This window comes from Argopecten irradians, chromosome 10 (genome assembly GCF_041381155.1).
Source record: "Argopecten irradians isolate NY chromosome 10, Ai_NY, whole genome shotgun sequence".
Taxonomy (NCBI): domain Eukaryota; kingdom Metazoa; phylum Mollusca; class Bivalvia; order Pectinida; family Pectinidae; genus Argopecten; species Argopecten irradians.
This window is the reverse complement of record NC_091143.1, coordinates 31,477,837-31,549,925: the sequence shown is the minus strand read 5'-3', so window position 1 is coordinate 31,549,925 and position 72,089 is coordinate 31,477,837.

The window sequence follows — 72,089 nt, the reverse complement described above, 5'->3', positions numbered from 1 at the left end:
CACCAAATGAACGAGTAGTCTGGTTTGATCATTTTGATGCAGTTATTGACAACATTATTGTCTTAGGAGATTTTAACATTGATCAGCTTAAATCTCCCAAGCTGAACGATCTTATGTTACTTTAAAACTTAAAGCAGCAAATTGCTGCTTCTACAAGAGAATGTAAGGATTTAAAAACTCTTATAGATCACATACACACAGCTGATTCATTTGGATATGTGGAGTCTGGAGTTATTCCCCTTTGAATCAGTGACCATCATCTGGTTCATACTATAAGAAAAAAGAGGATTTGCTCCCTAAACTCACACGACTATCAAATACGGAAAATTCAAGGACGTTAACTTTGAAAACCTAGCTGCTGATATGCAGCAGGTTCCATGGAGCTCAATCGAAGTTTTCGATGATGTTTGTTTGGGCTTCTTTTAGGGACCTTTTTATGAGTGTCATTGACAAGCGTGCACCGTATGCACAATCGTGACTGTTTGCATGACAAAGCTAGAAAAAAACTAAGTCAGACTATGATTGGGCACTTTTCAGAGCATGTAGAAATCGAGTACTCTTACAGATTAGACAAGCTAAACGTAAATATTTAGATGCAATGCTCTCAAAATTCAAAGGAGGTTTTGCAAAAAATCAAAGAATTCCTTCCCAGTAAAAAATCAAACATTTCAATAATTCTCAATGTTGATGGTACTCTAATTGATATTAAAATCGATGTAGCCAATAGCTTCAACAATTTCTTTTGCAATATTGGCACCGATATGGGTAAAAATTTTGATAAGAGCCTTCCGAACATTCAGAGCTTTGATACTGATATACCATGTCATCCCTAGTATCACAGCAGTTTGTGTACATAATCAAATTAAACATATGCCCGATTGAAAGCCATGGGTGTAGATGGCATATCTGTCAAACTCTCAAATATAGGAGAAGCTATTGTACCTCCTCTTAGCTTTTCATTCAATATGTCAATATCTAAAGGTGTATTTCCCCTCGAGTGGAAAAGAGCAAAGGTCACTCCGATTTTTAAAGCGGGTGACCCCACCTCGGTGAACAATTATAGACCAGTCTCTGTACTGGTAGGTCTAAGTAAAATATTAGAAGGGCATGTACATAAAACTTTTTTATAAATAAACTTCTAAGTGAAAGTCAATTTGGTTTTCGACCAAACCATTCTACAGAGACCGCTCTGGTTAGTGTGGTAGATAAGTGGCTGAGAAATATTAACGAAGGATATCTTACTGGTGTAGTTTTTATAAACCTTCGCATGTCTTCGATACAGTCAATCACAATGTTCTTTTACCTAAACTCAAGGCATATGGTGTATCGCCTTCAGCCTTAAATTTCTTAATTTCGTATCTCACTGGAAGGACACAAGCTGTGAGTTACTCCGGTGTACTTTCAGTTTTTCTCCCTATTGATGTTGGTGTGCCCCAAGGCTCTATTTTAGGGCCATTACTTTTTATTTAAACATTAATGATTATCACATCGCAAAGTAAGAGGGGGGACTCGGTAGAAAATCTCGAAGCTAAAATGTCAGAAGATCTTTTAAATACTGTCAAGTGGATGGAGGATAATAAATTAAGTCTTAATTTTACAAAAACCCAATGTATAATCTAAGATGTCGGCAGCTGATTTTGAAAGTAGGGAATATCACGATTGAAGCTAGCAAATGTGCAAAACTACTGTTTTTTTTATTTATAGCAGTCTCTCATGGAAAGAGCATATTGAATGTATTACAAAGAAAATATCCAAGAGAACAGGCTCCGATTTCTCGAAACAAAAGTAAACACTTAAGTCAAAACTTAAAGTTTGTTTCGAGAAATCGGGGCCAGGTGTGTTAAGAAACTTAGGTCAATTATGTCAGATGATGTCATTACCAAAGTACACAACAATATTGTTTTCTCCATTTTATGTACTGTTCAAATGTCTGGAGTGAAGCTAGCAACAAAATGTATATAAATATGGTTTTAATATTACAGAAAGGAGCAGCCAGGATATTATTAATTTTAGAGATATCATTACTCCCTCAAGATCCGTTTTTGAAAAATTAAAATGGAAGCCAATTATGTAAAAAATTTGAATGGAAGAACAACAAGAGCTTCTATATCAAACAAATTGTATGTTCCAACAGCCAGAACAAAATATTTTAAACATTCATTTGTATACACATGTTCAATTTTATGGAAAGAAACTAGTGATACTAATTGAGACTCAGTAAGTGTTGGAGTTTTAAAAACTACACACCTGCGGCATTACTTCACAAAATCTTACCTATGTCTATACCAAATATTTTATAAATTACTACTTCTAGTATAGTTTTAATTTCAAAATGCCTGGTATGTCATTTGTGATTATAAATATAATATACAGCTATATCTGTGATTACCTCCATAACACCGATATTTTAGTACATAATTTTAAAAAGCTGTGATGATAATTATATATTTATTGCATTGATATTATATTGTTATTTTAATCATGTCATGCTTGTGTAAATATATTTGATGCAGGGCCATGTTGTAAACTAGACTTTGTCTAAATATGTTACTCTGGTTAGATAAAAGATTTTATTATTATCATTATTTATTCTTATTCGTGTTATCTACAAAATTATATAAAATTGCATATTGGTACTAAGTGATTCAAATGTTCCCCTCATTAATACACGTAATATCCAAACAGGGAAATATTATATGCAAGATGGTGGGAACAAAGTCACGCAAGGTAACAAAAATATTTTCTTCAATCAAGTACGATTCCTACTCCCATTTAATGTCAATCATCATGTATAGAAATAACGAAAGGAAAGAGTATTATAATGCTTTAAGGCCGCAATCTTACCTGCCAATAGTGTATGCCACAGGAGATTTTCTATTCTTTTGGCATTATTAGGTAATTGAATAAAGTTGGCAATGTCGGTTAAGATCGCCTTATCTCCTACAATGATCTCTCTTCCTTGGAGGTCTTCAATCTCTGTGATTGTATTGGTCCTAGGCGCGCCTGCCCTGACGTAAAATGGAGTCAGTAATTCGTGCGTGCGTGGGAACATCATAACTTTGATGTCTTTAATTAGCATGTGTGTCCTAAGGTTTGTGCCAGACCGGTAATAAGAACACACAAGAACAAGACTAAAGCTTAGAATGTCATACCGTCCATATCCCGATATGAAACGTTCACTATAAAGGTGTCCGTGTACATATAGAATCAAAGGTATGTGATTACATGTAATTCTAGTTCTGTCCCCTGCCGAGACACAGCAAAGTCTGTAAAAGTGGTAGTTTCTAATACTGTACTCGGCGTACAGGGAGTTGGACAACTGGATCACCCGTTTTCTACACGAATATACCGCAGTCTCCGAAAGCACGAATTGCACACTACATATACTGTATACATGGTGTCATTACATGACCATGACTGTTAATAGGACATTAATTAATCAACAAACATGGTGTTGATGATGCTTTATGAGATACATGTTTCATATTTTAGTGCTATATCACTAAACCATGCTACTACAACGGGCGAAGCTGTCGTCCTAACTCCTGGTATGACGAGCGCTAAGCAGGAGCAAAACCTGCGCATATACCACTTTTAAACAAAGGAGGTGTTGCATGGCCGCCCACGATCGATTTTTAATTTTTGGTGCGAATACATCAATCGGCACATAATACGTATCGGAACAGTACTTATTCCATGAATAGATTAATCATGCGACTACAGCGCCACCTTTTGTAAGTTTTACGTCCGATTCCTACTTGTGCGCCTTTAATGTATCATATTTAGGCATACAAAACCCAAAGATAAATTATTTTGGTGTAATAACATAGCATTTCGTATTATCTTTTTAACTATATATACTTCATCAGGTCTGTTGGGGTTTCCTTGCAATTTCCAGTTTTGCTCTTAATTTTTCATGAAAAAGAGCAATTCATTTCATTAGTTTTTAATTAATTCCTTAGATAACAATGACAAACCCCCGAGTACCCTAAAATTTTAGCAATCAAAAATATCTTCATATATCATTTATTGACTCATGAAAATATTATGTCGATGAATCACTGGATATGCCGACTTTTTCGCACTTTTGTACGTCTACCCCCGTTATTTCTTACCCAATATCAAAGTACTGAGAGTTAAAAATGTTAAACGAAAGCCGTCCTTCTCTCGGCTGTATCGTGTATCAAAAGCCGCATTAGCGACGTCATAGTTGATTAAAACGTATCCCATGTAAGTTGGTGTACCAAAGTTCGGTCAAACTGACATGTATATTGACATTTGATCTACATCTAAATAAAAACTTGTTTTGCCTATATATCACACTTTTGTTTGTTTGTTTGTTTGATTTATTAACGTCCTATTTACAGCTATGGTCATGTAAGAACGGCCTTCAATGTAGGCGGTGTGTTGCGTGTATGTTGTGCGAGGTGAGTGTACTGGGAGACTGCGGTATGTTCGTGTTGTGTCTTCTTGTATAGTGGAACTGTTGCCCTTTTTATAGTGCTATATCACTGAAGCATGCCGCCGAAGACATCAAGCATCACACCCCACCGGTCACATTATACTGACAACGGGCGAACCAGTCGTCCCACTCCCTGTATGCTGAACGCTAAGCAGGAGCAGAAACTACCACTTTTATAGACTTTGGTGTGTCTCGGCCAGGGGACAGAACCCAGTGCCTTCCTCACAGGGGCGAACGCTCAACTCAAGGCCAAAAGTGAGGCGGTGCCAAGGGAGGCATTAGGAAAGATAGTCAGTTAGGAAGAAGAGAAAAGATAAGATCCTAAATTTAGTCGCCTTTTACGATCATGCAATAGGGGCAGCAGGTACAATTCTAACGCCCTACCTGCAGGGCCGATAAATCACACAATGTTAATTATAGGGTCATACATTGAACTAGACAATACGTGTGTAATAAAGCAAAATAAGGTCAATATGACTTATATTTCCTACACCAATCGTCAGAAGTATTTCCTATTTCTGTCTTCATGGGTCAGTTAGCAGTTCTAGAACTGCTCCAGAACGGTTCCGGAGAGAGTTCTAGAACTGTTCTAGAATTATTCTAAACGAATTATAGAATCGTTCTACAACGTTAAATGAGACTTTTCTAGAACTGTTCTGGAACAGTGTTCTAGAACAATGTTCAAGAAAAATGGTCTAGAACAATTCTTGAACTATTATGGAGTTGAAAACTGGAGGATTTCTAGGACAATTCTAGAACTGTTCTAGAATTATTCTAAAGGAATTCTACAATCTTTCTACATCGTTTTCTAGAACGATGCTCTAGAACTGAATTGTTCTAGAACAGTGTTCTAGATTGTTCTAGAACTTTTCTGGAATTAAAAAACTGGCGCAGTTCTAGAACATTTCTAGAATATTTTCAGACCATTTCTGAAAAAGTCTCATTTAACATGGTAGAACCGTTCTGGAACAGTTATAGAACTGTTCTAGAACTTTTTAGAGCGTTTCTAGAACTTTCATTAGATAATCTAGAAAGCATGCACTTTCATGAAGGATGTTTGATGAGAAAAAACTTATAACTTGTAATCAGTACCTGGTAAACTTTTTGATGGTATTATTTCGCGATGCTAAAGGTAAAATGATGTCTGATGTCTGATTGACGCTAGCAAAAACGGTACCAAATTTTACAATCATGCAATGGGTATAGCAGGTGCATTTCTAACACCCTACCTGAGACGATGGCAACATTGATGGTTCCAGTTAACAATGGGCAAAGGACGCATACTGTCATATTTATTACCTTAATGCTTATTTGTTTGTTTGTTTGTTTGATTTATTAACGTCCTGTTAAAAGCTATGGTCATGTAAGGACGGCCTCCCATGTATGCGGTGTGTTGCGTGTATGTTGTGCGAGGTGAGTGTACTGGGAGACTGCGGTATGTTTGTGTTGTGACTTCTTGTATAGTGGAACTGTTGCCCTTTTTATAGTGCTATATCACTGAAGCATGCCGCCGAAGACACCAAGCAACACACCCCACCCGGTCACATTATACTGACAACGGGCGAACCAGTCATGCTTATACAGTTTCTTGAATGCAACATGGCATTGTATATGTCAAATCATAACTGTCAGTATTATATGTCCCACTGTTTCAAACGGATAAGTATATGAAAAACATGAGTTTATGATGATAATTTCAAGGTTTGGTTGAAATACGCAACTCATCATCACATTCTACTCCTACAGTAAAGTCGGTAATATTTGACAGTGTACTCTCAGTACTTTGATATTGTGGAAAATACAGGGGATAGACGAAATAAACCTAAATTCCATTTGAGCTGTTTATGGTGAAACGATGATAACCTGAATATAATTTTAAACATCAAAATTTTAGGGTACTCGAGCAGTGCCTTACTATTATTCTGTTGCTCAAACGAAAAATTGAAAACTTCAACAAGAGGCCCATGGGCCTTAACGGTCACCTGAGTTCCGATACAGAATGAAACAAAAAACACAAACACCAAATTCTCATAATATGACCGGGTGATGCGTGGTGTCTTCGGCGGCATGCATCAGTGATATAGCACTATACAAAGGGTAACAGTTCTACTATACAAGAATACACAACACGAACATACCACAGTCTCCCAAAACACGCACCTCATACAACATACACGCAACACACCGCCTACATGGGAGGCCGTCCTTACATGACCATAGTTGTTAATAGGACGTTAATGAATCAAACAAACAAAACTAAACTTGACCCCCTCCCCAGGGGGGAACGTGAGACCCCAGGGTCATATAATTCACAATTTTTGTAAAAGACCCCAAGACCTTTTAATCTATGAAGAGTGTTTGATTCTACCATTTCTGGAATTTCAGAAGAAGATTTTTGAAGTTTTAGCCTATTTGACTCCTTTTGGCCCCACCCCTCAGGCCCCTAGGGGTCAGTCGTGGAAAAATTGTAAATAGGATTCAATGGCCATCTCATACTGATAATTCTTACAACATGTGACTTATTTTCTATTACAAATGAACAAATAATGCTCAAAAATGTCTTTTCCCTAAATAAACTATAGCAAACTTGACCCCCTCCCCAGGGGGGAACGTGAGACCCTAGGGTCATAGAATTGTAATGGACCTCAAGACCTTTCTATCTATGAAGAGTATTTGATTCTACCATTTCTGGAATTTCAGAAGAAGATTTTTGAAGTTTTAGCCTATTTGACCTCTTTTGGCCCCACCCCTCAGGCCCCTGGGGGGCTGGGACCATATAATTCACAATTGTGGTTGACCTTTGGCTATGGAAGGTTTCTGCAAAATTTCAACAAATTTGGTTCAGTAGTTTTGGATTAGTCGAAAAAGTAAATTGTTTATCACCATACGACGCACGACGGACGACGACGGACCAAAGGGGATTAGAATAGGTCACTTGAGACTTCGTTTCAGGTGACCTAAAAAGTCGTATTTTCTGTCAAATTTGATATTTACGTTCCATTTGTGATAAAATGTTATTGGATACAGCCAAGTTTGATATGTCGTTAAAAAGGCAATTTTATGTGGTATTTTTAATCATAAGATAAACGTGATTTAAGTGTTTTTACTATGACTTATGCCAGGTAAAAGGCCCAAGAGGCTTTAAATTTACCAGTGTTAATGTAGGGGGCGCTGTAGTCCTAATAATGGTCCAATCGGGTTTTTAGTATTATAGACATATGTGTATTAATGCAATTAATTAATTTAAATTCAAAAATCAAAAAATTATCGTGGGCGGATTTTTAGTCTATATGCAACACCTCCTTTTGTTTGTCGCGGCCAGTGGATAGATGAAGTCCCGAAAACAATGTTATTGAAAAGCAATAGGATATGATATCAGCCTTTTAAGCTTAACATTTTCTTTAGTGAATCTAAAAAAGATAAATAGCAATAATTAACTTAATATTGCTAAAAAGTTCAGTGAAAATTTGGTGAAATTCCACCTCACTACAAAGAATAAGAAATGAACCTCTTCAAAATTGCCGCAAAATTGTTCATTTCTTATTATTATAGTGTTATTAATCAGCTGTTATGATATTGGCCCAGTTATTAGGCCGAGGTCTGTGATATTGGACCGAGGCCGAAGGCCAATGTGACAGACCAAGGCCTAATGACACTTTTATTAATTAACTATCTATGTCTGCATACATTTAACATTGTAATTTGTAGGTCTAGATATCTGATTTATAACTTAGTCTAAGTATATTACTAACTGCACAGTCAGTGATAAATCTACGTGCGCATCCCGAGTCCTAGATAAAATTTCAAAGCTAGTGATGTCATCCATCAAAACACCAAACATATCTTCGCCGTTTTTGCATATTTGTCACTGGCCCTTTTGACAGACGACTCGTCAATCTCCATGTTGTTTGATGACTGATCTCGTAAACCCTGTAGATGCTAGTTCAAATAACTTAATAACACCGAGAACTTCCGAATGACGAGGTGCGTTCGATTTGGCGCGTTTTTCAATATTAGCCGAGTTCAAAGTCGGCCAATACGAGAAAAAGTCGGCAAATGTCATATTAGACGAGTTGCGTCAATTTTTTTCAATATTGGCCGAGTTTGGCCAAATACAGCTCGGCCGGAAAATCCATACTTGTGTAATAACATAGATAGTTAATTAATAATTGTGTATACAAATTCTACAAGCAAATGTCTAGTTTTTACATATTTTCTGTATTGCAAATGGCTACAAAATGAGACAATTGTTTTTGAAAATCACAAAAACTCTTTGATTAATAATGAAACGAGACTTCAAAGATTCTCTGGATCAAATGCCCCTCAGTTGATGACTGTTAAAAAATATTAAATAATACACCACAAAATCAAACCAAACTACACCTATTTGACAACGGGTCTCCAAATGGAATAAACATACTATCGCGCACAACAGACTTATGATCAAATATATCATACATTGTGATATATATTAAACCAAATATTTAAAAATCACACTTTCAAAATTGTGCAGTAAACTTCTTTTATTTACTTTTCAACGCTACCTGTGCTTTGTGTGATGTGTAAACCACATCGATCGATTCCTTACCTGTGGTTTCGGTGTAGAGGCCTGTCCAACAATTTAATTACATAATGAATAAATACATGTAATCTTGGCGAGAGTGGAGTTAATTGTACATGTTATTACCTGGGTGGGACACGGCAAATGTCAAGCTTTACCATAACCTCTAGTATTAAGCGCGATTAACGAGGTATCAACATGATATAAAATCTTTCTCCTTTATACTGTGGCATGGATCTGAAGAAATAAATAGCAACATGAACACTTCACATTAATTATTCACGCCCAGGCAAGAACACACTGTGTATTAATAAGCGATGGAGTCATCAGATAACTGAAACAGCATGAATTAAATGAAGCAAATGATCTGCTTCTGTTTTCGACTTGACCTTACAAATGCCAACATGAAAAAAATAGAAGAAGTCCTTGAATACAAAGGTTATCTAGTAAACAGTGAATGATCTCCCTTGGAAACTGTCAAGTATTGCTTTTTTCATATAGAAGAGGCTTATTTTGTTGATTAGTTAAATAAGATTACACAATGATACCAAAATATTTAACACGTGCAATTTATTACCCAGGTTCAGAAAGTCCTCAAACTGAACGAAATTTAATGTCTAAAACGCACTAGTAGTTGGTTGGGCCGGCGAAAACATACTAGGATTAATATTTCTGATCAACACAAATATAGGAAACATACCACTTACTGAAAGTAGATTTATGAAACAGTAATTGATACTTGGTAGACTACAACTTCTTTACTAAATACTGATTGATACTTATTATTTAAAAGTTTTAGTCGTAGGAAATAATGTGCATAAAAGACGTCTTGATTGACAGAAGATGGAAGCCATCGTTAAAACTAGTTCCTTGAAGAGTTGTAGTTTTGTTTTGCACTATGGTTGGTCTTTCTTCTTTATATAATAGAGTGAACAACCGTGTGACTGTTAACAGCGTAATGTGACCGTATGGTGTGTTATGAAAAACAAATAAGCACGTATGAACAATGGATGATGTCTACAATAACGTCGATGACAAAAAATTCTCTGAAGCATGTCAATTTTGTCAAAACAGCCTTGCAGGTGGAATACTGTCGGCTCCTCAATGATAATTCTAAAGATATGTTTTATAAACTTAGCTGCTAATATGGTATTAATGACTGCGTCTGAACCAAAGAAGTTTTTAATCACTAGATTGTTAAAATTCTTATGCCTAATCATTTATCAAAAGAAAGTGTAAGTCAGTACTAACAACTTGTATTTAATGACATGAAGTGAAAGCAAATATGCATTTCCCTTTATATGATTGGATGGTTTAAGTTCTTATATCCACTGTTTAACTGTTAGTAGGACGTTGAACCCGATCTATCAACCAAATAGCCCGTTCAGGTCGATGACATTTTGCTTAATACAGCACCATCCACCATACCCGTTTCTATATGTGTATTTGAGAACATAAATCTTGTGTTTTTTTTTTAAATGGCAGCAAAACATTTACCTTGAAGTAATTTCATATTCAATAGCGTTAAATGGCATTTATGTGACATTGTGTAACTTAAGGCGTTCGTTAATCGCTTTAAAAAGATGTCTTGTTATTTTGATGCACATTTAGATGCAACTTTACGGACTGACATTTACATGGTGTGAAGGAAATTCAAATTTATTGTCGAAAACTTAATAGTTTCCTTTTGAGTAACGTTGGTTGACTTATTTCATGGTATAAACATCATATCGACAGCAAATATCAAGAGGAGTGTTCTTAATGTTTGTTTGTTTGATTATTTTAACGTCCTATTGAGTGTTCTTGAGAATATATTCATCAACAAATCAGGGAATAGAACATTAAACCAGTATAGACATTTCCTACAGTATTGTTAGTCCTGAAAGAAGGGCGTGAGAAACATATATGACAAAGTCGACTAAATTTGGATCATATTTTGTTGCTTCTTCCTTGCTGATTTTCTTCTTTGATATAGTCCTTACATACCTCATTGTCGACCTTGCCCTCATGGAGACGCATCATAAAATAATAATTTTTACGCCTGTTTAACGTTGATAATTTTTGTCGGTATGTATAGCATATATTAAAGGGACAAGCGTTCATGAGGAGACACAAAAGTAAGAAAGTATCTCAAAACGCACCAATCATCACACGCACATCGCATACAGATGGTCCCGTTCTTAAATAATGTGACAGGGTGGGGTGTGTTGCTTGGTGTCTGGCGGCATGCTGTAAATAGGACGTTTAATTAATTAATTAATTAATACTCCAGTTCTCAAAGCTGTTAGCGTCTAAATGTTAACATATTTATCCAAGGGTGAAAAATGATTTATTTATTCGTGAAGAGTCGTTAATGACCTTAACCGCTAGGACGTTGAGTATTTTGGAGAAAGATATATTAAAGAAAGTTTAACTATTTTCTCTGGGTATGCGTCAAGGACACCTCATGTCCATCTTTTGGATATATATTAAATACATGTTTTAGCACAAAGCACCACGATTTTAATTCTGTGTCTGAATAAATTATAATCAAATCAGCGCCACTTAAAATGATTTCTGTAATAAAAAAATGGTACACGTTAAACGCAATATATGTATCCAAATGAAGTTCTTCGTAGGTTACAAATTACAATAATTTAAATGCTTACGATTAATTAAATTGATATATATTTACACGTACGATTCCAATGATAACCAAGGGATTATTTCCCAAATACACAACATCAATGTCTGTATTGTGACGTCGGGTTTTTGCGCCATTCTGGGATTATTCTCATAGTGGCATAAAAACAGAATTACCCAATCAGACCCGTGTGGGGAGTGATGCTTTGTGTCTTCGGCAGTATGCTTCAGTAATATAGCATTATAAAAAGGGTAAGAATTTTACATGAAGACATAACAGGAATATACAGCAGTCTCCCAAAACGCGCACTATTTACACACTACACAACGCATACATATGAGCCGGTCCTTACATGACCCTGGCTATTAACAAGATATTGATTATCAAACAAAAATAAAACAACACATTTCTCCTTCCGTTTCAGTACCAACGTCATCTTTCAATTTGAAGATCCGTTTGTTAATTGGTTTCGTTAATCCTGACAGTACCCACATTTTAGATAGATACGCTCTCCCGATACCTAAACTGTCAAACGAATTAATCCCTACGAGTGACATAAAAGATGGAATCAAACGGACTGGAACTCAACCAAGGCTGTGTTCGTCATGATTTGGATCTAACAACAGTAACGTTTGTTTTTGACAGTAACCGTCAGGATGACAAAAGCCGCATGTTACAGACGCAGTGATATTACATTCGTCTACAACCATGTATTGTGGTGCCCTGCAAATAAATGTTATCTGTTTTCTGTGCGGAAACAATGTCCACTTTTCCCGGATGTTTCCATCGAATTGGACATCGCACTAAAAACATCAGTAACACAGGATCGTCTTCCAGACAGCGTCCCAACTCCTAGGCACATCCGAACAATTCTTTGCACGGAGACTGAGACAGCTTCAGTCCACATCTAAACGGTGACGAGATTCTAAATAAGTCAGAAATTTCCGAGAGATCAACATGTACAGAAATTATTTCCTTTCTATGAATTATCTGACATTTAACGGATACCCACTGCAAAACCTTGATCTTAAACGTGACGATTGAAAAATGCATCACAAATAAAAACAGAGGATTTGTTTCTACGGTAGATCTCTGACCTCGGACAAGAAATTACAAGATTAAAGAGAATCAATAGAACTCAAAAGTTTGTACAAATTTTACCATCTCCCTGAGCAAAAATCGAACCAAAACACATTCTTCAAATTTACTTAAAGCATCAGTGGCCCGACCATATCACCATGGACCGTTCCAATGTAAAAGAATACAAATAGGGCGATATAAACGATCTTTTCTGGGGATGTCTCATTTTTCGAAGCCGGAGGAAATTAGAACAGAATTTCCCTTTGAGACAAAATTGCAAAATAATTTGCTTGTTTGTATGATTTATTAATATCCTGTTAACTGACAGGGTCGTGTAAGGACGGCTTCCTATGTTTGCGGTATGTAGTGGGTATGAAGTGCGTAGTGCGTGTTCTGGGAGATTGCGGTATATTCATGTTATATCTTCTTATATAGTGGAACTGTTGACATTTTTTATGTCACCTGCAACACCGTATCAATATGTCGGCGTTGGCCGGGAACAGGTTTTCGTGTGATAACTTTAGTATACATTGCCCGATTTCAACCACATTTGGTATACAAATATATTGCTTTATATCAGTGAGATCTCGAATGGGTTCGAAACTGATAAATATTTGCAAAAATTACAAAATTTAAAATCGTCAAAAAGATTATTTCTTGGTTTCCGGTCGATATCTTTAATATTCAATACCCGATTTTAACCAGATTTTGTATAATGCATTACATCAATGAGATTTTCATCAAAGTGAATGAGGTTACCGCAAACAACATCAGTACCATGAATTAAGATTATTAAATCATTTGGATCACAAAGACTTGTGTCCTCGAGTCCTACTATAGCCATCACAAACCAATATGGATGGCATGTTCAGTTTAGATACTGTGTACATTAATCTGGATAACAGAATGCAGAAATCAATACTTTGAATTTTTGTTGAAGGAATTATTGATATTAAACATGTTTCTACAATGGGAGTGGTATATATTTAGATACTTAAACTCCACAACAACATATGTTGTGCTTGCATAAATTCGGATGAAGAGTTCGCCTGCTTAGTTATGCAACGTAAACTGAAAGTGATATCAGACAAATGTCAAATTTTAAAAGGTGGACCAAGATACGTAATTGATAACTTCACTTAATTATTAAGAATACAAATGTATTTCCAACTGTAAATATTTTTGTGATGCTGTGCAGGCGACATCCACCTCCATGGAATTCTTGTTATAGTGTTACATAACTAAAGTATGCCGTCAAAGATTGTTTGAAGATTGTAGCATTTTTGACCCTTGTGACGTTTGATTGTTTGTTTGATTAATTAACGTCCTGTTAACAGCTATGGTCATGTGAGGACGGCCCCCACATACATTAAAAATACATTTATGAGCATTGTTTGCTAAACTGTCATAGGAAATGAGTTAAACGTCCTAATATCGTATTCATGAAGGTCTGAGGGGCGGGACCAACCGTTCAAACTTCAAAAAATCTTCTTCTCAATTTCAACAGATAACAGACTATCTTTCCTTCACAAATATATATATAACACAAAAACAATTCCTTTCAAATATTGATTCAAATGGCATGCCATTTCATAGCAATTCCATGCAGATATGAGATGTCGATGGTGATCTCGACCGACATTATATAACACCAAGGTAATTAATACCCTGCATCAGCACTCATATGACAATTAATGCCTCTTGGACCTCATGTAAATTATTTAACTTATGGAATATACTTGAACGTCACAAGTACTGTGCGAGGTGCGTGTTTTGGGAGACTGCGGTACATTAATGTAGCGTCTTTTTGTATAGTGGAACTGTTGTACTTTTTAGAGTGTTATATCACTGAAGCCTGCCACCGAAGACACCATGCCAACACCCACACCCCACCCGGTCACATTATACTGACAACGGGCGAACCAGTCGTCCCACTCCATGTATGCTGAGCGCTGAGCAGGACAGAAACTACCACTTTTATAGACTTTGGTGTGTCTCGGCCAGGGGGACAGAACAAAGAGCCTTCCTCACATGGGCGAACGCTCAACTCAAGGCCAAAAGTGAGGCGGTGCCAAGGAAGGTATTAGGGAAGATAAAGTCAGTTAGGAAGAAAAAAAAAAGATAATATCCTAAATTTAGTCACCTTATACGATCATGCAATAGGGGCAGCAGGTACAATTCTAACGCCCTACCTACAGGGCAGGCAAAGGGTGTAAAATAGGCAAAAATCTTCTTCTAAAATGGAAATAGTAGAATCATGGATTGGAAAGTCTTAGGGTCCTTTACAAAAATGATGCATTATATGACCCTTGGTCCTCTCGTTTCTCCATGGAGAGGGGGTAAAGTTTACTATAATAGTTTATATATGTAAAACAGGTGCATTTTAAGCTCGATTTTCATAGGATATGAGTCAAACTTGGTTGAAATGATTAGTCTCAGATAGCATTTTAATATCCTTTCCACATTGGTCCGTCCTTGCAGACACCCTTGGCAGAGAGGATGGGACACTAGGGTTCAAATAGGCTTAAACTTCAAATATCTTCTTTCAAAATTATGGAAATGGTAGAATCAAATATTCTTTATAGATGGTTTATAAAAACTAAATTTTATGACCCTTGGGGAAGGAGTTAAGTTTTCTTTAGTTTATAAAGGAAATAGAACATTTACGAACATTATTTGCTTATTTTTTATAGAAAATGAGTCCAACTTGATTAGAATTATTAGCCTGAGATACAGCAACATCCATATCGGTCTTCGCTGACCTCTTGGGAGACCACATGCGACACAGGTTCAAAATGACGAAAATTTAAAAAACATCTTCTGAGTTTACAGGTTTCATGGAAGCAAATACTCTTCATTGATTAAAAGGTCAAAATTATAAAATCACTAACCGACTTCCATGGGCCAGTATATAGTGTTTATATGTCTTTCATTCTTTTTTCGAGCTCAGCTGAACATTAAGGTCCATAGGCCTCTTTTTATGATTAGTGTCAATTCGTTTGTGGTTATATAATGAGGGCCATATGGAAGATTACCTCTATGTTAAATATGCCACCCCAATAAATAAATTTAAATATTATTATTATTATAAACTATAGTAAATTTGACCCCTTCCCTAGTGGAAAATCCTAGACCAGAGGACTAAAAAATTCACAGGTTATGTAGAGCGCCATATCTTTGGAGTCATAACTTTGAATCTTTTAAGGGAATTTATTTCTATCACATCTGCGAGTGGTGAAGTTTTTAACTCCTATTGGTCCCTCCCACAGCCCTCTGGGGGTTGGAGCCATATCATGCACATGTGTTATTGGTCTTTGAAGGTTTATACAAAGTGCCATTGAATATGCTAAAGCAGGTTTGGAAATTACGTCGAAAAATGTAAATTTATGAACGACCATACGACGCTGGACAAAAGGCCATTAGAAAACGTCACCCGAGACGAACAGACGACTTAAAAATAAAAATCTGCTTGAAAAGTTGTTTTGTTGGAAAGCCTTGCTGTTAATGTCGTTAATTACAATGGATGTTAATCGAACGTAAAACTAAATAAAACCAGTCTCTGTACCTAAATGGTTCTGTAAATTAGTGATTTTTGTTTGCCTTAAGATCACTTCTTAGGTGTACTTAAACATAACTTAGTTAAAGTGCCTTTGCATGCTTACTAACCTTAGGTATTACTGGGACCGTAGAATCAAACCAAAAATAAATTTCAGGAAATCCTCTTGTGGGCACAAGGTTTCATAGAGAGGCGAATGTTTCCAAGCCTGCCGATATTCAGGGCGCATCAATTTCAAATGTTTTATGTGTGGGTTGGGTATACAGGTAGATGTAAAATATGATAAGAAATTTTAAAATTCTATTAGATCTGCTTTTGACAGGGGGAGGTAATCATTTTTTGAATTTAATGAAAATTTTGAGATTTTTTAGTACGGAATTCAACACAGGACGGCACCCCACATAAAAGTTTAGGAAAATAGCATATCTATTTTTTTTATTCACAGTTTTGTGAAATGACCTTCTTCAAAATTAGTGACGGTTGGCCAGACTTCATAACTAGTTAACCTAGACAGTGGCAAACGTTAATATGCTGTATGGGCAATCATTTGGTTCTGTGGTCTCTACACTGTCGACTCGTAGATTGTTGTGTTGTCTGTTAATTTTGAGGAAATATGCCAAAATATTTACACTTTTTGTGGTACGTCCATCAGGTTCGGTACATATTTCCGACACCGAATAACAAGGCCATTATGTTTACTAGTGTTTATAGCATCTAGTAGGAATGCTGGTTCCCCCGGACGAGACTTTACATAGGCATACACATCGAGTCCTGTTTTACCTTGTCAGACCAATGGCGGCTGTAGATTACAACATGCCTCCCTTGTCTTCACTGTGATGTGGTGTGTGCTTGATTGCTGCAGCATATTCGTGTTGTGTTTCCATATAATAGGAAAAGTCTAGCTCATTTAATAGTGATTCATTTTACTGAAGCATGACGACGAAGACGCCCACCCAACCCGGTCAATGACCTCTACTGAAAGTATGTAAATGTCCACTAGTAAATGTATTATGAATGTATTATAAATACAATATGATCTTTATCTTCATGAGGGCACTATCTTAGTTTAAATATATCTGATTATATTCTTTTCTATCAAGTTATACCTATACGGATATTAAGATTATCCTCCCTCCTTTATGATATTTTACATCCCTTTACCCCCCGATTTATGGATTGAAGACGTTAAAGTTCTTTTCCTAATGAGATAGATCGCACTCTTGCTGATATTTCACGACATTTTCATCCTTGGCATAACCTTTTCCGATTAAATCTGATTCCCAAATGCTTTTCCCTAAGCAGTGAGATGCAAGATTAATCTTTGGTTCTCTGTAATATACGATTAACTCTATGGCCAGTTCGGATACCAAACAAAAAGCGCAACACTTCAAAATTGGTCGCTTTCTTTCATAAGATAGAATTAGAAATATGTTTGTTAGTTTGTTTGTCGCGCATTATCCTTGGGACTATTGCAAGGAGATGGATTACGCCCATGTGTATTATAATAAATACATCCCTTTACTTCATCATACCTCCAAATGTGAAATTTCTATGAACTTTGTTTAGTGTGTCCTTATTTTACATAGAAGTGTGTTTATTATCATATTTATGATGATACGATAGGCTTTTTTCGCTGTTCAAAATAGTAGTCCGCTAGAACAATTTGATTAAAATACAGATCCTTATTATCACTACGTTGGATAAGAGGATCTTAGAACATCCCATTAGGGGTCACGTGAAGATGACCTTTTGAAATGGCCAATCAAATTGGCACTGCCAGAATCTTGACGGGGGACGAAATAGTTTGAAACAGCTGTCCAAATTATTTTCATGTATGTAGCCATCTCGCCCGAAGTGCACAAAAAAGCTGATTGTATATGTATACTGGGGCGAAAAGACATTTTCAATTGATGTTGTAAGGTGTAGAAACTGCATTTGCTCTGAAGTACACGTGGTATAAAGGTCATCTGGACGTGACCCCTTATGGGATATTGTCAGATCCTCTATTGAACGGAGTGGTTATAAGGATCTGTTTTAATCAGATTGCCGCTAGAACACTGTCCAGTCTCTGTGAACGTGGTGGCTTACATGCGTCATGCTTGAATGCCTTTCTGGGGTACATTAGATCTAGAGCTCAGACTGATATTTTAGAATTGTTTTCCGTTTCTCTAACTCAAAGCTGTGTATTTTTTTTAAATATTTATAAAACTGCAGCAAATGCGGTCTGTGGTCACAGGATTAAGTAAGCGATAGTGCAACGTACACCTGGACCTAGGTTGATGTGAAATAAATTCAGTATGGTACATGTTCTAAAAGTTATCCATTTCGTCACTTTCTTTAATTGATTATATAAACCTGATGTGCATTTTCGTGTACTTTAGTTAACTTGACCCCCTCCCCAGTTTGTTTGTTTGATTAATGAACGTCCTATTAACAGCTATGGTCATGTAAGGACGGCCTCCCATATATGCGGTGTGTTGCGTGCATGTTGTGCGAGGTGCGTGTTTCGGGAGACTGCAGTATATTCATGTTGTGTCTTCTTGTATAGTGGAACTTTTGCCCTTTTTTATAGTGCTATATCACTGGAGCATGCCGCCGAAGACACTAAGCAACACACCCCACCCGGTCACATTATACTGACAACGGGCGAATCAGTCGTCCCACTCCCTTTTGCTGAGCGCTAAGCAGGAGCAGAAACTACCACTTTTATAGACTTTGGTGTGTCTCGGCCAGGGGACAGAACCCAGAGCCTACCTCACAGGGGCGAACGCTCAACTAAAGGCCAAAAGTCCCCTCCCCAGAGGGAAATGTAAGACCCAAGGGTCATGTAATTCAATTTTTTTGTAAAGGACCTTAAGACCTTTCCATCTATGAAGAGTATATGATTCTATAATTTCCAAAAAATCAGAAGAAGATTTTTGAAGTTTTAGCCTATTTGACCGCGCCCCTAAGGCTCCTGGGGGTCAGTCATGAAGATTTTGTTAATAGGATTCAATGGCCATTTATATTGATAATTCTGACAATATCTGACTCATTTCCTTTTAGAAATGACCAAATAATCCTCGCCAGGGGCGAACGAGAGGTCATATAACTCACAAGTGTTATAACGGGCCTTTAGACCTTTCTATCAATGAAGAGTATTTGATTCCACCAAATCTGTGAGTGAAGAAGAAGATTTTTGAAATTTTAGTCAATTTCACCCCTTTTGGCCCCTGGGGGTAGGGACCATATAATTCACAATTGTGATTGGCCTTATGCCTTAGAAGGTTTGTGCAAAATTTCAATGAAATAGGAGAAGAATTGTATATTGATTACGGATATACGACGCCGGACAGAAGGCGATTAGAATAGGTCACCTCTATTCAATAAAAATCATTGGTGAATTTGCTAGTCATTTCTTTACTTTTGAATATTTTTTTAAGAACCACTACAGTACATGAGTGCATTGTGTTCCATACACTTTGGTGCGTCTCGGCTAGGGAACAGAACCCAGAGCCTTTCTCACAGGGGCGAACGCTTAAGCCAAAAAAGAGGCGGTGCCGAAGGAGGCATTGGGAAATAAAGTCAGTTAGAAAGAAGAGAAAAAAGATAAGATCCTAAATGTAGCAGGTACAATTCTGATGAGGCAACGTGACCCACGTGATCCATGGTGGGGTAGAAGGGTGGGGATGGAGGCGGATCGGACGCGGATCTTTAAATCCCCATATTCATGGTGAATTTTCTGTCATTTCTATAAATGAGATATTAATACCAATTTTGTAAATGGTTTGTACATGTACATTTGATATATTATTAAGTTTTGGAGAAACCAATCTGATTAAAACACAGATCCTTATAACCACTCCGTTCAATGGAGGATCTGACTTTTTGTTTGTTTGTTTGAATAATTAACAGCTATTGGCCCTGCAGGTAGGGCGTAAGAATTGTACCTGCTGCCCCTATTGCATGATCGTAAAAGGCGACTAAATTTAGGATCTTATCTTTTCTCTTCTTCCTAACTGACTTTATCCTTCCTAATGCCTCCCTTGGCACTGCCTCACTTTTGGCCTTGAGTTGAGCGTTCGCCCCTGTGAGGAAGGCTCTGGGTTCTGTCCCCTGGCCGAGACACACCAAAGTCTATAAAAGTGGTAGTTTCTGCTCCTGCTTAGCGCTCAGCATACGGGGAGTGGGACGACTGGTTCGCCCGTTGGCATGCTTCAGTGATATAGCTCTATAAAAAGGGCAACAGTTCCACTATACAAGAAGATACCACACGGATATACCGCAGTCTCCCAAAACACGCACCTCTCACAACATACACGCAACACACAGCATACATCGGAGGATCTGACAATATCCCAAAAGGGGTCACGTCCAGACGACCTTTATTCCACGTGTACTTCAGAGCACATTTGACACACAATTGAAAATGTCTTTTCGCCCCAGTATTCATATACAATTAGCTCTGTTGTGCACTATGGGCGAGATGGCTACATACACGAAAATAATTTGGACAGCTTTTTCAAACTATTCCGTCCCCAGTCAAGATTCTGGCAGTGCCAATTTGATTGGCCATTTCGAAAGGTCATCTTGACGTGACCCCTAATGGGATGTTCTCATATCCTCTTATCCAATGTAGTGATAATAAGGATCTGTATTTAAATCATCTTATCCAACGTAGTGATAATAAGGATCTGTATTTTAATCAGACTGTGGAGAAACAATACCGGTACAAAAAATATCTCTGTAATTTTGATCATCTTAAACAAATGTTAACCTTTTTTTCTTACACCTCAAGTCCACGATAGCAGATGGCCCTGCAGGTAGGGCGTAAGAATTGTACCTGCTGCCCCTATTGCATGATCGTAAAAGGCGACTAAATTTAGGATCTTATCTTTTCTCTTCTTCCTAACTGACTTTATCCTTCCTAATGCCTCCCTTGGCACTGCCTCACTTTTGGCCTTGAGTTGAGCGTTCGCCCCTGTGAGGAAGGCTCTGGGTTCTGTCCCCTGGCCGAGACACACCAAAGTCTATAAAAGTGGTAGTTTCTGCTCCTGCTTAGCGCTCAGCATACAGGGAGTGGGACGACTGGTTCGCCCGTTGTCAGTATAATGTGACCGGGCGGGGTGTGTTGCTTGGTGTCTTTGGCGGCATGCTCCAGTGATATAGCACTATAAAAAGGGCAAAAGTTCCACTATACAAGAAGACACAACATGAATATACCGCAGTCTCCCGAAACACGCACCTCGCACAACATACACGCAACACACCGCATGCATGGGAGGCCGTCCTTACATGACCATAGCTGTTAGTGGGACGTTAATTAATCAAACAAACAAACGATAGCAGAAGTGATAATTTTATGATACAATGTATAGGTAAAATATGACAATAATAAGCTGTTTGCATGTAATAAGGTGAACAATACATAATTTACTTGGGGAGGTCATACTATCACTATGTCAGTGCAATCCAATGGTTTTAATTAGACTCCATGTAAGATTCACATGTGCTAATATTTTCATAAAGTTATTCAAATATTTTATTAGAATTCATAAATACATACTCCCCTCAGTAATTAAAATGATTATACAATGTATTTTACCAAAAATGATTGAGAGGTGTATTGTTTATGTCATCCACGGAATTGTTTCAGCTAAGGCTGAGGACCAGGCTCCTGAGTGTGTCAGACTGCCTTCTTCCAGGTCATGTTGTTCTCGCAAATGTCTCGGCAAATGGACAATTTCAATGGCACAAATTGGACATTGTTTCCTTTTCCTCCCTGTCAATCCCTGTTGTCTACTCTTCCTTGGTCCTTTCCATCTTAGGTTTAGCGAGATACAACGTTTTAAAGTTGAATTTCCGGTTTTGAATTTTTGATTTATGTAAAGTAACCGCCATTATGGTTATCTAATAAAATACAAATACGAATTGATCTTCAAAAGAAACGTGTGAGGAGAACTAACACTACACGAAAAGATGAAGAAAGAAAAAGTACTCGAAGGATATATGTTGGTTGGAAACATATGGTCAAGAAAAATGCGTACCAACTCATTTCGGCCAGTAAAGGTGGAGGCCAACATATCTTAGACATCGAGAAAGACTGAACAGAAGGTCGGTTATTAACACAGATTTGGGTGTATTTCTGCAAAATGAAAGATCAGTGGCCCAGAATGTATCCTCGGAAGAGGTACATAGCCATCTAAATACATTTTCCAGGAAAGCACTGCCCCAAATGCCGAGTGAATTCACAGTGGGGAAATATGTTGGCGGGGTAAAAACCCACCAAATAAGAATTTATCTGCAAACTGAAAAGGCAGATATTTCAGTGTGTGGTTATGATATTTGTTTGGCTGTTCAAATCTCCCTTTGTCAATTTCTGTTAATTATTAAGTCTCATAACAAGCATACTTTTTTGTACTGATTTTTTTAAACATTTCACGCGGATCTTTAAATCCCCATATTCATGGTGAATTTTCTGTCATTTATATAAATGAGATATTAATACGAATTTTGTAAATGGTGTGTACATGTTCATTTGATATTTTTATGTTTTGGAGATACAATATCGGTACAAAAAATATCTCTGTAATTTTGATCATCTTAAACATATGCAAAACATTTTTCTTACACCTCAAGTCCACGATAGCAGGAGTGATAATTTTATGATATAGATGGAATATGATAAGCTGTTGGCATGTAATAAGGTGAACAACTCATAACTTACTTGGGGAGGTCATACTATCGTTGTGTAAGTGCAATCCAATGGTTTTAATTAGACTCCATGTAAGATTCACCTGTGCTAATATTTTCATAGACTTATTAATTTTTTTATTAGAATAATTCATAAATACATGCTCCCCTCAGTAATTAAAAATGATTATACAATGTATTTTACCAAAAATGATTGAGAGGTGTATATGGTTTATGTCATCAACGGAATTGTTTCAGCCAAGGCTGAGGACCAGGCTCCTGAGTGTGTCAGGACTTTTATTGATCTGCAAAAGAAACGTGTTAGGAGACGTGTTAGGAGACCTAACACTACACGAAAAGTTGAAGAAAGAAAAAGTACTCGAAGGATATATGTTGGTTGGAAACAGATGGTCAAGAAAAATGCGTACCAACTCATTTCGGCCAGTAAAGGTGGAGGCCAACATATCTTAGACATCGAGAAAGACTGAACAGAAGGTCGGTTATTAACACAGATTTGGGTGTATTTCTGCAAAATGAAAGATCAGTGGCCCAGAATGTATCCTCGGAAGAGGTACATAGCCATCTAAATACATTTTCCAGGAAAGCACTGCCCCAAATGCCGAGTGAATTCACAGTGGGGAAATATGTTGGCGGGGTAAAAACCCACCAAATAAGAATTTATCTGCAAACTGAAAAGGCAGATATTTCAGTGTGTGGTTATGATATTTGTTTGGCTGTTCAAATCTCCCTTTGTCAATTTCTGTTAATTATTAAGTCTCATAACAAGCATACTTTTTTGTACTGATTTTTTTAAACATTTCACGCGGATCTTTAAATCCCCATATTCATGGTGAATTTTCTGTCATTTATATAAATGAGATATTAATACGAATTTTGTAAATGGTGTGTACATGTTCATTTGATATTTTTATGTTTTGGAGATACAATATCGGTACAAAAAATATCTCTGTAATTTTGATCATCTTAAACATATGCAAAACATTTTTCTTACACCTCAAGTCCACGATAGCAGGAGTGATAATTTTATGATATAGATGGAATATGATAAGCTGTTGGCATGTAATAAGGTGAACAACTCATAACTTACTTGGGGAGGTCATACTATCGTTGTGTAAGTGCAATCCAATGGTTTTAATTAGACTCCATGTAAGATTCACCTGTGCTAATATTTTCATAGACTTATTAATTTTTTTATTAGAATAATTCATAAATACATACTCCCCTCAGTAATTAAAAATGATTATACAATGTATTTTACCAAAAATGATTGAGAGGTGTATATGGTTTATGTCATCAACGGAATTGTTTCAGCCAAGGCTGAGGACCAGGCTCCTGAGTGTGTCAGGACTTTTATTGATCTGCAAAAGAAACGTGTTAGGAGACGTGTTAGGAGACCTAACACTACACGAAAAGTTGAAGAAAGAAAAAGTACTCGAAGGATATATGTTGGTTGGAAACAGATGGTCAAGAAAAATGCGTACCAACTCATTTCGGCCAGTAAAGGTGGAGGCCAACATATCTTAGACATCGAGAAAGACTGAACAGAAGGTCGGTTATTAACACAGATTTTGGGTGTATTTCTGCCTAATGGAAGATCAGTGGCCCAGAATGTATCCTCGGAAGAGGTAGATAGCCATATCAAGACATTTTGCGGGAAAACACTGCCCCAAATGTCGAGTGGATTCACAGTGGGGAAATATGTTGGCGGGGTAAACACCCACCAAATAAGAATTTATCTGCAAACTGAAAAAGTAAATATTTCAGTGTGTGATTATGATATTTGTTTGGCTGTTCGAATCTGCTTTTGTCAACATCTGTTAATTATTAAGTCTCATAACAAGCATACCTTTTTTGTGCTGATTTCTTAAACATTTCATGTACATTGTACATGCAGTTTAAGTTACAGTGTGGACCTGTATTGTATATCGTTGTTTCAAACACTTCAGTGACTTGGAAATCAAAATGTTGTCCGATAACAATTTTAGTTTTGTATTTCGCACTTTATTAATGTGATTCATAAATAAGGAGTTATTATTGTGCTTTATGAACGTGACTTAAAACAGACAGATAGAGGAATGCAGTTTAATCTTGCCAAAGCATGTGACCTGACCTATGATTATTTGGTCCTTATATAATTAATTGAAAATATTTATATCACAATCCTATCCTAATACGTATCGCATCATAAAACGACCACTCCGCGAGTCATTTGAATAGCATTTTGGCATGTGATTGTTCGATGTTGTTTTTATTACATAAGGATATATAATTATGATAGAGATACCGGTACATTCTTATCCCCCGCTTTCTCCGAAACGGGGGATATTAATTTGGGTTTGTGCGTTTGTCTGTCACACTTCGTTTCCGTGCAATAACTGTGACAAATTTACACCGATTTTCTTCAAACTTGGTGAAGGTTAAATGCTTAAGGGCTAGGTCAAGTTCGATCGCGACTGTCAATGGACCTTAATTAGCGGAGTTATGACCCTTTGCTTCAATAATAAAAAGTCAGTTTCTACAACTTCCGTACAATAACTAATAAATATTAACCGATTTAACTTGGTAACAATGTTGAATGCTTTTAGTGCCTGGCCAGGTTCGATCAACTCTTTCAGCGGATGTTATTTATCAGAGTTAAGACCCTTTAATTTACTACAAATGTCATTTTTCTGCAGTTTCTGTGAATAACTCACAAATGTTAAAACTTGGTAACAAAGTTAAATGGCTTTAAGAGCTCGGCCGAATTCGATCGCCACTTGCGAGTTATGGCCTTATTTAACAGAGTTATGGCCCTTAGATTTAATAACAACAGAAAAGAGGGATCTTTTTCCTGCTTTTCAAACTTTTACTACATACTATATATGAACCTTGAGAAAGATCCTTTCAGTACTTTCTGAGATATGTAGCAGTAACAAACTTCAATTATCAAAATTCAAGATGGCTACCTGTCGATCATCTTGCTGACTGATCTGTCCCAAAATGCAATATGCACAACTAGGGTCGTAGGGGAACCTACATATGAAATTTGAGAAAGATTCCTTCAGTACTTTCTGGGAAAAAAGTGTTAACAAACTTTAACTATCAAAATCCAAGATGGCCGCAGGTCGGCTATCTTGTTGACCAATCACTCCCAAAATGTAATATGCACAACTAGGGTTCAAGGGGAACATGCATATGAAATTTTGAGAGAGATCCCTTCAGTACTTTCTGAGAAATAGCGGTAACAAACTTTAACTATCAAAATCCAAGATGGCCGTCAGTCAGTCGGCCATCTTGTTGACTGATTGGTCCCAAAATGCAATATGCACAACTAGGGCCCTAGGGGAACCTATATATGAAATTTGAGAAAGATCCCTTCAGTACTTTCTGGGAAATAGCGGTAACAAACTTTAACTGTCAAAATCCAAGATGGCCGCCAGTCGGCCATCTTGTTGACCGATTGGTCCCAAAATGCAATATGCACAACTAGGGCCCTAGGAGAACCAACATATGAAATTTGAGAAAGATCCCTTCAAAACTTTCTGAGAAATAGCGGTAACAAACTTTAACTATCAAAATCCAAGATGGCCGCCAGTCGGCCATCTTGTTGACCGATTGGTCCCAAAATGCAATATGCACAACTAGGGCCCTAGGGGAACCTAGATGTGAAATTTGAGAAAGATCCCTTAAGTGCTTGCTGAGAAATAGCGGTAACAAACTTTAACTATCAAAATCCAAGATGGCCGCCAGTCGGCCATCTTGTTGACCGATTGGTCCCAAAATGCAATATGCACAACTAGGGCCCTAGGGGAACCTACATGTGAAATTTGAGAAAGATCCCTTCAGTACTTTCTGAGAAATAGCGGTAACAAGAATTGTTAACGGACGGACGGACGGACGGACGGACGGAAGGACGGACGGACGGAAGGACGGACGGACGGACGGAAGGACGGACGGACGGAAGGACGGACGGACGGACCACGGACGAAAGGCGATTTGAATAGCCCACCATCTGATGATGGTGGGCTTAGATAAAAAAAAGTCATTTTCTGCCATTTCCCTGCTATACCTTTAATAACTATTAACAGATTTTCTTCAAACTTAATAAAAAGGTCAAATGCCTTAAGGGCTTGGTCAAGTTCGATTGCCATATTTGGCCAACATTATGTATTGGAGTTATGGCCCTTTGATGTACTAAAAACGTCTTTTTCTGCCATCCCACAAAGTGACTATTAAACTTGGCTGAGCTCTTAAGGCATTTAACTTTGAAGGCATTTAACTTTGATACTTACTTTTAAGAAAATCGATTTATATTTGTTACAAGTATTGCACAGGGAATGGCAGAAAATGACGTTTTAGTACCTCAATGTTTACCTACAATATGCCCTGAAAGCGGGGGATCGAAATTCCACGAATTTGCTTGTTTTGTTAAAGACGGCACATTATGGCATAATTTGGAGTTTCCTTCTCTTGCTTACAATATTCAGCCTTTATTACCATATGTATAGTGTATGCTTATGTACAAGCATGTTTATAACAACATTGAATATTCAAGAATTCATTATTTCAATATTTTGGTTGTATTTCCTTTAAACCAGCCACTACTCGGATCCATTCATTGTGCTCTTGAATTCCAAAGTATTAGATCTTCGTTGTGCTAGTGTTTAATATGTTTCTGATATTTGAAGGCTGCGTCGATTCCCAATACCAACAACTGCCCCATCATAATCAGTTCCAACAACAGCTCCTTTAGCATCAGAAACAACAACATCGGCTCCTTTAACATCAGAAACAACAACGGCTCCTGTAGGTAGGGCGATAGAATTGTACCTGCTGCCCCTATTGCATGATCGTAAAGGCGACTAAATTTAGGATCTTATCATCTTTTCTCTTCTTCCTAACAGACTTTATCTATCTTAATGCCTCCCTTGTAGGCCATAGGCTAGGAGGGTCCCACATGCACCCCCCCCCTAAACCTCCGAACCAATATTTTTTCTTAACCCTTATGACCCACTGATCACAAATCAAAATGTTAACATTGCATAAGTTGGGATGAACTTCCGGTTATGACGTCATCAAGATGGCCGCCATCTCGAATTTCACTAAAAATTGAAAAATAGTCATAACATTAACATTTTTCAACCGAAGTAAACAAATGAGGTATCAAAATGACCACAATAGAACAACAAATACATTTCAGGACCAAAAAATCCAATATATGTAGTGATTTCTACGCAGGAAATGAAAAAATCGGATTTAAAGCTCAAAAATGGTGATTTTTCAGCAAATTTTTCATATTTTGTTTGACGCAGCAAAAATGTTTCCCAACAACAATCTATTATTTCTAATAAGTTTTTGGACAACTTATCGATCAGTTTAAACAACAACAACAACAAAAACCAATATTAACATTGTATAAGTTCCGGTTATGACGTCATCAAGATGGCCACCATCTCGAATTTCACTAAAAAATGAAGAATAGTCATAACACTGATACTTTTCAATTAAGTAGACAAATGTGGTATCAAAATGACCACAATAAAACGACAAATACATATCAGGACCAAATAATCCAATATGTGTAGTGATTTGTACGGAAGAAATAAAAATTAAGCTTTTAAGCTCAAAAATGGTGATTTTTCAGCAAATTTTTTATACCTGGCTTGACGCAGCAGAAATGTTTCCCAACAACAAATTATTACTCGTAATCAGTTATTTAAACTCCTATCAATCAGTAAAAACAAAAACAACAACAAAAATATATAGAAATGCAAAAAAAGAATTATTGTTATACCCTCAATTTTGTAGATTAGCAGCGTCTCAAAAATAACACAACACCTACTGATAGCGTAACAAATGTAACCTAAGCGCTTACTGTGTTTCCATTAATATCTTATAATATTATTAACAGTTCCCAAAGCGTTTGTGTCTTTGAAAATGAGCACATTCATTGTTTATTTCCAATGCATAGCATAAGCAAAATACCAGATGGTTACTACAATATAACTAATATGTCTTTCACTGGTTCTCAATAATAACCATTATCATTGTGCGTGCTTTCTCGCCTCACTGACCTATCCACTGAAGAGACTCGGCATATCTGGTAGCTGGTACATGCAGTCCGAATCAGAGTACTCGAGATATCAGTATCCAATTCGTCGAAAGCCAGATCGACGTCTTCGATGTCGATGAGCTCATGTGACACTGCATTACCAGTGTTGTTCTAGCCTTTTATGACCCATCCATGGCCAGAATTCATATCAGGAACAACAGGTTCAGGGATGTGGGATCTCTTTCAGATTCTTACATATCGTACGTATATGCTGTTTCAGACTTCTCCGGCATAATGGAAATTACACTAGATGCACATTCTTCCAATGGTGGAATTGGTTCTCCTTAGCATATAACTCCATAATTCGTATGAAGTACTATTCATCAATCTTGTGGACCCTCGTGCAACCATAAATGGCACAGGTGATATCATCGAGGTCATTAATGAGGGCATAAATGTTAAATGTTTTTCATTGGTCTGACTTTCCCCATTCCCTTGAAGGTGCTGGTTGTGTCACATCTGGTGTATGCGCAAAGAGACCATTGAACACTCTCCAGTAAAAAGTTCTCTAAAGTGCTTTCCAGACTTGGCAAAGAGTGAAACTCCACTGCAGACTTCAGTTATGACCTCAAAGAATCCACCTCTGCCACCTATGGTCACTGAGGTCCACTAGAATGAGGAATTGTGCTTCATACGAATTAAGGAGAACCAACTCAACCCTCCGCAGAATGTTGATCTGGTGTGTTTTCCATTATGCCGGGGAAGTCTGGAACATCATATACGATATGTGAATCTAGGTGAAACTAGGTTGGAAACAGGAAGAGCTCCCACATCCCTGAAGCCGATGTTTCTGATCTTAACTCTGACCATGGACAGTTGACAAATTAGATCCACGATGGTAACCCGGTAATGTAATGTCACATCAGGTCACCGAGGTCGAAAACGACACTCTGGCGAGAAAGCACGCATAACGAAAATGATTAGCATTAAGAACTAGTAAAAGAAATATGTGATACTGTAGTAACCATCTTATATTTCCTTGCGTTATACACAGGAAATAAACAATGGATGTGCTCATTCTAAAAGACACCATATGTTTCGAAAAGTGTCATGGTATTTACGGAGCTCTAATTTGATACCCTATAGCTATTAGTTAGCGTTTTGCTGTAATAATTCAGTTTGAGAGGCTAAGTACTAGTCTACAAAATTTCGAACATGAAAATGGATTATTTTGAAGTCCCACTTAGATATTCAGCCAACTTTAAATTCAAATTTGTTAAGATATAAATCGTCAATAGCCAATGTTATATTCAGGACATTCAAAGACACCAGGAAACTGTAGTGTTAGAGGTTTGGAAAAAATAACAATCATATGCCGCATCCGGTGATTTTTTGTAAACCAAATGATGGTATAACAATTCTCTTTTGCATTTCTATATATTTTTGTTGTTGTTGTTTTAACCGATTGATAAGAGGTCAAATAACTGATTGTGAATAATAATTTGTTGTTGGGAAACAATTTTGCTGCGTCAAGCCAAATATGAAAAAATGCTGAAAAGATTACCATTTTTGAGCTTGAAATATTAGTTTTTTCATTTCCTGCGTTCAAATTACAACATATATTGGATTATTTGGTCCTGACATGTATTTGTTGTTCTATTGTGGTCATTTTGATACCTCATTTATCTACTTAAGTTGAAAAATGTCAATGTTATGACTATTTTTCATTTTCCAGTGAAATTCGAGATGGTGGTCATCTTGATGACGTCATAACCGGAACTTCTACGATGATAACATTGGTTTTGGTTGTTTATGTTGCTTAAATTGATTGACAAGTGGTCAAAAACCTTATTAGAAATAATAGATTGCTGTTGGGAAACATTTCTGCTGCGTCAAACAAAATATGAAAAATTTGCTGAAAAATCACCATTTTTGAGCTTTAAATCCGATTTTTTCATTTCCTGCGTAGAAATCACCACATATATTGGATTTTTGGTCCTGATATCTATTTGTTGTTCTATTGTGGTCATTTTGATACCTCATTTGTCTCCTTCGGTTGAAAAGTGTTAATGTTATGACTATTTTTCAATTTTTAGTGAAAATCGAGATGGCGGCCATCTTGATGACGTCATAACCGGAAGTTCATCCCAACTTATGTAATGTTAACATTTTGATTTGTGATCAGTGGGTCATAAGGGTTCAGAAAAATATTGGTTCGGAGGTTTGGGGGGGTGCATGTGGGACCCTCCTAGCCCATGGCCTATTGGCACCGCCTCACATTTGGCCTTCAGTTGAGCGTTCGCCCGTGTGAGGAAGGCTCTGGGTTCTGTTCTCTGCCACACCATATTTAATAAAAGTGGTAATTTCTGCTCCTGCTAAGCAAACAAGGAGTGGGACGACTGCTTCGCCCGTTGTCAGTATAATGTGACCGGGTAGGGTGTGTTGCTTGGTGTCTTCGGCGGCATGCTTCAGCGATATTGCACTATAAAAAGGGCAACAGTTCCACTATACAAAACACGCACCTCGCACAACATACAGGCAACACACCGCATACATTGGAGGCCGTCCCTATATGACCATAGCTGTTAATAGGACATTAATTAATCAAACAAACAAAATCTAATATCAGAAACAACAACAGCTCCTTCAACATCAGAAACATCTGCTATCATTGTTCCTCCAGCATCCATTTCGAAAGAATTGTACCTGCTGCCCCTATTGCATGATCGTAAAAGGCGACTAAATTTAGGATCTTATTTTTTCTTTCTCCCTAAATTACTTTGTTCTTCATAGAGTCTCCCTTGACACCACCTCACTTTTGGCCTATGGTTGAGCGCTCGCCCCTGTGAGGAAGGCTCTGGGTTCTGTCCCCTGGCCGAGACCACCAAAGTCTATAAAAGTGGTAGTTTCTGCTCCTGCTTAGCGCTCAACATAACGGGAGTGGGACGACTGGTTTGCCCGTTGTCAGTATAATGTGACCGGGTGGGGTGTGTTGCTTGGTGTCTTCGGCGGCATGCTTCAGTGATATAGCACTATAAAAAGGGCAACAGTTCCACTATACAAGAAGACACAACACGAATATACCGCAGTCTCCCAAAACACGCACCTCGCACAACATACACGCAACACACCGCATACATGGGAGGCCGTCCTTACATGACCATAGCTGTTAATAGGACGTTAATAAAACAACAAACAAACAAACCATTTCGAATAAATCTGATGGACCGTAATAAATAATTTTAATTCAAGTCCTTGAAAACTTTAATAAATACATTATTTTCAATTACCTTCAATGGAGTGACGAGCTTATTCAAACCTATGTATGTTCGATATCTAGTGTTTGCTTGTTTATTTGATTATTTTAACGTCCTATTAACAGCCATGGATCTAGTGAACAGGGGTATGCCACTATTATACCGGGTTATGTAATATTGTGATTGAGTAAATGTCTTTTACATGCATAATGTAAGGGTAATAGGACAAAGCACAAAAATAACCAAATAGGGATTGGATTTCGTAAAAGCGCCCCATATTGAATATATTCTTAGAGGAATTGCTCCATATAAGCATGGTTAACATAAAAACGAAATCCAATCTCTATATTACACTCACAAGACTTTTCTTTTATATTTTATGCAATAAAATCGTCATTTGAAAGTGACGTAATTATTCAATAAAAGTCGGTCAAAAGTGGGAGGAGCTTACTCGATTGAACAGCGAATGATGACTCTTCACGTAGGATAGAATTATTCATCCGCGACGACGAAAAAAAGTTCAATGTTTTAATGTAAAATGAACATGACAAACAGAGTAAATTTCAGTGATGATTTTATTTAATCATATCAGAACTTTAAATAGGTATTCAATTTTGCCAAAAGTTAATATATAACGTAATAACAAAGTATTTGTACTCGGCCACATGTGTGAACTCGGTGACCGTTATTGTGAAGCGAGGCGAGGCTGACGCACGCTTACACACTGGAGTTTTCCGAAGTTGTCAAAACTCCGATGTTCAAGTAGCTAAATTTGTTTGAGATTGTCGTCTGACTTGACGATATTACATCCTTCGGAGCCATGTGATTAGATACTCAACGCTTAGATCCATCGCCATCTATAGATGAAACAACTTCACTTGAGTTTGATGGATACAATGTATTTGTGGTGTCGTGTGACTGTCAACACGTGGATTACAAGCGGTGCATGTTTTATAATACACATGATTAATTTCTCAAAGAACAAAGACAAGAGAATATGTTTATCTCTGTCAGTGGGTCTCACGCCCGTCAACCCAAAAGACTCGATCGTAGGACACAGACACAAAGGTAAAGTCTGCTTTAAATTAATTGCTATTGTAGATCAATGACAATGAGATGATTTTGTTTTTCTTATAAGAAATAGTATGCAATTACTTGATATATTTTTGCCTTTGAACTTATCATTTTTTTGCCATGCTAAATTATAGAATACTTACTTTCTACGCTGGAAGCAATTTTGATCAAATATCAAGTTCAAATAGACGCTTGTGTTTTAATACACATGTCCATAATTTATTAATCTGATTAAAACACAGATCCTTATAACCACTCCATTCAATAGAGGATCTGACAATATCCCATAAGGGGTCACGTCCAGATGACCTTTATACCACGTGTACTTCAGAGCAAACAAATGCAGTTTCTACACCTTACAACATCAATTGAAATTGTCTTTTCGCCCCAGTATACATATACAATTAGCTTTGTTGTGCACTTCGGGCGAGATGGCTACATACACGAAAATAATTTGGACAGCTGTTTCAAACTATTTCGTCCCCAGTCAAGATTCTGGAAGTGCCAATTTGAAAAGGTCATCTTGACGTGACCCCTAATGGGATGTTCTAGGATCCTCTCATTCAACGTAATGATAATAAGGATCTGTTTTTTAATCAGATTGATAATTTATGCGACAACAACTCAACGGCGACGCTAAAGAATATAGGAGATAATATATCTCTGTCGCCGTCGAGTTGTCGCGATCTCGCGTTGTCTACCTTCCATGTAGAACTTTACACTACTTACATGTACAAGCTGCACACTGCATACATGCGCGGCCGTCCATACATGAACCTGGCTGTTAATAGGACATTAATTAATAAAAAAAAAACATAATATAGAACTCTAGTTTTTAAAGGAAATGTTGACGGACGGACGTACGTTGTACAATGAGACAAAATGAAGAATAGAGGATGGAATGTCCATTAATAAGCAAGCCTATAAAAGTATTGCAAGCATTTTCTAATGTATGGCAAGTTATTATTGCTTAGTTATGATATCATAATATGAAGTTTGAACAAATCATTTTGATGTGTTCTCAAGTTAACGTTTAGAAACGAAAATGTTTTAAACAATCTATTTTTAGCAACATTGACCTTTATAGTCGACCTTATGATCCCAATTTCAATTTCCAGCTGTATTTCCCTTATGATACCATTGTGTGAAGTTTGCTTAAAATTCGTTGATTTTAGTTATCGTCTTGAAACAATTTTTCTTAAAAATCTAATTTTAGTAAGATGTCCTATGTAGTTGACCTTTTGCCCCCAAATTCAATCCCATATGCTACCATTGTGTGACCAATCTGATTAAAACACAGATCCTTATAACCACTCCGTTCAATGGAGGATCTGACAATATCCCATAAGGGGTCACGTCCAGATGACCTTTATACCACGTGTACTTATGAGCAAATGCAGTTTCTACACCTAACAACATCAATTGAAAATGTCTTTTCGCCCCAGTATACATATACAATAAGCTTTGTTGTGCACTTCGGGCGAGATGGCTACATACACGAAAATAATTTGGACAGCTTTTTCAAACTATTTCGTCCCCAGTCAAGATTCTGGCAGTGCCAATTTGATTGGCCATTTCAAAAGGTCATCTTGACGTGACCCCTAATGGGATGTTCTCAGATCCTCTTATCTAACGTAGTGATAATAAGGATCTGTATTTTAATCAGATTGTTGTGTGACTTACTTCCATTGTGAAATGGCATTTAAACAAAACAAAAAAAAAAAATTGGAAGCAAAATGTTGAAGTGATCATATTTTTTCAAATCTACTTTTGTCCATCTGTGCATCCGTCCGTTAACAACTCAAGTTACGGCTAATTCTCAGATAGTACTTAAGGAATCTTATGTAGATTTCTCTTAAGCCATAGTTATGCATATTGTATTTTCGGAACGATTCGCTTAACAAGATGGCCGACGACCATCTTGGTTATTATCCCCCGCCCAAAGAAGTTGGCGGGGGATATACAATGGGTTCCGTCCGTCCGTCCGTCCGAATGGTTTCCGGAGCATAACTTTAAAACCAGTAGAGATATTTCCACGAAACTTCATACACACATTGGTCATGGTCAAGTAGCGCCTTTTACTATTTTTAGGTTTTCATTTTTTGCATTTTTTCCGTAACGATGGAAACATTGCTGAAAATATCATATTTTTGTAGAAGGTTCATTTCCGGAGCAGAACTCTAAAACCATCAGAGATATTTCCACTTCATAGACAGATTCATTTTTTGGTGTAGTAGTACCTTTTGCTATTTTTAGGTTTTTTCATTTTTTGCACTTTTTCCTGGTTTTTTTTTCCCCATACACACAAACAAACAAACAAACCATTGGCGGGAATCTGAATGACTATGTCCTTGTTAATAGTTAAAATGTATAATCGTAGTAATACATATCAACAAGATTGTCGATTGCCATCTTGGCTTTTGATAGTTTGAAAAGATCCCTCTTTCCATTGTCCGACGTAAGTCATTCTTTTGGGGGCGCCATGATCCCTCTGGGATCTCCATCGCATGTACTCGCCATGTTAAACGAAACTAACTCGCCAACTAAATAAAAGAACATGTTCTGTTTGATATTAATCCGTGCTGAAAGTTGTTATTACTATCACTATGCAAATATACAGACACTTATTCAGTTTTGTTTGTTTGATTATTAACATCCCATAAACAGCTATGGTCATGTAAGGTTTGTTTGTTTGTTTGTTTGTTTGATTAATTAACGTCCTATTAACAGCTATGGTCATGTAAGGACGGCCTCCCATGTATGCGATGTGTTGCGTGTATGTTGTGCGAGGTGCGTATTTCGGAGACTGCGGTATATTCATGTTGTGTCTTCTTGTATAGTGGAACTGTTGCCCTTTTTATAGTGCTATATCACTGAAGCATGCCGCTGAAGACACCAAGCAACACACCCCACCCGGTCACATTATACTGACAACGGGTAAACCAGTCGTCCCACTCCCTTTTTGCTGAGCGCTAAGCACGGCCTCCCATGTATGCGGTGAATTGCGTGTATGTTGTGCGAAGTGAGTGTTCTGGGAGACTGCGGTATGTTCGTGTTGTGTCTTCTTGTATAGTGGAACTGTTGCCCTTTTTATAGTGCTATATCACGGAAGCATGCCGCCGAAGACACCAAGCAACACACCCCACCCGGTCACATTATACTGACAACGGGCGAACCAGTCGTCCCACTCCCTGTATGCTGAGCGCTAAGCAGGAGCTGAAACTAGCACTTTTATAGACTTTGGTGTGTCTCGGCCAGGGGACAGAACCCAGAGCCTTCCTCACAGGGGCGAACGCTCAACTCAAGGCCAAAAGTGAGGTGGTGCCAAGGGAGGCATTAGGAAAGATAAAGTCAGTTAGGAAGAAGAGAAAAGATAGATCCTAAATTTAGTCGCCTTTTACGATCATGCAATAGGGGCAGATTGGGTTTCTACTTTCAACACAGATTTCAATGTTGAAAAAAACTAATTGAGATATCGCGTGTTGAAAAGAAAGGGGCCATGTTTCTTATGTCATTAGGTTTTGTATGATGACTGATTTTTATGACTGATTTTAATCAACTGTTTCATCCTTAACCATTTAACCAAGATACAGGATTAAGATGTCTACTGAAAACGACACACGAGACTAAAATCTGACTTTTGGTGTCACGGTCGATTCTTCAACAAAGATTAGTAATTATAGTAGTAAGATACATCTAATCATGTCGATGATTGAGGTCAGTATCAAAGACAACCCATGCGTGTTGTTCATGGGGACTGTGATGAAACAAACTAAGTTATGCATTTGGAGTGTGTTTCTGCGAGTACGGGAGGGGGTAGTTTACTCACAAGATTTTCGGTAAAATTTCCATGTATTATAAGATCATAGAAAGTTAAAAATAAAATTGATCTCATATATCGTCGTAAACATAATTTCTCGTATTCGCTTGCAAAACAAATTAACAACATACAAGTATTTATGGACAGGAAAAGATACCATTATCCTGTGCCATTCAATTATAATATTTAAAGTGTGCTTGACATTTTGATTTGTGAAATTTTGAATCGGGTAGTAAAATACTTCAATTCATGATATTTCTACCTTTAATTTTAAGCACTATAATGATGCAAACAATTAGACTTGTACGTCAGTATAAAACAAAACGGCTTGTGTGGTGGAATTTTTTATTATTATTTTAGTCCTATCAACAACTAGGGTCAAGTAAGGACGGCCTCCCATGTATGCAGTGTATAGCTTGTGTGAAGTGCGATATGCATTATTTGGGAGACTGAGGTATGTTCGTGATGAAGGTATGTAGGTACTGTAATTTCAAAGATAAAGGCATGAAAATGAAATTCAAAAAAAATAGACCAGATACTTAATCCCTAAAGTATTCACCAGTTCAACGCCATCGGAAAAGTTATACCGAAGTAGTTTGTTTCTTATACCATATACAGTAGCTTTGTGTTACACTTTGGGCGAGATAATTACATACATGAAAATAATCTGACAGATTTTTCAAACTTTATCGTCCTCGGTCAAGATTCTAGCAGCGGTAATTTGATTGGTCATTGCAAGATTTATCTGTTTGCTGGCTTAATTAACGTCATATTGATAGTCGTGTAAGGATGGCCTTCCATGTATGTAGTGTGTTGTATATAAGGAGTGCGGGTGTGTGTTTTGGAAGCCTGCGGTATATTCCTGCCACTCTTTTTATAGTGCTATATCACTGAATCATGTTACCAGAAGACACAAAACAACACACCCACCAAGTCACATTTACACTGCATACATGGGAGGTCGTCCTTACATTGATTATTTTAACGTCCTATTAACAGCCAGGGTCATGTTAGGACGGCCTCCTATGGATGCAGCAGTGTGAAGTGCGAGGTGAGGTGTTTTGGGAGACCGTTGTATGTTTGTGTTGCGTTTACCCTTTTTATCCGTCCTTGCATATCCCTTTCTGTTAAATAGGATGTTACTTAATCAAACAAATAAACTGAGAAGAAATGAAGTAATCGGTGTTTCGTGCTTTCATTCTCTCTTTTTTTTTTTTTTTTTTTTTTACAATGTTTTTTAGGTCACCTGAGACGAAGTCTCAAGTGACCTATTGTAATCGCCTCTTGTCCGTCGTCGTGCGTCGTCCGTCGTATGTCCGTAAACAATTCACATTTTCGACTTCTTCTCCAAAACTGCTGAAGCAATTTCAAAGAAATTTTGCACAAACCTTCTAAGGCATAAGGCCAATCAAAATTGTGAATTATATGGTCCCTACCCCCCAGGGGGCTGTGGGAGGGGCCAAAAGGGGTAAAATTGAGTAAAATTTCAAAAATCTTCTTCTCTACTCACAGATGTGGTAGAATCAAATACTCTTCATAGATAGAAAGGTCTTAAGGTCCTTTACAAAAATTGTGAATTATATGACCCTGGGAACTCTAGTTTCCCCCTGGGGAGGGGGTTAAGTTTACTATAGTTTATATTGGGAAACACATTTTTGCGCATTATTTGGTCATTTGTAATAGGAAATGAGTCAAATGTTGTCAGAATTATCAGTATGAGAAGGCCATTTAATCCTATTAACAAATTTTCAATGACTGACCCCCAGGGGCCTTAGGGGCGGGGTCAAAATGGGTCAAATAGGCTAAAACTTCAAAAATCTTCTTCTGAAATTCTGGAAATGGTAGAATCAAATACTTTTCATAAATAGAAAGGTCTTAAGGTCCTTTACAAAAATTGTGAATTATATGACCCTGGGGTCTCACGTTTCCCCCCTGGGAGAGGGGGTCAAGTTTACTATAGTTTATATATGGGAAAACACATTTATGAGCATGTTTTGCTCAATTTTCATTGGAAACGAGTCAAACTTGGTTAGAATTATTAGCCTGAGATAGCAATTTAATATCATATCCACATTGGTCCTGGCCGACCCCCTGGGGGCAGAGGGGCGGGGCTAAAAAAGGGTCAAATAGGCTAAAACTTCAAAAATCTTCTAAAATTCTGGATATAATAGAATCAAATAATTATAGATGTTTTATTAAAGTTGTGAATTATATGACCTTGGGGTCTCACGTTACCCCCTGGGGAGGGGGTCAAGTTTACTTTAGTTTATATAGGAAAAACATATTTGTGAACATTATTTGCCCAATTTTCGTAGGAAATTAGTCAAACTTGATTAGAATTATTAGCCTAAGATATAGCATTTTAACATCCATATCCGTCCTCGATGACCCCTGGGGGACCAGAGGGGCAGGACCAAACAGGGTCAAAATGATTAAAATTTCAAAAAAATACCTCTAAGTTCACAGGTTTGATGGAAGCAAATACTCTTCATAGTCTAAAAAGTCAAATTTATAAATCACTGACCAACTTCAAGGCCCAGCATATGGTGTTTATATGTCTTTAATTTGTTTCATTATATATTCAAACTCAGGTGACCATTAAGGGCCCATGGGACCTCTTGTTTTATATTTTTTATTTTATAGTCGTCATGTTTTGTCCGTCAGACGACCTAACCGTCAGAAGGACTTTTATCATATCGACAAAGGACTTGAAAAGACATTTTGAACTTCTTCTCATGGATATGACCTTCTTTGACGTTTTTTGGTGCGATGTGGCCTGATTGCATGAAATGATCCTGACATGGTCCCTACAAAGTGTTGGTGTTGAACCGAAAATCCAAGATACAGCCGCCGAAATCCAAGATGGCCGTCTTGATGTTCTCAAGCGGTGCGATTGTACATGAAAATGATTTGAAATGCACAAAGTAAACGATGGCCGCCAGAAATTACACATTTTGAACTGTTCTGGTGACAATTTGGCTGTAAGGTGAACTATGGTCCCGGAACGGGGTCAGATTGCCCCCACAGCCGCCATCGAAAACACATGTCACTCAGAGTAAGCTGAAAACTTGTATGAACACAACACAAAGTGCTTTTGATTTCTCGTGATCCGAAATGTACTAAAACAACATTAAAATTTCTTTCTACCGGTAACATCCTGACATTTGTTTGTTTGTTTAAGATTTGATTATTTTACAAGTTCCTACCTTTGTCTGCACTTCATTAACAGGTTCTGTGGTCATCGAAGAGGTAAGGACATCTCAGGTTAAACCAAAATCGAAGAAGTACTCAGACACTATATCTGATTACTTTCCTACATGTTAAGGCCCCCCCCCCCCACCCCACCTTGGGCCTCTTCGTTTGAAATAAGATTTGTTTTAAGGAAATGGAAAAAAATGATCCTGACCTGGGTCGCTGACAAAAGTGACAACCATAATGAAATTAATTTATACTATTGCCAAGGTAGTCAGATGACCGTTAAGGCCCTTTGGGCCTCTTGTTTCATTTATATTTTGCTTTTGCGGTCGTTGTGTTCTTACCAATCCTAAAAACGATATTCATTCCAAATTATCACTATTAAACATCCTATTAACAGCTGATGGTCATGTAAGGACGGCCCCATCCCATGTATGCGTTATGTTGCGTCGTACATATGTTGTGCACTAAAACGTGGAGGCTGCTGTTTAAGAGTGAAAACGGCAGATTCCCTCGTGTCACCTTAAGCTGGAAAGGAACAAACAGCTTTGATGTGGTGTACTAAAATAAAATGGTAACAATCCTGAATTTGTTTGTTTGTTTATTTGATTATTTTAACGTCCTCATTAACAGCTGTGGTCCATGTAAGGACGGCCTCCCATGTATGCGGTGTGTTGCGTGTATGTTGGTGGCGAGGTGTGTGTTTTGGGCGACTGCGGTATATTCAATGTGTGGTCTTCTTGCTATAGTGGAAACTGTTGCCCTTTTTTATAGTGCTATATCACTGAAGCGTGCCGCCGAAGACACCAAGCAACACACCTCAACCGGTAACATTATACTGACAACGGGCGAACCAGTCGTCCCACTCCCGTTATGTTGAGCGCTAAGCAGGAGCAGAAACTACCACCTTTATAGACTTTGGTGTGTCTCGGCCAGGGGACAGAACCCAGAGCCTTCCTCACAGGGGTGAACGCTCAACTCAAGGCCAAAAGTGAGGTGGTGCCAAGGGAGGCATTAGGAAAGATAAAGTCAGTTAGGAAGAAGAGAAAAGGTAAGATCCTAAATTTAGTCGCCTTTTACGATCATGCAGGTACAATTCTAACGCCCTACCTGCAGGGCTGAACATCCTGAAAAAGAAAAACATTCAAAAATACCAATAAAACAACATAATACTTTAATTTTAATGTTACAAGACATTAAAGAGTATCGGTCGAGATAACCAAATAAACAATTCCCCTCTTGAAAGTCTTACGTTCAACGCAAGTAAATTCGTTTGAACATTAACAGCACAGTTCAACTTCCAAGGACGCTCACAAAAAAAAACCCCAAAAACACCAAATGTCGAAAAAATATGGAATATTTGTTCTGAACATACTGGTAGGTGAAATGGAAATTTCAATGTAGATGAAATAGAATAAATATCATTCACAGTAAGTGGTTGGTTGTTTTTCATAAATTTCCTTGCGGATCTCTTCAGTTATATGAAATATTTGATTTATTGTGCCAAAATATTTTCACCCGTAAATAATGTGTTGTATGTAAATTGAGAGTTGGTTATTTTATTAACGTATTATTAACAGCCAGGGTCATTGATGCATTTAAGGGCGGCCTTCCCTGTATCCGTTTTTTGTCCGTTCGCAATAGCGGAAACTCTTTCCCATTTCATAGCTTTTCTCACAGCAGCATGCCGTCGGATACACTGGACAGCACACCAAACTCGGTTCGTTATAATTACAACGGACAGAAAGCAGGAGCAAAAACTACTACTTATGTGACCTAGGTCATAGTATTTACCTTGACATGTATAGGTACTGTATACCTGTGCACAGGTGCTAGTGTTATGTAGTGTACATGTCCTTGTTTACGTGAACTCATGTCCAGTGTATGTGTACATGTGTTGTGGAATGTCGACGAACTGGTTTGACGTGACACCGACCTGAACTGTTAACAACTGCCATGCATGCTTTTCTACGTCACTTTCCTAGCTTTCCTCCTCTCCTCTCCCCATATCTCTGGCACTTCATCGCTGGACTCCTGCGCGAGCAGAGCCCAGCAGATCTGTCCATATTATACAGAAGGTAGTGATACCGAAGTATAGATATATTTATATCCATAGGATTCGCCGTTCAGGAAGCCTGGTAAGTTGACTAGCATGTAATACGAGTGTAGGGTCGTGTGAATCTTTTGCGTTAATATTCCGGTGAGTTCGATTGTTTGAATGTTTGTATTGTCTTTTGTAGGTTTTTCTTGTCACCATTAAACTACTACGAACATATCCTATTCTTTGTTATGATTCCACACCCCGATGACCCTTTTATAGACTACAGTAATGCTGTCACTTGGCCACGGTGACAGAACCTAGTCCTTCTCATTGCGGCGAGCGCTAACTGAAGCCAAAATATGAGACGACAAAATGTTAATTAAGAGGTATACTTGTTTAAATCAATGTCCTATTAACAACCAGGGTCATGTAAGGACGGCCTACCATGTATCTGGTGTGTTGAGTGTGTGAAGTGTTTTGGTAGAAAGCATTATATTCGTTGTGTCTTCTTATATGTAAAAAATATATAGAAAAGAATAAACCAAACCCAAAACATTTTGATAGATAACCTTCAAAATGGTTCTGTATATAGAAGATTGAGCACAGTATATAATTTTGACCCGGCCACTGATTGGCAGGTTAATTATGAACAAAAGATTTATTTTCTGACAGGTATTTTTTTCATAGAAAACCATGAATCCAGATTGAAGTTTAGCTTCAAAATATAATTTTTGATAATGAATAGGCAGAAACTTTGGAATATCAGTACTGTTAAGAGGGAAATGAGCCTAATTTTAAAATGGCTCCCTTGGTTGGAGTTCGGGCGGAAGGACCCAAAACTTTATGTTATATTAGAACCGAAACTTTAATCATAGAACACAATAGTTAACTAATATTCAGCTGTTTAATATATATTACTAAACTTGAACAGTCTGGTTCATGTTAAATTATTCAGTTGGTTGGTCTCTTTTGAATACTGCCGAATACATCACTACTTTGAATATCAAGTTATCTTTTTTTTCAATAAACATTCTCGTACTCACACACGCAACACAACGCATGCACAGGAGGCCGTCCATAACTGGATTGGCTATTGCTAGGTCGTTAACCATATGAACCAAACCATTTTCAATCAATATGTTTTTGGTATATCGGCTAAGGTTTAATCTTTAACTTTAAATTTATACCTATTAACAAGAAAAATATAAAATATATGGTTTATTTTTAGATTTTGTCATTCTCGTTTGCTAATTAAGTTTTTTACAGTTACATACAAGGCAATGGAACATCATATATCTGTATTAGACATATTGAAACATGTAATTAGTGTTTCGTTGAAATGCAAGCTATATACTACATTTTTAACATCAAAGTTGTATTAAACAGATTATTATAAGACATCCGTCATGGGTTTCTTGTAAATGCATTACGTCAAAATTGCTTTGTCGGGAAATATTTTCGCTTTTAGCCTGGCATTGAGAAATGGAGAAAGATATTAATGTTTCCATTGATATAATTCATATATATATATATCAAACATTTATCTTTTTCTACAATTTTGTAACACTAAATTTAATCAGAATCCCCAATGGAGTCTTTGAAGTTAACATATTGGCAAGAACGTTGTCCGTCTTTACGTCAGCGACGCATGCGCTTAGTCTATTGGGTAATATTAAATGGTCAGCCACAGCTAATATAAAACCATATTTTTTTTTCAATAATTGCAATATTAATCATCGTTATGAGAACGTATGACGTCTATAAAAAGTAAGTCCAATATCAAAATAAATTGCTTATTGTGTAATGTTTAATAAGATTAAGCCGTCTGGGATAAATCACTGATGTACGATATACGGAAATAAAAAAAAATCTTCTTCCTGGTTTATTCTACAACAATATATGACTAATATAATACTACGCATATGTCAAGCATATAAAGATGGAATCCTTAGATCATACTCCGATGTATCCCTTTACTCATAGTGCGGGGAGATATGGCTGAAACTATACTTGGTTTGGTTTATTCAGCGCTAAAGCACTATAAAAAGGGCAGGAGAACCACTATGCAAGAAGACACAACACAAATATACCGCAGGCTCCAAAAAGAGCACGCACCTTACACTGTTTGCGATGACACCGCATCTACGGAAGACCGTCCTTACATGATTCTGGCTAATAACAGGATGTTAAATAATCAAACAAACAAACCAACAAAGTCGCTTGAGCACTAGGCAGGAACAGAAACTACCAAACTAAGGTGTGTCCCGGTCAGGGGACACGACTAAGACCATGCAATATTATTCTTGTATATTTATAGCACGTTATTTGCTATCAATGCAATAGAAAGGAATGCAAATACAAGCATACAATTTTGATTCTTGTATATTCATACCCAGTTATTTGCATTCAATTTGGCAATAAACAGACAGCACTAATTATATCCTTCCTGTTGATGCATTTCTTCGTACGTACGTCTTATTACTGAAGCTGTTATAGATTAAGAATTTTAACTGTAAGGATTTCAAACCTACGTTTTCATCCATATTGAAGACGAACAGTTTTTTAAATCATTGCTCGCTTGCTTAAATAATGTATACAATCACGGCATGGATATGCAGAGTCAAATACAGTCAAACTAGGTTAATACAAATTCGAAGGGACTAGAAAATAATTGGAGTTATCCGTGCGTTCAAATTAGGCGAGTTCTCAAGTCAATCTCTTCACTTAGTATAAACAAAAGTACAAGTCCCATGTCGTAAGCAAGGTCGGTGTTAAAATCATATATGTACAGTGGAAATCGCTTATAATCCCCCGCCCAACGAAGTTGGCGGGGGGTATACAAATGGGTTCCGTCCGTCCGTCCGTACGAATGGTTTCCGGATCATAACTCTTAAACCAGTAGAGATATTTCCACGAAACTTCATACACACATTGGTCTTATGGTCTATAGTGCCTTTTGCTATTTTTAGGTTTTCATTTTTTGCATTTTTCCCGTAACCATGGAAACATTGCTGAAAATATCATATTTTTGTACCAGGTTCGTTTCCGGAGCATAACTCTAAAACCAGAAGAGATATTTCCACGAAACTTCATAGACACATTAGTCTTATGGTCTAGTAGTGCCTTTTGCTATTTTAAGGTTTTCACTTTTTGTACTTTTTTCTGTAACCATGGAAACATTGCTGAAAATGGCAGATTTTTGTGTAAGAATCGTTTCCGGAGCACAACTCTAAAACCAGCAGAGATATTTCCATGAAACTTCATAGACACATTGTTCTTATGGTCTAGTAGTGCCTTTTGCTATTTTTAGGTTTTCATTTTTTGCACTTTTTCCGTAACCATAGAAACATTGCTGAAAATATATTTTTGTACCAGGTTCGTTTCCGCAGCATAACTGGAAAACCGGTTGAGATATATGCACGTAACTCCATAGGCACATTAGTCTTATGGTCTAGTAGTGCCTTTTGCTATTTTAAGGTTTTCACTTTTTGTATTTTTTTCTGTAACCATGGAAACATTGCTGAAAATGGCAGATTTTTGTGTAAGAATCGTTTCCGGAGCACAACTCTAAAACCAGCAGAGATATCTCCATGAAACTTCATAGACACATTGTTCGTATGGTCTAGTAGTGCCTTTTGCTATTTTTAGATTTTCACTTTTTGTGCTTTTTTTCTGTAACCTTAGAAACATTGCTGAAAATATCATATTTTTGTAGCAGGTTCATTTCCGGAGCATAACTCTAAAACCAGCAGAGATATTTCCACGAAACTTCATAGACACATTCTTTTTATGGTCTAGTAGTACCTTTTGCTATTTTTAGGTTTTCAGTTTTTGCACCTTTTCCGTTACCATGGAAACATTGCTGAAAATATCATGGTAAATGGTAAATGTTACTTTGGAAAACACCATCCATCTTTGTGTATATAGTCTAATATAAATGTCATGGCTGTATACCTGATTCAACAATTGCAGCCCCGCTCTACTTGAATTATACTCCATCTTTCTTTAACTCAACTTCCTTTTTCCTGGTTTTTTTTCATACACATAAGTCTCCACAATCAAACTTACCTCAGCTTTGATATCTCCATTGGCGGGGGATCTGAATGACTATGTCCTTGTTTTAAACTCCTTGGGGAATCGCCTTGTCTAGTTTGCTAATAAACAAGTTCAAAGCACTTGTATTGATACAATTGTAAACGAGATCTTCGCAGATGTGTTCACCGGAAATCCGGAGGAGAGTCTAAATCAGTGTCGACTTGTTGGGTGGGGTTTCCTATAACTCGCATGTCGTCAAAGGACAGAATTTAGGATCTTATCTTTTCTCTTCTTCCTAACTGACTTTATCTTTCCTATTGCCACCCTTGGCACCACCTCACTTTTGGCATTGAGTTGAGCGTGCGCCCCTGTGAGTAAGGCTCTTGGTTCTGTCCCCTGAAAGAGACGGACCAAAGTCTATAAAAGTGTTAGTTTCTGCTCCTGCTTAGCGCTCAGCATACAGGGAGTGGGACGACTGGTTTGCTCGTTGTCAGTATAATGTGACCGGATGGAGCGTGTTGCTTGGCGTCTTCAGCGCCATGCTTCGGTGATATAGCACTATAAAAAGGGCAACAGTTCCACTATACAAGAAGACACTACACGAACATACTGCAGTCTCCCAAAACATGCACCCCGCACAACATACACGCAACACACCACATGCATTGGAGGCCATCTTTACATGACCACAGCTGTTAATAGGACGTTAATTGATCAAACGAACAAACAAATGTTTACGGACATACGATGGACGACGACGGACAAAAGGCGATTAGATTAGGTAACTTGAGACTTCATCTCAGGTGACCTAAAAAGCCAAAGCTGAATGCTGTAAAGAAGATGGAGGTAAAAACAATTATTTATTCTAGTGTCAATAATGAATTAAGGAAAAAAGTAACAGAGAAACTATTTTTAATTACTTTTACAATGAAGCCTTTTACCTTTTACCATGAGGTATTAAACTGTAAAATGTTCAAAGTTTTATTCTTTAAACCATTACTCTTAAGATTTCAATCAAAGTTTAAAACTGCCGAAGAATAATTTTTTAGTTGGTACAAACTCGTCTTTGTTTTTTTTAAGTATTTTGTCATGAAGGTAACTACATTGATTATTCATTGTGATAGAATAGCTTTTCAAGACAGCAAAAACCATGAAATACTTCATTTTACCACAATGTTAACTGTACTAATGTCTATGTTAATGCAGTGGCTGTTGACCCTGCAAGAGCCACTTAGGAGTCGCCTGGTGCCTAGGAATCTTTACCAGAACCTGAACTTCTTACAAGCTGGTCAGTTTCAACTGAAACCTTGCCAGATTTGTTTGTTATCCCCCGCCCAACGAAGTTGGCGGGGGATATACAAATGGGTTCTGTCCGTCCGTAGGAATGGTTTCCGGAGCATTACTCTAAAACCAGTAGAAATATTTCCATACAACTTCATAGACACATTGTTCTTATGGTCTAGTAGTGCCTTTTGCTATTTTTAGGTTTTCACTTTTTGTGCTTTTTGTCTGTAACCAAAATATCATATTTTTGACGCAGGTTCATTTCCGGAGCTTAACTCTAAAACCAGCAGAGATATTTCCACGAAACTTCATAGACACATTCTTTTTATGGTCCTTTTGCTATTTTTAGGTTTTCATTTTTTGCACTTTTTCCGTTACCATGGAAACATTGCTGAAAATATCATGGTAAATGTTACTTTGCAAAACTCCACCAATCTGTGTGTATATAGTCTATTATAAATGTCAGGGCTGTATACCCGATTCAACATTGCAGCCCCGCTCTACTTGAATTATTCTCCATCTTTCTTTAGCTCAACTTCCTTTTTCCTGTTTTTTTTTCATTCACACAAGTCTCCACAATCAAATTTACTTCAGCTTTGATATCTCCATTGGCGGGGGATCTGAATGACTCATGATATCTCCATTGGCGGGGAATCTGAATGACTATGTCCTTGTTTGATTAATAAACGTCCTATTAACAGCTATGGTCATGTGAGGACGGCCTCCCCTGTATGCGGTGTGTTGCGTGTATGTTGAACGAGGTGCATGTTTTGGAAGACTGCAGTATATTCATGTTGTGTCTTCTTGTATAGTGGAACTGTGGCCCTTTTTATAGTGCTTTATCACTGAAGCATGCCGCTGAAGACACCAAGCAACACACCCCACCCGGTCACATAATGCTGACAACGGGCAAACCAGTCGTCCCACACCCTAGGGGGCCGCGGTGGCCGAGTGGTTAAGATGTCCCGACATATTACCACAAGCCCTCCACCTCTGGGATGCGGGTTTGAATCCCATGTGGGGCAGTTGCCAGGTACTGACTGCTGGTTTTTCTCCGGGTACTCCGGCTTTCCTCCACCATCAAACCTGGAACGTCCTTACATGACCCTGGCTGTTAATAGGACGTAAAACTAAACAAACACACCCTGTATGCTGAGCGCTATGCAGGAGCAGAAACTACTACTTTTTAAACTTTGGTGTGTCTCGACGAGGGGACAGAACCCAGAGCCTTCCTCACAGGTGCGAGCGCTCAACTAAAGGCCAAATACGAGGCGGTGTCAAGGAAGACGTTAGTAATGTTATTTAGGAAGAAAGAAAAGATAAGATCCTAACTTTAGTCGCCTCTTACGAGCATGCAATATTGGCAGTAGGTACACCTCGCCAGGCCAACCAGCAACAGGAAGAGGCACTCCTACAAGTATACAAGACACCACTGCTCAAAGACAACCACATCACTGTGTTCCATTTAGCCAGGAAGGCCGATCCTTCATCGATAACCATGCACAGATATTGTTGTGGAACAGCCTAACAACCAATTATCAGGCAATGTGGTATCCTGCCAATTTCCAACTGGACAGTTTGTAGGAAGTATTCAGTACTTTTGTTGCCACCAATTTCAATAAGATACAGATGAACTTGCATGGGAAGGGCAACCGGAGATTTGTTCTTAAGTGAGAAGGAAATACTTTCAGCAGACCCACACCTCCCCTCCCCTTGTGATTTGGGTTTCACAGCTGTCCGAGCCATTGATTTCATGCATGCATCAGGACGATCATATTTGGTTGCCAACTATATTTAGAATACCTTTTAGATGTGATTGTTTGTATTTGGACTTAATTAATTTCTATTGAAAACTTATCTGTTTATCTATAATGGTACTTCTATAGGTACTTTGGTTCCATTATGGCACTTGTTTTCAAGTAGACCGAGCCAAAATCACCAAATTGTTCTATTTTACATGCAGAAATTGATATATTTTGAGTTATTCTTTGCTTGCATATATATGTAGTTGTTTGATGATTTTAACGCCCTATTAACAGCCGGGGTCATGTAAGGACGGCCGCCCATGTATACAGTGTGTAACGCGTGAGAAGTGCTAAGTGCGTATTTTGGAAGACTGTGATATGTGCGTGTTGTGTCTTCTTGTATAGTGGAACTGTTGTTCTTTTGATAGTGCTATATTACAAGCCACATTTTTGGCCTTGAGTTGAGCGTTCGCCCCTCTGAAGAAGGCTCTGGGTTCTGTCCCCTGGCCGAGACACACCAAAGTCCATAAAAGTGTCAGTTTATGTTCCTGCTTAAGCGCTCAGCAAACAGGGAGTGGGACGACTGGTTCGCCCGTTGTCAATATAATGTGACCGGTTGGGGTGTGTTGCTTGGTGTCCTCGGCAGCATGCATCAGTGATACAGCACTATAAAAAGGGCAACAGTTCCACTATACATGAAGACACAACATGAATAAACCGCAGTCTCCCAAAACATGCACGCAATATGTGAGGCCGTCCTTACATGGCCATAATTGTTAATAGGACGTTAATCAATCATTCAAACAAACAAATCTACCGATACAATTAAGCTGAAACTTGCATGAAATTATCCTGACATGGTCCCGACCAAGTGTTGTTACATTTCTGGTTGACCCCAAATCGAAGACCATGACATCATATCTAATTAATTTCCTATATTAATGTTGCCAAGGAAATTATATAATCATTTAAGCTCTTGTGCCTCATGTTTTTAATTCCACATGAGTAAGGTCATCAATGTATCTATCAATGTTTTATGTCTTATAATTCCTTATGGATAGATTCCCGTTCAAAGAAGCTTAACTCTGTCTATTCTTCATCACACGCGATAATGGAGTGACTACTCGGCATCAAACGTTATAATGGAAAGATATCTATACAATTCTCTTAGTAATATACACACGTTTTAATAAAAGCCAGCGGTGTTTTTGGTTCACATCCATCACTATCCTTGATATACATATCACTTCCAACAAAAACACCAGGATTACTACCAGCAGTTGTCAGTCCTTCAAGAAAAAACATATGATAACGTTGATTTGTTTTGCTTCCATAAATAATCAATCTTTCTTTGTAATCTCCTTAAGCACACACCACACTACATACCACATACTGGGAGTTCTGTCCTTACATGACAACGAGTGTTAGGTTTGTTTGATTGTTTGATTAATAGGACGTCAATTAATCAAACAAAAAAATTACAGTGCATCAGGTAATTGCAATTACTAAAGACATATCTTCAGCACTCGACAAACGTAAATAAATTCGAAGACAAACGTAAATAAATTCGAATCATCTTTTTGTGATATTAGTAAGGGATTCGATAAAGTTTGCCATACGGGTTTCCTTCCCAAATATACATTGTAGGTATCGATGTAAGGTTGTTATCAGTGTTTTAAATTTACTTAAATAGGAAGACTTCTGGATGGGTAGAAATTAGTGCTAGGGTTCCGAAAGTATCAATGTTAGGCCCTCTATTGTTTTTAGGGCGAGCGTACTCTCGCCCTATTGTTTTCCTTGTCGGGTGTGGAGTCTGAGTACATCCACTATGCGCAGGTTCCAACTGTGCACGTGATACCGGAAGTCACTGTCTTATACCGTTTAATAGATTTCACCGTGATTAAGTGACACCAACCTTTCAAAAATAAGAGATTCCTGTCAGCGATGTTCTCTGGAAAATCAACAACAGTGACATTGAACAGTGCTATACACATTCGTCTTGTGTAAACTTCAAGCGGCATATCATACAAACTCTTGCATCGGTCACGACATTCTAAGCATCTGATCGACTTTGGAAACCTCAGGGACAATACAATGCGAATCGGTTTATGTAGTCAATAATACAAAGTGTCGAAACGGATAACGTTTAGTACCGGCCAAAGAAATTAACAATGTTACTCAGTAGATTATATTTAATTTATGTGGCACCCTGGTAAATGAGAAATGAATCCGATTGGAACTAAATTTAGGCCATTTGGCCAGTACTCTTTCAAAATGTCCTAATATTTTTGTCCTAACAAAGTTTTGTAAAAACCCCAAATGTCCTAATGATTTTAACTCAATCTGAAATACTGCAACATTCCTAAATGTGCGATGTGCGACACACCTAATCGCATAAATATGCCGTCTGTGCGGTATGTGGACGTTGTTTTTGGTACGTTGTGCAATCACACAATTGTATATATTTACTCCTGTCAAATAATTATCAAACTGTTGTAAGGTTTAAGTCCAAAAAAATCAGGTTCGTTTTATTATTGGTGACGTTTAAAAATATTAATTGGCACTGACGAAATAGTAGTTAAGTCTTGTTTGTTTGATTAATTAACGTCCTATTAACAGCCAAGGTCATGTAAGGACGGCCTCCCATGTGTGCTGTGTGTATGTTGTGTGAGGTGCGTGTTTTGGGAGACTGCGGTATATTCATGTAGTGTCTTCTTGTATAGTGGAACTGTTGCCCTTTTTATAGTAGTTAAGTCAAAGTTCGCCGCCAACTTTTTAGAAAAATGTTTTTGGTGCACTCAAGCTGAAAGTGGATGAATCGCATTTGTTAATACTCTTCTGTTTTAAGATGTAGCCAAAATTGTATTTGTTAAATTTTACCTGCAAATATGTACTGCGGCTTGGAAATACAATAGCCGATTGGGCTCATTATGGTAGAAGAAAAGAACAGGATTTCGCCTAACTACGCAAAACTTTCGCGTTATTACGCGAAAAATACTACAATGTATATAAAATTACATTGTTTGAGCCCTCGGAAGCCACATGTTATATGGACGAGCAAGAACTTTGTGATCTATACACATGACGACGTCCGGAATGCTGAAGTTCACTCAAAAATATGTTGAAACATCGTCTAAATCTGAAAACTGTTTCCATCTTGTTAATTCCAATTAATTGAGATACCGCTGATTTGCTTTTAATAACTTTGAGGTGTTAAGCTACATCCACATACTTTTCATGTTCATTTTAGAAACTGTTTTGATAATCCTTTTACACCCAATTCATAAGCAAGTTTTCTTTTTGCTAGCATCTATACTGTTGCTAAAATAAATCTCATGAGTATCTATACTTGATGTACAATGAATTTATCTTAACGTTCGCGTTACTGCTTATGACATTATATTGTTGGAAATCCATATGTATAAGACAAAAAATTCCACTAATCACATGGTCACGCGGAGGTCGATAGCATATGGACTCGGATCATTTTTAGAAATATCAGTTTAATGTTAGTGTTGTGACGTCATAGTCGCATCGATATTTTACTTTTAAAGCGAATAGTCGGGCAAGTGACTGTAAAATCGGTAAAATGGTATTAATATATCCGGTATAATTTCTTATGAATTAGAAAAATAAAACGTTCCGTCAAAATCGCTGTACATGCGAAGAAAATAATAATATCTATGGGAATCCTAAAAGTCCTCCCGACCGGCTATGAGTGCAGTTCAATCTTAACGCATGCGCAACACCCACCACTCTCCGTAGTAAACAAAACATGGCTACCGTAGTTTTGAACCAAAAGGTTTCCGCCAAAACAACCAACTGACTCACCTAAAATGCGAAAGGAAAGGCAATGGAGCAGCGACTGACTCGGTAAACATTACGACGCATGGAGAGTGTTAATACAACTTGTTATAGTGAAGAGAACAGTTCAAACGAGCACGCGGCTCCGGACCGCTACTGTACGTACCTAGGCCTACTACCCGGTACTCCCTGCTCAGCTGATAGTGAGTGAGTCTTCGTATTTTGATCATTATGTAAATAGTCCCTAGCAGTATTTTTTTTCATAAATGAGTGGTCACATATGGTCACATGTTTCATACCTGTTCCCCAATCGCGTAAAACGTAACCCTGGGGTAAATAGCGGTTCTTTCGTGGGGCCTCTTTAGGGGTAATGAATGCCCTGTATATTTATAAAATGTACCGTTGTAATGCATGTACAGTTAGAATGTAACCGCTAGTGCATTATCAAGCTAAGATTTGTTTCAATTAATCTATAATATTATGCTACCGGTCAATTCATACAGTTCTGATGTATATATTTATAGATTTTTAATTTGTAAATTTTTGTTCTGTACATGTTCTGGTAGTCTTATACACATACATTGTATATAGGATTTACATTGGAGGTAAATTGGTAAAATTGTATTGTATATGTTCTGATATACACATATACATATGTACATGTAGGTTTTAGCTTGTTCTTTAGATATATTTGGAGGACACATACAGTATTATTTCTGGCCATAATAATAAATAGTGTTTGTATATTTATTACAACTGTACCTGGTTCATGTGTATATGACAAACTTTACAGAGTTGAAATGTACTGCAGCCATGTATCATTTATAATTATTCTGAATTTTTGTTGGAACTATAGATAATGAATTTTGTATCTTTTTTGAAACAATATATTTGATTCTATCAAATGCATAAGTGACACATTCACAACTTATAAAATGTTTTCTCTAAAATAAAAAAAAACCTGTAGAATGAACCTACATTAATTCATTTATATATATTTGAAATTGATCATTTCAATTTTTGTCATATTCAACAGATACAAAAAATTGTTGGTTCTTTTTTTCAGGCACCATGCATGCATAGTGACATGAATACAGAAAGTTCATCCCTTGGACCTGTATACAGGTGTATGCATACATATACATACAATTAACATCATATGAAGACTGAAGAATGTTGATTTGAGTGCTCTTGAAAGTAAACTTTTCCAATATGGACCTAGAAGATCATGAACAGAACATTTAAACAGTATTAATTTATTAAATGTTCCTTTCAACTGTAATCATTAAATAAAATTATGATGCAATACTTTTTCATTGTTTAACTTTGTAGAAATATTTGTTTATATTAGTCCTCTAGATCCAGTGATTATAATTCTTGCATCCATATGCCTGCCCATTTGTTTGTCAGGGCTTGTGAGATAGCTTTCCAATTACTTTTAAAATATAAGGATTTCTTTTACATATAGCAATATAGATACCATTGTCTTAGGATTTCTAAATTCTACTTTACAAGAGAGTAGCCTCAACATATAAATAAAACCATAAAACTAGCAAGTTATCTGAAATGTTAAAAATCTTTTTGTCTGAACCAAATTTCACATTTATTGTCTATGTGTAACTTGTACATAGACCATTTATGTATTAATACTGTAGTAACAGTGATTACAAACACATAGACTAAAATGTAGTATGTAGTACTATGTACATCTGTCTTTGATTTGAGTTCTAAACAAAAAAGTGGTACCTATTGGGAAGTTGTGACTTGGGCGGAGGGTGAAATACAGAAGAAATAGCTATACATGGAAAAAAGAAAGATATACAGTACCATATGGATTCAAAGTTGCTCCAAAATCAATGAGACTTAATAACCAAAAAAAAGCCATGTAAACCCCAAATATGCAATGACCAGATCAATGATAAAGCACCCTTCCACTTCCAGTTATCTGTAGCTATTTCTTCTATATTTCAACCCCCCACTCAAGTTACAACTTCCCAACCTCATGATTCTTCTGTCAAAACCAGAGACATAGATAATTTAATTAAATCTCTGCAAAAAACTACACGAATAATTGAACACATATATTGTACTTGTAAAATATCTATGTATGAGCTAATTTATTTTCACATCTTTGACAGCTACATGCATGGACGTTCTATGGAACGTTTTCGTGTGGTTTTAAATGGGAAATTATGTTACGATTATTTGTATTTTAACCTTCATGATTCGATTGATGTAAAATACGACGAATGCGATGCTGCAATAATTGCCCCTTGCCGGGGCCCCATCTCTGCATCGGCCGAATATTTGTGTCGATTTCCATGTACAAGATGCTTTTATCGAAAAATGATTACAAAACATTGTCATTAATGTAAGAATACTTCATTTGCATCAAATGTATCATCTCAAAACAACAATTTGCATACCGCATTAGTGGTTTATCACACGAAACGAAACCGACACGACTGAGAAACACATGTCCATGTTGACATTTCCACGCAGCCTCGTTTTCAAAGAGTTTGGCGAATTTATATTTAGAACTGTGCTAAATTTACACGGGGCTTCCCCAAAATTTCAATGGTCAAAACTGGACATCGTAAGCTGAACTTGACCATCATTATGGTATACAATGACTTTTGGAAGGCCAAAGAACGCATTTAGACTGGTTTCCTTTGCCCGACTATTCACTTTAAATTCCACTATCCAAAACACTGTTCATCAGGGTAGTGTCTTATGGCCATCATTTTTCTTACTGCAAGCACCTCAAATAATCCTAGTGACATTTTTTTCAGTGAAAATTCTTGTCTAATACAAATTAGAGGCCTTTGATTCGCTTAATGTGCATACAGGTGTTATACGGCCCCGGTAAAAATATAAAATAAAGACTTCCAATTATGTTAATTGGGGTGGTATAACATCTTAAAACAAAATATAAATTGTTTAAAAGTTTCGCGTAATAACACCAAAAATTTCGCGTAATAACGTAAAATACGTGATTTTTTCCTTCTAACAAAATGTGCCCAATCGGCTTTCGTAGGGAAAGGACATGAAAAGTAAATAAAATATTGCTTTTTAGGATAAAAAAAAGTGAACTGTCATACACCTATACTGGGCAACTTTAATTTGGCAATAGCACAGGCCCCAGGGACCTTTTTTATTGTTTTAAAAACATTTCAAGGGTTTGCATCAGTGTTGCTACATATGACAATTACCTTTGATTAAATTGGTTTGTATATAATTGACAGGAACTCAATATACATTTTCCTAATGTACATTTTTTTACAGTTTTAATTTTGAGGCGACCCCGAGAAATCACCTAGTACATTTTGTACGCGCCGAGTCCGCGCGCGTAGTACGTTCACGCTTACTATTGGAAATGTCTTTTCTTTCCCTTACTTTATTTCTTTTCTTCACTTCTAATTGGGATTTTCGATAGAAAGGATGATCATCTTTGTCGTCGTTTGAAAACAGATTTTTATGGACGTCCCTTGTGCCATACACAGGGTAAGTGAATAATGATTTTACTCTAAAAAATACGTTTAGGCTAATGTAAATTATTGGAATATGTAATTCAATCTTTCTAGATCAGTAAATTATCTATATTTCATATATCAGTAACTTTATTTATATATATTTTTCGATCGAGTATGATAAGATTGTGTATTTGATCGCGGTATGTAGTGTATAAGTTGTTGTGTTTGATAATAATATCAAACATCCCTTTAGTTTTACTAGTAACTTGATATTTGTATTCGTTATGGAGATGTGTGAAATTGTTCGATAATAATTGATTTCTCCGAAACTAAATATGAGTTTTGTAAGTGTGAGCGTCATCACTTTGAGTGCGTTCGATTGTGTGTTTATTTGTGTTATTTGTATATGTTATAGGGTCTAACTAGAACCGGAAACCCGAAAATAAAAGATATTAACGAAATCACTTTCTTCCTTGTCGTATGTCAAAGTCGGCCCTCCAATAGGAACCCGCTAAACCCTAATTTTACATTTATACGTTGTACTATCGCTTACTAATCCTAGTGACCATAGACAGTATTTGCTACGGTTCTATTAAATATTTATTAAATCATCAAGCCATGCTTTTTGTTTGTTTGTTTGATTTATTAACGTCCTATTAACAGCTATGGTCATGTAAGGACGGCCTCCCATGTATGCGGTGTGTTGCGTGTATGTTGTGCGAGGTGAGTGTACTGGGAGACTGCGGTATGTTCGTGTTGTGTCTTCTTGTATAGTGGAACTGTTGCCCTTTTTATAGTGCTATATCACTGAAGCATGCCGCCGAAGACACCGAGCAACACACCCCACCCGGTCACATTATACTGACAACGGGCGAACCAGTCGTCCCACTCCATGTATGCTGAACGCTAAGCAGGAGCAAAAACTACCACTTTTATAGACTTTGGTGTGTCTCGGCCAGGGGACAGAACCCAGAGCCTTCCTCACAGGGGCGAACGCTCAACTCAAGGCCAAAAGTGAGGCGGTGCAAAGGGAGGCATTAGGAAAGATAAAGTCAGTTAGGAAGAAGAGAAAAGATAAGATCCTAAATTTAGTCGCCTTTTACGATCATGCAATAGGGGCAGCAGGTACAATTTAGAGAAACAGAATAAAAAAAAAACCCATTATACAATAAGAGTCCGGTGCCTGAGCTCTAGATCTGATGTACCAAGAAAGGCATTCAAGCATGACACAGGTTAGTCACCACGTGCACAGAGACTGGACAGTGCTGTAGCTGACGACTATTTTGAACAGCGAAACAAGTCTTATCATACCAATACCAATAAGATAACAAATAAACTTTTACATAACTAAAGTTCAAAGTGATTTCACATTTATAGTTCTGATGACGTAATTTAAAGGACATAAACCATCTCCCAAGGATAATGAGCGATATTGCCACGTACGTACACCTGTCGCCGAGGATGATTTCAGATAGGCTTCTGAGTACATAATTATGTATATCTGTGGGTTATTTTTAAATTAGGTGTTACAGTTGTGTACCTGCAAAATATCTCATCGCCGAAGCCTTATACATGTAGATGCCTATCGTTCCGGAAATTAAGGTTTTGGGAAGTAGATAGCGAGCGCTTAAAAGGTGGTAGTCTCACATTCCTCAAAATTTTCCCGTAGTTCAATATTTTTTTATATTTGATTTATGAAGTAAATATGTTGTTATGCATCTTCTGTCAAAGTTTCGAAGAAATTGAACCATCCATTTTTTCTAAATCAATATTCAAATTTGTCTTTTTTGAGTTGTTTCTCAACATGAATAAACAGCATTAGCACTAAATCCGCCCCGCAAATAAAAATCTTTAACAAAATGTTCTATGATATATGTATTGCTTAATTGCTATGATATATCTCAATGCTTTTTCAAGAAAAAATGCTTTACTTCTCCTTATAATTAATTTTTAGTGATAATTTTTGGTGGAAATTAGGTAAAAAAGATGCATGTAAATTACCTAAAACATTATCACAAAAATGAGAATAAGTCAAAATTGTGAAGTTCAATTTTTTTAGAAAAGTAATAGACTAAAAAGTGACATAGTTGTTTTTATTCCGTCAATTTTCTAGAAAATTGAACCACAATGTTTCAAAATAGAGCATTTTTAGCACCATAAAACCTTAATTTCTCTTTGAAAACGACGTAAATCACAAGAGTTATCTCCCGTATTATATATACTTTTTATACATTCACTGTAGGTTTTCCTGTTACAATATAATCTAGATGTCAATACTTTTAGTTTTAAAATGAATAACAATGTTTAATCAATATATATATATATCATAAAATAGCAATATAGGGTTAATGGGATAATTAGTATTGGTTTTTTTAAACTAATAAAATAATTTATTCATAAATTCAAACTTCAGAAAAGGGGTTATTAATCAAATCGCGGTCATTCAAATGCTTGAAGAGCTTGGGACACTGTCATAACTTAAGCGTCTGCATGAAAATATCATGATCAATCTCCCTTATCATGAGACTACATTCTTAATGTCTAACAGACATATTTCTAGTTTTATTTTTATTATCGATGTCGTTTAAGGCACCAACACCACGATACAGATATTTGCAGACGACACTTCCCTTTGTGCTATAGAAGATACTCCGACACACTGCTGATATGTTGAACACATTTTATGGAAAATACACGAATGTTCGGTGTTATTTAAAAAAAACCGTTTGGTTTTTAAAGGGACAATTCACTCAGGCTAATTCTTTTACATAACCAAGAAGCAAAATATGGCATAAATGTATTGTTCTACATTTCTTATGAAACATATAACATAATATATTGACAAATTCCACGTCATTATTTAGTATTTTTATTGATACCGTTGTAATTACAAATCGTTGTTCATACGATTAAGCAGGTACAATATGTACGCTGTACCCATACCCGAGCCAAAGTCACGCACGTTAAACAAATGTTTTTAGGCAAAACAATTCACCTAATAAGGTAAACACACTTCTGTCAGAGCGATTTGAGCAGTTCTAGACAAAAGTAGCATTACTCTACGAGCAAGGGACTGGGTTCAGCATACAAGATATTCGACCACAATGTGTAATGGCGGACAGCGAGTGAGTTTGAACATTTCACACGCATTTCGCCACCATGGGATTTTCTGACATATCACAGTAAAACCGACTGATCTAATTTCCATTAGAACTGGGGGTTTTCCGATATATATACAAATTTTAATGTTCTCGTAGAATGAATTGTCCCTTTAAAGTATAAAATTGGATGCAATTTTTTTTTACATTCTTTGTATTCGAAAAATTAGATCTCTGTATAAGAGCATCTTAAATTGTATATTGCATGGTAAATCTACAAAACACTAGTCAATGAAAACACAAGGCTATCGATCAGAACGTTTCCCATATTTATAATAAAGATGGACTGTCGGTGAGCAATCTGATTAAAACACAGATCCTTATAACCACTCCGTTCAATAGAGGATCTGACAATATCCCATAAAGGGGTCACGTCCAGATGACCTTTATACCACGTGTACCTCAGAGCAAATGCAGTTTCTACACCTTACAATATCAATTGAAAATGTCTTTTCGCCCCAGTATACATAACAATATCAATTGAAAATGTCTTTTCGCCCCAGTATACATATACAATAAGCTTTGTTGTGTACTTCGGGCGAGATGGCTACATACACGAAAATAATTTGGACAGCTTCTTCAAACTATTTCGTCCCCAGTCAAGATTCTGGCAGTGCCAATTTGATTGGCCATTTCAAAAGGTCATCTTGACGTGACCCCTAATAGGATCTTATCCAACGTAGTGATAATAAGGATCTGTATTTTAATCAGATTGGTCGGTGAGTGTAGGTATTTATTCAGGTTACTTAGTGAGGGGTTATTTTTAATATATTGGAGTAGTGAGTTCCACAGGTCAGTAGAAGAAGGGAGAAAATATATTTATAGAAGTTCGTTTTACAGAATACATTATGTATCGCGTGCGTTATATTGATGAAAGTCCATTCTGCATTGAGAGAGTAAACTTAGAAAAAGTATGGGGGAGTGAGGACAAAAAAATCATCGCCGTTTCTTTTTTACTGTCATAGCTAAATTTAAGGCATATATGTAGTACGCGCATACATTTTATACTGCAACTGTCCCACATACAGACCGATAAATACTGCCAGGGTGCTTTATCTGTCAATACGATCACGTGAATTTGTTTCATATCTGACGGAACTTTCTTTCCAACTTGACCCAGAAGTTGAATCATCTGGTGAATGAAAGGTCATTCAGTCCCGCTAAAACATGACGTCACATTCACCGGAATGACGTCATTATTACGATATCGAAACTCTCGTATGGCGGTTTCGTCTTTTACTTGGCTCATGGCAAAGGTATGTATGGTAAAATAATTCTTTAATGGGGATTTAATGTTTTTTTTAGTATTTTCATTTTGTTTTAGTGATGTATCACACTGAATAGAATTATGGATATTGTTTGGGAATGCGCTTACATTATGTATTTGTTTCCCACGGCAGTGACCAGGAGTATACTCCCATTCGGTTTAGTGAATGCATCTTTACCTACACAACAACAAAGCCTCTCGCTACGAAACAGAGTAAATAACTGTCAATTTGCTTTTGTTTTGAATGCCATAATGGTTGCAGGATAACCAGAATACATGGTTAGTATCTTACAATAAATAATGTTTTATTTTGGTGCTCGACACGGAAAGCCGAGATGACTCGGCAAAGCCTCGTTATCTCGGCTTTCCTAAGTCTCCCATCAAAATAAACCTTGTATTAAAAGATACTAACCATGTATTCTCTTTATCTGTATATTCACAGTTTTTTTTTTTCATTTGATAATCCACCATGTTTAGTTTCTGTTTCACACGCACGCGTAAATTACTGCTTATAGGTGGTAATTACATGTATACATTTTGGGCGAGACCTGAAGCATTAGTTTAATTACTTGACGAAACTTTAAATCTTTTAAATGAGAGAAAGTATAAGCTTTATGATATATATATATATATAAATAATTTGCATAACGCTTGGCTTCCGGTTTCAATGGTGAAATATAAAGTTATAGTCCCTTTACACATCCTTGGAATGTTTCACATCGAACAAAGCTACATTTTATCTTGAGTATTTTATTTACCCTGATATGAACTATAATAGAGTTAGACAAAAAATAGAGAGCTATTATATTTAACAAATGAATAAAAAAGGCTTGCATTTCCTAGTGTGGCATTTATAGGAATTCTGGGAGTTATAATAACCTTTAATTTAAGCATAACGGTAGTTCATTCCCTTACCTGTTTCAAGGGGGGGGGGACTCCTATAATATTTTATCACTATTTGTTACCTGCAACTAACACTAAATTTTATTGTAGCAAGGACATTTTTTTTTATTTCAATCATCATATTTATATGTATTTTTGTATTCTTTTATGTAGGACGTATTCATTATTTGGAAGGTAAGAGAAGAAGACGTCAGTAATGGACGTATTCTTTCTTTGAATCTGCAAGAACATCGGTTGACAGTAAATATTATGTTTTGTTTAAAGATTCTCCACCGCTGACAAATGGCATAATTTCACTATCAAAACTTACTTACTTTACACCATTACCACCATTGAAAAGTTTGAGCTTCTAATTTTGCTTTAAGTAAAAATATGAAAAATAATTAATTGCATCCCGAAAACATTCAGTTGCATTAACGTGACGGATGCTACCCAAATTAGTACACTTTTTCAATAAAGTTGTAAAAAAATTCTGACGTGTGCGTGAATCCAGATTTTTCTTTTAACATTCCACAAATAGATGCTTTCATCTTTCATTTCATAATTTGTTTTACTTTTCAACACTATATATTTATAAATAGAGAGCTTTGAAGCATGCCCGGTCCAGCCCTGTGTTTCAGCAGGTTTGGGTACCTAAAATGATACATCTCCTAAATTTGATTTGATTTATTTATTAAATGTCTAGACGTGATAAAAAAAAGTTTGAATACATTTAAGGCAAGATCAAACATTTCTTAGTTGATTAAAGCCACATATCTGACAAAAATATCCCATTCAGCAATTGTTTTTACTGTTTTAAGATACATGTATATGGTGTTTTTAGGGTTGTAGCACGACGTCGTTTCCCGGATTTTTTCACAATATCATTATTTTCATGTTTAAATAGAGATAACAACAGGAAAGAATATGATAGATAAAAATTGTCGGTTACTGTTAATCACCTTATTTTTTGTTCAGGACAGTTATTGTCAGTTTAGAGTGTAAACTGAAAATTTTGCTTCTTATATATTAAAAGTGTACAAATTTAGGTAGTCACCTTATATCTTATATGGAATGAAGTACTGATTGCGCATGCACCAAAGGCGAATTGAATTATTTTATATTATTTTTTTAATGTTAATTAAACACCAATTATTGTTCAAATAATGAATATAATTTATGCTCTGTCAGCGATGGAGCATCTTTAATTTCACTCCCGATTTATTCCCAATTTCAGAAGGATCAAATGGCTCAGGGAACGACAATGAAATGCTTTGGTGTGTTATTGAATAGAAGAACTGGGAGCGACTAATCAAGTATTGTTTTTCATATTTCTGACATGTATTGGTGTGAAACATGCATGTTATAGCATATCTAAAGTAGCATGATACACTGCTACCATTTAACTCACAAAGGTCAAGGTCACGGTGATCAAGCCAATCAATATGGGGTCAAGAGCTCCCGTAGAAATCTAATTTTTTTATGTTTGAATGTGTTTATACAACACAATCCTTGGCGACCCGGTGTCTAACCTACGTTGCATATTGGGTATATGTTTCTATATAAACACTGTATTTTGAAGAGACTAAATTCAGTTTGAAGTTTGAGTTCTAACTAACACTTGAGGAAATAGACATCAAATGATGCGTGAAATCTGATTTTGGACATTTTCAGAAACACAATGTTGTGACTGACTTCGGTGAGATAATAAGACTCCTTCATATGTGGATATGAAGGATAAGGATATTCTATCCGAAGGTCACAAAATGTAGTAAAACCCGAGGCTTGCCGAGGGTTTTGCATTATTTTGTGACCCCGAGGGTAGAATATCCCTATCCTTCATATCCACTTATGAAAGAGTATTTTTCTTTCATACATCGACGTTTTATTGAAATTTACAATAATAATATCCCGCCATTTTAAAATAAATTCGAAGAAATCAACGGCTGCATGTCAATTTTTCATACAATTACGTGATATTTTCAACAAAGATTTCGTTGTTTGTATCTTTTATAGTAAAACCAGTGAAGTTTGTGAAAAAATGAGAAAAAAACGAGAAAATAGAAATTTTGTTGACGCAGTGACGTCACGAGGCTTTACTGCATGGGTAGCCATGAAATACAGCCTAAGGCGGCATGATTGTATTGCCCTAGACCAGCAAGTTGTGCACCCGTATGTATGAAAGAATGAAAGAACTACCTATCCTATATCTGTATACGTCTGCTGTTTTTTTGTTGTTGATTATTTTAACGTCCTCTTAACAGCCGCCACGGTCATCTAAGGAAAGCCTCCAAGGTATGCGGCGTGTAGTGGGTGTGAAGCGCCCGTTTTGGGACACTGCAGTATATTCGTGTTTTATCATCTTGTATTATAGTGGAACTCTTGCCCTTTTTATAATGCTATATCACAGAAGCATTCAGCCGAAGACAAAAATACAAATGTTGTACAAAGTTTAGGCATCGATGTAGCCAGTTGAATTTTGACTTATTTTGTGCACTTCAAATTACATCTGTGGTCACAAGTATGATTTCCCGATCATTTTGTATTGACAATAACATATGTTTTAACTGCATGGTCCACCATCTGTCACTTAATTCGGTCCAAATACTCAAAGGTGCGAGGTGTTTTTTAGCCGCTTACCGAAAAAATGTGTGATTTAGCAAAAACATGAACACCGCTATAACGGTGCTGTTCGCACAACAAATAACAGTGTAGGTAACAATCTGATTAAAACACAGATCCTTGTAACCACTCCGTTCAAAAGTGCTTTCAAAAACCGAACCCTAGAATAATTAATAGGACGTTTGTGTATCAGATGAACAAAGAAAACATTATCCATACATTAGATTATGCTATTTCTTGTGTACATGAATCTGAGTGCAGAACTAGGTCCTTTAAACATGAATTCTAAATTAAAAAAAACACTGATAAAATGTTCCTTCTTTCATATTAACCACTTTATGAAATACCTCTCACAATTGAATTAACGCTACAACTCCTATAGCGTACACATGGACTAGTGTGACACTCTCGAGACCAATTTGATTAAAATACAGATCCTTATTACCACTTCGTTGGATAAGAGTTATTGTCAGATCCTCAATTGAACGGAGTGGTTATAAGGATCTGTGTTTTAATCAGATTGTCTCGAGACAATCTGATAACACATTGTTTGTTTGTTTGATTATTTTAACGTCCTATTAACAGCTATGGTCATGTAAGGACGGCCTCCCATGTATGCGGTGTGCCCGGTCACATTATACTGACAATGGGCGAACCAGTCGTTCTTCTCTCTTTATGCTGAGCGCTTAGCACACAGTTAGTGGTTTGAGGGAGAGGTTTAGCGATAGGGCTGATTCTAGGGTTATGACTGCTATTTTTCAGGTTTTGAGTCTTGTTTGTTTGTTTGTTTGATTAATTAACGTCCTATTAACAGCTATGGTCATGTAAGGACGGCCTCCCATGTATGCGGTGTGTTGCGTGTATGTTGTGCGATGTGCGTGTTTCGGGAGACTGCGGTATATTCATGTTGTGTCTTCTTGTATAGTGGAACTTTTGCCCTTTTTATAGTGCTATATCACTGAAGCATGCCGCCGAAGACACCAAGCAACAAACTCCACCCGGTCACATTATACTGACAATAGGCGAACCAGTCGTCCCACTCCCTTTTTGCTGAGCGCTAAGCAGGAGCAGAAACTACCACTTTTACAGACTGCAGAGAAGAAAGTTGACTTTGAGGTTTTAGGTACTGCGGTTGAGTATTTTGGAAAGTGTGGTTTAGGAGATGCAAGTTGTTTAGAACAGGAGTTGATAGGATTTGAGGCTTACGTCAATGCACAGGTAGTTAACGGCAGTCAGGGAGTCAAGTTAGTTTTTGATGTGGCACAGCTAGGCATTAGGTGCAATTACATTTTCTCAGTTGTGGCAGCTATGTGTAGGAGATTTCTGGTACTTCCGGTATCAACCGTCGACTGTGAAAGAGGATTCTCTAGACATAACCTGATCAAGTCTTGCCTGAGGAACAGACTTGGTACCAGATCACTGGAATACCTTCTCCGTCTCAGCATTGATGGAAAGGAAGGAGAAATGGACTACAATGCGGCATTCAGGCACTGGGCCACAGTAAAACCTAGGAGGATTCTCAGTGAGTGACTGTGACAATTATATTGGTGAAAATGGTGCTGAGTAGCTAACATGTTTCATACATTTGTATATAACAGCTACCTACAAATATAGTATACATTTGTAGGTTTTTTTTATTAATAAATGTCCTGTTAACAGCTATTGAAAGGACGGCCTCCCATGTATGTGGTGTTTTGCGTGTATGTCATGCGAGGTATGGGTTTTGGGAGACTGAGGTATATATATTTGTAGGTACCTGGATAATATCAGAAAGATACATTGTATATATATATTGCACTTGTACATGTATGTGTTAAAAGGAGTGGAAGGATGTGATTTGTTAGATACGGTCTCTGTCACTCAGCTGACAGAGCTAGCCGGAGATACTCTGGCCCTTAAACCAGTAGGCCATGGGCTAGGAGGGTCCCACATGCACCCCCCCCCCCCCCCAACCTCCGAACCAATATTTTTCTTAACCCTTATGACCCACTGATCACAAATCCAAATGTTAACATTGCATAAGTTGGGATGAACTTCCGGTTATGACGTCATCAAGATGGCCGCCATCTCGAATTTCACTAAAAATTGAAAAATAGTCATAACATTAACATTTTTCAACCGAAGTAGACAAATGAGGTATCAAAATGACCACAATAGAACAACAAATACATATCGGGACCAAAACATCCAATTTTATGTAGTGATTTGAACGCAGGAAATGAAAACATTATTTAAGCTCAAAAATGGAAATTTTTCAGCAAATTTTTCATATTTTGTTTGACGCAGCAAAAATGTTTCCCAACAGCAATCTATTATTTCTAATAAGTTTTTTGACCACTTGTCAATCAGTTTAAGCAACAAAAACAAAAAAACCCAATGTTAACATCGTATAAGTTCCGGTTATGACGTCATCAAGATGGCCACCATCTCGAATTTCACTGAAAAATGAAAAATAGTCATAACACTGATATTTTCAACTGAAGAAGACAAATGAGGTATCAAAATGACCACAATAGAACAACACATACGTGTCAGGACCAAATAATCCAATATATGTAGTGATTTGAACGCAGGACATGAAAAAAAAATATTTTAAGCTCAAAAATGGTAATTTTTCAGCATTTTTTTATATTTGGCTTGACGCAGCAAAATTGTTTCCCAACAACAAATTATTATTCACAATCAGTTATTTGGCCTCTTATCAATATGTTAAAACAATATGTTCAAATACGTATTTTAAACTAGTATAACAATACACTTGATATTAATATTGTGCTATTAATAACAATTATAAAATTCAATTCTAAAATTTTCCCTTAAAATGAAATATTTGTGTGTACATTCTTGCACGAATGTAGATGTGTGTAAGGGTGAGTGTGTGGGTGGGAGTGTGTGGGTGTGAGGATGTGTGGGTGTGTGTATGTGTGTTTTTGTGTGTGCTCGCGAGTGATATGTGATTGTGAATACATATATATGTGTACCTGTATATTGTTTTATGTGACTGTGTACATTGTGTTGTAATGTAATTATGCAAAAAGAAAAAAAAAAAAAAAAAAAAAAAAAAAAAATATTGTTAAAACAACAAAAACAAAAATATATAAAAATGCAAAAGAGAATTGTTATACCATCATTTGGTTTACAAAACATCACCGGATGCGGCATATGATTGTTATTTTTTCCAAACCGCTAACAATACAGTTTCCTGGTGTCTTGGAATTTCCTGAATATAACATTGGCTATTGACGATTTATATCTTAACAAATTTGAATTTAAAGTTGGCTGAATATCTAAGTGGGACTTCAAAATAATCCATTTTTATGTTCGAAATTTTGTAGCCTCTCAAACTGAATTATTACAGCAAAACGCTAAGTAATAGCTGTAGGGTATCAAATTAAAGTTCCGTAAATAGCACGACACTTTTCGAAACACTTTTAGAATGAGCACATCCATTGTTTATTTCCTGTGTATAACGCAAGGATATATAAGATGGTTACTACAGTGTCACATATTTCTTTCACTAGTTCTTAATGCTAATCATTTTCGTTGTGCGTGCTTTCTCGCCAGAGTGTCGTCTTCGACCTCGGTGACCTGATGTGACATAACATTACCGGGTTACCATTGTGGTTCTAACTTGTCAACTGTCCATGGTCAGAGTTAAGATCAGAAAATCAGCTTCAGGGATGTGGGAGCTCTTCCTGTTTCCAACCTAGTTTCACCTAGATTCACATATCGTATATGATGTTCCATACTTCCCCGGCATGATGGAAAAGACACCAGATCAACATTCTGCGGAGGGTTGAGTTGGTTCTCCTTAATTCGTATGAAGCACAATTCCTCATTCTTGTGAACCTCAGTGACCATAGGTGGCACAGATGGATTCATTTGAGGTCATGAATGAGGTCTGCAGTGAAGTTTCACTCTTTACCAAGTCTGGAATGCACTTTATAGAACTTTTTACTGGAGAGTCTTCTATGGTCTCTTTCCGCATACACCAGATGTGACACAACCAGCACCTTCAAGGGAGTGGGGGAAAGTCTGACCAATGAAAAACATTTAACATTTATGCCCTAATTAATGACCTCGATGATATCACCTGTGACATTTATGGTTGCACGAGGGTCCACAATATTGATGAATAGTACTTCATACGAATTATGGAGTTATGTGCTAAGGAGAACCAATTCCACCATTGGAAGAATGTGCATCTGGTGTAATTTCCATTATGCCGGAGAAGTCTGAAACAGCATATACGTACGATATGTTAGAATCTGAAAGAGATCCCACATCCCTGAACCTGTTGTGCCTGATATGAACTCTGGTCATGGATGGGTCATAAAAGGCTAGAACAACACTGGTAATGCAGTGTCACATGAACTCATCGACATCGAAGACGTTGATCTGGCTTTCGACGAATTGGATACTGATATCTCGAGTACTCTTATTCGGACTGCATGTACCAGCTACCAGATATGCAGAGTCTCTTCAGTGGATAGGTCAGTGAGGCGAGAAAACATGCACAATGATAATGGTTATCATTGGGAACCAGTGAAAGACATATTAGTGACATTGTAGTAACCATCTGACATTTTGCTTATGCTATGCATAGGGAATAAACAATGAATGTGCTCATTTTCAAAGACACAAACGCTTTGGGAACTGTTAATGATATTAACGGAAACACAGGCTTAGCTTAGGTTACATTTGTTACGCTATCAGTAGGTGTTGTGTTATTTTTGAGACGCTGCTCATCTACAAAATTGAGGGTATAACAATAATTCTTTTTTTGCATTTCTATATATTTTTTGTTGTTGTTTTTGTTTTTACTGATTGATAGGAGTTTAAATAACTGATTACGAGTAATAATTTGTTGTTGGGAAACATTTCTGCTGCGTCAAGCCAAGTATGTAAAATTTGCTGAAAAATCACCATTTTTGAGCTTAAAAGCTTATTTTTTTATTTATTCCGTACAAATCACTACACATATTGGATTATTTGGTCCTGATATGTATTTGTCGTTCTATTGTGGTCATTTTGATACCACATAGGATCTTATCTTTTCTCTTCTTCCTAACTGACTTTATCTTACCTAATGCCTTCCTTGGCACCGCCTCACTTTTGGCCTTGAGTTGAGCGTTCGCCCCTGTGAGGAAGGCTCTGGGTTCTGTCCCCTGGCCGAGACACACCAAAGTCTATAAAAGTGGTAGTTTCTGCTCCTGCTTAGCGTTCAGCATACAGGGAGTGGGACGACTGGTTCGCCCGTTGTCAGTATAATGTGACCGGGTGGAGTGTGTTCCTTGGTGTCTTCGGCGGCATGCTTCAGTGATATAGCACTATAAAAAGGGCAAAAGTTCCACTATACAAGAAGACACAACACGAACATACCGCAGTCTCCCAGTACACTCACCTCGCACAACAGACACGCAACACACCGCATACATGGGAGGCCGTCCTTACATGACCATAGCTGTTAATAGGACGTAAATAAATCAAACAAACAAACAAACAAACTTTAGTTGAAAAATATCAGTGTTATGACTATTCTTCATCTTTTAGTGAAATTCGAGATGGTGGCCATCTTGATGACGTCATAACCGGAACCTATACAATGTTAACATTGGTTTTTGTTGTTGTTGTTGTTTAAACTGATTGATAAGTGGTCAAAAAACGTATTAGAAATAATAGATTGTTGTTGAGAAACAGTTTTGCTGCGTCAAACAAAATATGAAAAATCACCTTTTTGAGCTTTAAATCCAATTTTTTCATTTTCTGCGTAGAAATCACTACATGTATTGGATTTGTTGGTCCTGATATGTATTTGTTGTTCTATTGTGGTCATTTTGATGCCTCATTTGTCTACTTCGGTTGAAAAATATTAATGTAATGACTATTTTTCAATTTTTAGTGAAATTCGAGATGGCGGCCATCTTGATGACGTCACAACCGGAAGTTCATCCCAATTTATGCAATGTTAACATTTGGATTTGTGATCAGTGGGTCATAAGGGTTCAGAAAAATATTGGTTCGGAGGTTTCGGGGGGGGTGCATGTGGGACCCTCCTAGCCCATGGCCTAAGACTTATACAGGTCACCTGGTCTCTGTCACTTCGCTGATGGAGCTACAAATCAGACTGACAACCAAGAAGCGACACTTATTTTAAGTTCCGGAAAATAAAGTACGTGTACGCTATTATTTATTGAAAAGTCTAAGGTAAGTAGCACTTCTCTCGGTGGTAATGTTTCCATCAGACACCTATATTTTATAGTGTCTAAGTCTGGTGTCAGTGCTAGTGCATGCTTCTTTGGCTCAATCGGTAGAGCTGTATTTTTTTTCACACTGGAGACATGGGTTTGATTCACACTGGAGACATGGGTTTGATTCCGGGTTGCGGCTCCCGATAGGAATCACGTGTTGTCTCTGTTCTACATATGCGTGTATAAAATATATATATATATATATATATGTATACTGACGCACTTTAAAAACGCAACTAAATGGACACAGTTTTAGGCGTTTCAGTCAGACCTCCATTTGCTAACACGTATGCTTGAAGTCAAGACCGCATATACACAGACATCAAATAAACCTCAACGGGAGATTGTTCCACTCCTCTTGCAAAAATGTTGCCAATTCCTGAACGGTAAATGGTTGACGTTGATGTTTTTAAAATCTTCGACCCAGTTCGTCCCATGCATGCTCAATTGGGTTCAAATCGGATGAACGAGCAGGGGATAGCATTCACTTGATTTGTGTTTAGGTAGTCCACCCTAACACGTGCGGTGTGCGGGCGAACGTTCTCTTGCAGAAATGTCAAATAAATGTTGCCGTTCTGATGGCGCCGCCGCAGTGGAATGATTTCTGGTGCCAAAACCTGGTCAATATAGCGTCGAGCGTTTAGGGTATTCCTCAATATGATTAGGGATGTTTTTTCCGGGATACAACTTCCGGAAGTTAAATGACCGGAAAAATTAAAAATGTTTTAAATTTTTCTCGTTTTTCAAGCCATAAAGTCCAAAAGTATATATAGTATACATGTTTTGTTTATGTAGCTAACATAAGTGATTGATAGCTCCCCAGACCATCACATAATGACACATACCGTTGGCGTCCTTCGTCCGTGCGCCGTCGACCTTCGAAACCGTCGTCCGATTCCGTTACCGTCCGTCCTCAACAGTCCGGACTTCTTCACTCCATAAACCGGCTTGTCAGATTTCAACAAAATGTTGGACTTGATGTAGCTCTACCCTTCATGTTGGTACTCAACTGGAAGAAATTGTCACAAAAAATGATTGGGGCTACTGGGACTCACCCAGGGACTAGGGCTGGTGGGCCAGAAAATGTGGTCCCCTGTTGACTAATTGGGCCCATATTAAACCACCTAGCATCTTCTGGACAACCACGCAAGGGATAGCACCATAATTCAATTGTA